Below are 72,089 nucleotides of genomic sequence, written 5' to 3' on the forward strand. Positions count from 1 at the left end.
TGGACCCTTATTTACTGTGTGATCCTAGGCAAGTCACTTAAGTTTTATGGCTCTGTTTCCTCACCTGGAAAATGAGAAGGTTCAATTCAAGGTCTCTCCCAGTTCTAAATCTAAGATCTCATCATCTAGCTACAAGTTCTGCCTCTCAGGAACAATTGTCTTTCATTCAGGGGAGGTCTTTGTACCAGGACACATAACATTAATTCTTAATTTTGAGGAATAGCATGGCGTACTGCATAGAGCACTGGACCTGGAATCAGGAAGACCTAAATTTTAATTCCACCCCAGACACTTACTAACTGTGTAGCCCCGGGCAAGTCGCTTAACCTCTCTCAGCCTCAGTTTCTTCATCTGTATAATGAGGATAATGATGGCACCCACACCCCAAGGTTGTGATGAAGATCAAATGAAATAATATACATAAGTCGCACTTATGAAGTACGTCAAGATTTATGAAGTCTGTTTTTTTCCATAACAGGTCCATGAGATGGGTAGCACAATTATAATTACCCTTATTTTACAAAAGAAGGGGAGAGGGGAAAATGCCACACAGACAATAAAGAACTCGGCCAACACTAGAACCTAGACTTTTTGCTGCCAGATCTAGCATTTTTCCCATTATGTCACTTTGAGAATGAATGGTTCAGTTGCACCATAGAAGGCTTTAAGTACTAGGCTAAGGAGTTTGTATTTCATTCTAACTTCAGTAGAGACCTACGTAAACTTTTTGAGCAAGGCAGTCACACAGTCAGGTCTATGCATTATGTTGGCAGCTCCGTGAAGGAGAGAAGGAATAGGAGAAGTACTGGAAGCAGGAGGAAGGGTAGGGAAGAAGCATTCCGCAGCTCATGTAGCCAACCTAGAACAGCACCATCTAGATGTGACTTTCAGAGTCTCTCTCTATCTCTCTGTCTCTCTGTCTCTGTCTCTCTCTCTGTCTCCTCCTCCTCTCTCTCCCTCTCTCTCTCTCTCCCTCCTTCTCCCTCTATCTGTCTCTCTCTCTCTCTCTCTCTCTCTCTCTCTCTCTCTCTCTCTCTCTCTCTTCTCTCTCTCTCTCTCTCTCTCTGTCTCTCTCTCTCTCTCTCTTTCTGAGGGAATCAATCCATTCACTTTTAGAACTCCATCCTGTGGCTGAACTGTCCTGTTTTGGGAATGAGTGCAAACTCTCCTAATTCACTTTTTGGTCATCTTCTCTCCTATCCAGCAATTCTCCTATGGCATCGAGCACCCATCACTACATGTCATTATCCTGGCCTGGAATTAGTAATGGTGTTGATACTGCCATTGTTTCTAGAAGGGGCATGAAGATTGGCCTATGTCTACTTATCATCTTTATCTCTCTTCAGACCCATTCCCTTACCTAGCTGTTGTCCATTCATTTTTCAGTTGTATCCTACTCTTCACGACCCCATTTGCCTTTTTTCTGGGGGGAGGGGGCAAAGATACTGGAGTGATTTGCCATTTCCTTCTCCAGCTCATTTTATAGATGAGAAAACTGAGACAAACAAGGTTAAATGACTTGCCCAGGGTCACACAGCTAGCAAGTGTCTGAGGCCAGATTTGAACTCAAGAGGTCTTCCTGATGCCAGGCCTGTCACTCTATCCACTGTACCACCTCGCTGGCCAACACTCCTCTATTTGTATTATTTGCCCCTATTAGAGTGTCAATTCCTAGAAAGCAAATATTATTCTAATGTATTTGTATCCCACCTAATATAGTAACTGGAACATAGCAGATGTTCAATAAATGCTTTTTCATTCATTCATTCATTCATTCATTCATTCATTCACTGCAGGCAATGAGCTACCTTGTCTATAAAATGGGGTGAATAATAACCAAAGTACCTCCCTCATAGAGATATTTTGAGACTTAAATACTGTAACCATAATAATACATATACCTTTACAAACTTCAAAGTGCCATACAAATGTCAGTTGTTATTACTGCATAATTTTCCAGTCTATTGCCAAGACCTGTCGATTTTACCTTTGCAACAACTCTCTAATATACACCCTTCTCTTCTCTGATGCAGTCACCTATTTAAGGCAGGCTCTCATTACCTCACTCCTGGACTATTGCAATAGCCTTCTCATGGTTCTGCCTCCCTCAAGTCTCTCTACACTTCAGTCCACTCTCTGTTGAGCCTCCTAATTGATTTTCTGAAAGTGCAAGCCCAACCACATCTCTCCCCCTCATTGAATAAACTCCAGTGTCTCCCTGTCCAGGATTTATCTAGGATCTAATGCAAAATCCTCTGTTTGGCATTCAAAGCTATTCATCACTTGGTCCCCTCAACTCCAGCCTTTCCAGTTTTCTCATACCTTATTCCCCACCATATACTCTTTAATTCAGTGACAGTGGCCTCCTGGCTGTTATCTGAAAGAGATGCTCTGCCTTTTGGCTCCAATCATTTTCTCTGGCTATTCCCCATGCCTGGAATGCTCTTCCTCCTCAGTTCTACCTCCAGGTTTCCCTGTCTACCTTCAAGTCTCTGGCAAAATTCTACCTTCTGTAGGAAGCTAGTGACTTCCCTCTTTTAATTATTTCCTATTTATTCTTTACATAGCTTGTTCACACCTATTTGTTTGTTTACTACCTCCCCCATTAGATTATGAGCTTCATGAGCATAAGGACCTGTTCCTCAGGCTCTTCTTCTAATTGTTCCATCTCCTTTCCCCCCTCTTCCTTTTTGATGTGAAATAAAAAGGAAGTGCTGATAGGTACTAGAATTGCCTGAACAATTTCCTTCTCCTACTGTCCAGTTCTTTGCTCTTTCAAGCCATAAAACTATGAATCATCAGCTTTCCGTTCTACCACCACCAAGGGATTCTTTTTCTTTTTTTTTAAACTAGGATGAAGAAGCAAGGAAGCAAATAGGCATAAATACCTCCAGCCATAAAAGTGAAATAAATCAATATCACTTCTCTGCAGCCAGAGATGCTTAATAGGCAAAGATCACTGCCAGATTGTAAAAAATGTGTTTAGCAGGCAGTAGGGGCAAGTTTAAGCTGCAGGAATGATTAGTAGACCTGTTCCTCTCATCTTAGAATTAAATAACCTTTTCTTGAGAGCAAGGTGATGAATAGAAACCCACCTGTGTGGGTAACCAAAAGGGATTTTCTCTATTCTCTTGCAAAGGTCCATTGTTGTAGTAGGGGCCACTGGCCAGCATTGATCCCATCTGGATATGACAAGTCTGGTGAGACCCTGCCTTTGACAAAGATCGTCCAGGACCACTATAGGAGTCATTCCATTCAAACTCATCTCTTTAAAACAGCGTTGAATCTTTGGTGGTCTTGCCTGCCTGTGTAATCCTAGGTTCTTCTGAGGAGGACATCTGGGGCATCATCCCTTGCAGGGTAGATGGAGGTCAACTACTATTTGCAGGTTTTAAGCAGGTTTCTCTATGGTTCCCATTCATAACCTGGCTTTATAACCTTTCTGACCTTATTTCACATTACTTCCCCTAAATATGGAGGTTCTCCAACACTCTCTTCTAGGCCCTTTTCTCTTCTTTCCAGTGGTGGTCTCATGTGCTTTTGTAATCATCTCTATGCCTATTACTTCCTCATCTACATATCTAGTCCCAGCCTCTGATCAGAGATTTAGTCCCATACCAATGACAGCCTTATTATTAGACATTCCATAATGGATGTTTCAGAGACATATCAGATTCAACACATCTAAAAGTGGACTCCTTATCTTTGCCCCCAAACCCTTCTCTCTTTCAAATTTTCCAAATTCTGTTAAAATTCTTCCATCAAGTGTCTTAGGTTTGTAATCTTGTTATTCTTATCTTTTCCCTTTCCTGTGCCCCAATTAGCCAATCAGTTGTCTCATCTTGCTGTTTCTGCCTCTACAACATCTGTCACACGTACCCCCTCCACTTCACTGCTCATATAGCTACCAGCTTAGTTCAGATCCTCACTACCTTTCTGCTTCCTAATTGTTCTCCCTGCTTCAAGGGTTTCCCCATCAGTCCATCCTACACTTTGCTGTCAAAGTAATTTCCCATAAGCACAGATCTGGCCATGTCACCCTCCTATTCAATCAACTACAGTGGTTCCCTAAGCCTCTAGGATCAATATAAACTCCTGTTTAGCTTTTCTAGCCCTTCTCAACCTGGCCCCAACCTATCATTCTCACCTCATTGGATAGTTCTTTTCTTCCTGAACTTTGCAATTAGACCAAACTGACCTCTCTGTTCCTTGCACACAGTGCTCGATTATTGATTTCCATGCCTTTGTACTGGCCATCCCCCATGTATTCCCTTCTTACCTCTGCCTTATGGAATTCCACTAGTTCTTCAAGATTTGACTTAAGCACTACTTTCTTCATAAAGCTTTCGTTAGTCTCATCAGCTGCTAGTGTTCCCTCTCCTAAACCGTCTTGAACTGAACAATTTTGTGTTTATTTTCTTTATTCTTGTTCTGTATGTATTTACTTATGTCCTTGCTATCTCCCCCAGGAGGGGAAAGCCAGGCTGGTGACTTTGCACAGCCCCTCCTCACTTAAATCAAATTCACTGGCAAGTCATGGCATCACCTTCTTGATGCTGTGGTCCTCTTTGAGAACAAAGGTTAAACAACAGCTTGAGAGTAGTACAACAGCAACAAAAATATATCTCCCCCATTAGAATGTAAGTTCCTGGTGAGTGGTATTTATATCCCCAGAACTTAGTATAGTGCTTGGCATAAAAGAGGTACTTAAGAAATACTTTTTAAAAAAAATATATTATCTCATTTAATCCTCACAATAACCCTAGGAGGTAGGTGCTGTAATTATCCCCATTTTACAGTTGAGGAAACTGAAGCAGACAGAGGCTAAGTCACTTGTCCAGAGTTGTACAACTAGTAAGTGTCCAAGGCAGGATTGAACTGAGGTCTTCCTGACTGCAGATTCAGAGCCTACCCACTGGGCTACTTAGCTGCCTCAAGAAATACTTGTTGATGAAATGATTGGTCACTCCCCATCACATACACTGATAATCATCTAAGATCAATTGAGCCCCAATAAGGATCAAAAACCTGAATTAATCTTTTCTCTCTGAGTGAACTAAGAATGCCCATTCCTGGGTCAACACCTGAAGCTGACCAAGAGCATTCTTCTGTTTATGACTACTAAGGTGCCTTATACCTTGAATAATGGGACTTTCCTTATCTTGATATTTTACGGACATATGCTGCGTTGTGTCACGTTAATGATAAAGGAAACACGGATATCCTGGGATCTATCATTTATGCTTTGACATTCTTCTCTTATTGTATTTACAACCAATTCAATTAAGAAAATTCCTTTCTCATGCTGTGGTTAAACATATATGGAGACCATAAATCTGAGTAACACAGACATCCTGAGTCAGGGTTTAAATGTCCTCCTAAAATTGCTTGATTCAGTCAGAGTTAAAGCTCCGGCTCCATGTACATGTCACTAACTTAAGGGAATAAACAATATGGATTTACTTATCACCTAGCTTGTTGTCTCTTTAACCAACTTTCAGATCGACAACACCATAGTGCAACCAAAGCTGCTTTCTTAATACCATTATTTCTTATTGCACTCACTATTCTACGCTATCTCCCATGTGTGGGATATACTCTGTTCACCAATGACTCTTAAAATCAAACCTCATCTCAATTCTTACTTTTTAATAAGACCTTTCCTAATCCTCTCAGCTGCTAGTGCCTTCTTCCCCAAATTAAAAAAAAAGTGACTTTGATAGATATTTTGTACTTGAGGATACTTTGTAAATATTTACATATGTACATGATGTTTTTCTGATAGAATATAAGCTTCTCGAGGTCAGAGATCATTTCACTTCTGTCTATGAATCCTCAGCACCTAGCATACATAGTAGGTCCTACTGTTTGTTGATTGACTTGCAGTTATTCTTTGACCTTTCTCCTGTGTATCTCTCTAGCATTATTCATACATGCCACTCAGAATATACTGCTTCTTTGACTCAAAGAAAAGGTGGCTGAGCAGTGAAGAAGGAGGTCTGGGGTCATATGACTGGTTTTTGAATCTCAGCTCTGTGTGACCTAAGGTGAGTCATTTGACTTGTATGAATTTCATTTTCCTCATCTGTAAGATGACATGTTTAAGGAGATGGTTTCTAAGTTCTCTCTCAGCTATAAATTCTATAATTAAGGCATTGTCCTATATCTTTTCCTCCCCCTTTCAACAAAACTCCTGGAAACAGCTTCTACACCTGTGGCTTTCATTTCTCCCTTCTCATTCAACCATCTCTCCCCTTCTCTTTGCCATGTGGCTCCCGAGTTCATCACTTAACTGAAGCTGCTCTTTCCAAAGTGATCAGTGTTTCCATATTTTCAAGATCTGATGGTCTTCACTCAGTCTGCATCCTTCTCAACCTGCTTGCTGTATTTTACATTGTTGATCAATCTTTCTTCCCAGATACTCTCTCCTTTCTTGTTTTTTATAGTTTTTCTTGGTGACACTGCTTTTTCTTGATTCTTCTCTAATCTGTTTAACTACTATTAACATCCTCCTAATGGTGGGTATTCACCGAGGATCTGTCCTACAACCTCTGTCTCTATGATTTCTCCTTCTACATTCTCTTTCTTGGTAATCTTGTCAGCTCCCATGGATTTAACTATAATCTCTATGCAAATGATTCACAGATCTATTTATCTAGCCAAAGCCTTTACCCTGCCCTTTAGGCCCACATCACTGATTGCCTTTTGGACACTTTTAGCTCAGCATGTTCATAAGTTATTTCTTTATCTTTTCCCCAAACTCCTTTCCTTTTTCAGAATTCCTTTTTTTCTGTCAAAGACCTCACCATCCTTCTAGTCTTTCACTCTTCTGTCACCTTAAATATCCATTTGGTTGCCAGATATTGGCATTTCTGCCTCAACTTTTCCAAAACAGAATTTTGTTATTCCTCCTTAACCCTTCCCTTCATGAAGCTTCTCTATTGTCCCCAAGTGCACCACTGTCCTTCTGTTTACCCAGATTTGTGATTTCAGTATCATCCTTAATTCCTTACTCAAAATCATCCCTCATATCCAGTCTACAACCAAGTCTTGCGATTTCTATCTTCACATCTTTCTCATACATGCATACATATATAGTATGTGTATGTATGTATATGTATATACACATACATGTATGCACACACATATATACACAATAGATATGCACATGCATATGTGAGCATGTGTGTCTATACATAACATACAGTATATACACATGTGCATTTATACACATATACATATACATACACATACATAATATCCCCTTCACGTCCACCTTACTTTTGTAGGTTCTTGTCACCTTTTGCCTGGACTTTTGCAGTGGTTTTCTGATTGGCATCCCTACTTTAAGTCTCTCCCCTCTCCAGTCCATCCTCTACTTGGTCACTAAAGTAATCTTCCTAAAGTGCACATCTCAATCCTCCATGACCTATAGTGGCTCCTTATTACCTCCAGAATCAAACACAAAATTATTGATTTATCTTTTAAAGTCCTTCCCAACCTGGTCCCTTCCTATTTTCCAATTTCCTTACTCCCTTACATATACTCTATGATCCAGTGACACTACTCATAATATTCTGTCTCCCATCTCAGTGCCTTTGCTCTGGCCATCCCCCATGCCTGGAATGCACTCTCTTTTCACTTCTACCTCATAGAATCCCTCCCTCCCTCCCTCCCTTCCTTCCTCCCTTCCTTCCTTCCTTTCTTCCTTCCTTCCGCTGAGATGGCTCAGCACCATCTTCAGAGTGAAGCTTTTCATGATTCTTCCAACTACCAGGGTCTTCCCTCCCAAACTTCATTGCATTTAACTATTTTTTATTTATTTGTACTTTTTCTCTTTATATTTATTCTGTTGTAAATAGAGCAATTATTAAGCACTTACTATGTGCCAGTCCTAGGGATAAAGAAAATAATGAAATAATGCATATTCTTAAGGAGCTTATATTTGAATAGGAGAGACAGCATATGTGTGTATACATACATATATATATATATACATATACATATGATGCATATTTGAATATCTATATGTATGTGTATGCATATAATATACAAAATGAATACATGTGGTTGTAGTCCAGGAAAGGTTTCATGTAGGAAAGGGTACTTGAGCTGAGTCTTGAAGGAAATCAGGGATTCTAAGAGGCAGAGGTAAGGAGGCAGAGCACTCTAATCATGAGTGATAGCCAATGCAACGGCCCAAGAGATGTAAGATGGAGGATCATTTGTTCTAAATGGTGAATGGTCCAGTATGGTTGGATCAAAAAGCATGGGAAGAGAATTAGTGCATAAGAACAGAAATGTAATCTAAAGAGCATTACATGCCAAAGAGAGGAGTTGATATTTGATTTTTTGAGTCAATTACTTTTCACTAGAGTGAGGGAGAGATACAATCAGAATTGAATTCAGGAAAATTACTTTGGTGGCTATGTGGAGAATAGATTGGAGTTGGGGGAGATTTAAACCTGGGTGATCAAATGAGGAGGCAATCGTAGTAGCCCAGGCAAGACTGCAGATTAGGTCAAGAATTTGAACACACCAATGTTTTAGGGACCATTGGGTCAATTGTGAGTGTTTGTTAGAGTTGTACTTGGTATTTAACATGAAAGTACAATCACTAATAACAAAACCCAGGCATTTCTGTTATCTAATAATAGACCATTTCTTTTTACACATAAATGTTGTTATAGCATTCCTTTGCTCAGAAATCATCAGTGGCTCCCTATTGACTCCTGAATAATGCCCATATTGCTTTAATTCAAGGTGCTCTAGAGTCTGGACCCTTTCTGCATTTCCAGACTTCTTATATATTAAATTCCTATTTTTCAGAATTATCTAATATTACTTTAAACATTCTACACATCAGTCAAAATTATCTACTCGGTAGAGCCGTATACTGTGCGTCCTCCCCACTCCATCCCTTTGTTCATGTTTCTACCTTGGCCTATAATGCTCTCTGTACTCACTCTGGTACATAGATAAAAACAGTACAATAATGCAATAATTATAAATGGAAATTATACCAAAAGGTGACATCAACAATATATTAAAACAAAAATACCATTCTTTGTCATCTATTCTGAGTTTACTTATCTATTTAAAAGCCACTTTCCCCACAAAGCTTTTCCTAATCCCCTCCCCAGACAACCTTGTTTTCATTTTTGTAAATATTATTTTACATTGGTTCTCTTCTGTTTGAATGTAAGATCTTTGAGGGTAAGCCCTGCTTCACTTGTGTCTTTATATCCTCAGTTCTTAGCAGAATACCTGACACATAGTAAGTTTTTAACAAATGCCTGTGCATTGATTGATTATCTCCACTTGGTTCCTTTCTCTTTTCCATCTACATTTTGGATTTTTTCTTTTACTGCTCATTAGTACTTCTAAAATGAGGGGAAAACAGAACTCAAATTACCCAATTTGGCAGTACTTTCTTTTTTTTTTTAGAAGATTGAGTGGAGAAGTAATTTGAAAGTAATGGTCTAAACAAAGATTAGGGATTACTTATGGATTAGCACAGATTACAGACTTTACACTTTACCCTCAAAGCTCTGAAAACATGTTTCAAAGTAAATATTCATAGCATGAAAATGTTTGACAGTGGTGTCTCCTTCAATTCTATGAATATTTATCAAGTGCTTTCTATATACAAGGAACATGTCAGGCTGCTGGTGGACTATTTTGATCAATAAAATGCAGTCCCTGGCCTCAGCGAACATTCAAGTCCATAAAAGGAGAGGAGATAGGCACATAAAATATGCTTGTTGTGAAGTAGAACAGGAGAAATATGTAGGAATTGGAAAATCAGAGGGATATGAGAATTCAGTGAGGTGATGAAGGAAAAGTTAAAGAGAAATTGGCCTTTGAGTTAGATCTTGAAGGAAGAGTAGGCTTTGAAAAGAAGGAGGTCTAAGGGGAGAGAATTCCAATCAATCATCAATCTTTAAACAAGCATTTGTTATTAAATGATGACTATGTGTCATTAAGTGCCCTAGGTGCTAAGGACACAGACTAAAAATAGCAAAGACAGTATCTGCTTTCAAGAAGCTTACATTTAACTAGAGGGTAAACAACATGTTCACAAATTAATGAATACAGAAAATATACAAAATAAATATGTAATGATGATTTGGGTGTACTGATAGCTGGGACAATTATGAATGACCTTTCCAAGGTGGTACTTGAACTGAGTTTTTTTTAAATTAATTAATTAATTTTTAGTTTTCAACATTCAATTCCATAAGATTTTGAGTTTAAAATTTTCTCCCCCTCCCTCTCCTTTCTCCTCCCTAAGACAGCATGCAATCTGATATAGGTTCTACTTATGCATTCATATTAAACACATTTTCACATTAGTCATGGTGTAAAGAAGAATTAGAACTAATGGGATGAACCACTAGAAAGAAGAAACAAAACAAAACAACAAAAGAAAAGGAGAGCAAATAGAATGCTTCCATCTGCATTTAGACTCCAAAGTTCTTTCTCTGGATATGGATAGCATTGTAGTATATGGTGCAAGTTGCTGCTTAAACCTAGCTTCTGCCAGACTATAGTCTTCTTCCCATCAGTTTATGTTCTTGGCTTTATTGAGCATTGGACCATTGAGTTCAGTTGTTTCTTATTCTTATTTATGTAATCTATCCTACTGCTCTACTTTTCCATTTTTTAATGACTACAAACTGGATTTAATGATTATTATTTATAATATAATTTGAGGCATAGAAGTGGTAAGTCCTCTTAATTTATCCCTTTTTATTATTTCCCTTGAGATTCTTTTGTTCCTTTATGTGAATTTTGTTATTACTTTGTGCAGTTCTGTAAAGTAATCTCTTAGTACTTTGGTGTAGCATGAAACCTGTAAATTAATTTAGGCAATAATGCCATTTTTATTATAATGATGGAGCTCAAACATGAGTGTATGAATTATGGGTATTACTGCAGTTACTTGCTTTCCTTTAATTCTGACAAGAAGGTTTTTTTTCCTTTTTGTATTGTATAATATAGTTCGAGTGTGTTTTGGCAAATTTACTTCCAGATATCTTGTGCATTTTGTTATTTTGAATGGGATTTCTCTTTTTATCATTCGAAGATTTTTTGTTTTTGCGTTGTTGAAGTGCTCATGGTGTTCTTGGATTTATTTTTTTATCCTGCTATTTAATGAAGCTATTAATTATCTCAATTAGTTTCTTCATTGATTCTCTGGAGTTTTCTAAGTAAACCATCATGTTATCTGCAAGTAGAGATATTTTTGTTTCCAATTTACATATATTTAAGCCTTCAATTTCTTTATTTTGCCATTGCTTTTGCAAACATTTGAAGAACTATATCAAGTAGTGATTGGGAGACGAGCTATTCTTGTGAAAGCTTTCAGCATTTCTCCAATACAACTAATACCAACATTTGGCTTTAGAAATATATTTTCTATTATATTAAATAAAAATTAAACTTTTGTGAATATGTTATAGTGGCTATTCTTTTTTTTTTTATACAGGTTGCTGCCGAAGTCCCTTCCAGCTCTCAGAAACCCTGTGATTCTGTGAATTTTTCTTCCATGCCTATGAATTTTAGGAATTTAGCATAAATGAAGAGTATAATTTTCCAAAGGTATTTTTTTGTTTGTTTTCTTCTTCTCTATCTATTGATGTAATTATGTTTTAGTTTTTATTGGTTTTTTTTTTTTGCTATATGACCATCTTATAAATCCAAATTTGTCATAATATGTATTTTGAGGGGTTGGAATTATATTGTTATAGTCTTTTTGCTAGAATTTTTTAAAAATTGCATCAATAGCCACTAATGATTTTGGTCTATAGCTCTTTTTCTTTGTTTTGTCTTTCCTCTTTCTCCTTCTCCTCTGCCCCTCCCCACAGGCATTAGTTACCATATTTGTTTCATAAAAGGAGTTTGTTAGAGTTCTTTCTTTCTCAATTATTTTAAACAATTTTATAGAATAAATATTAGTTGATCTCTAAAACTTTGCCAGAATTAACTTGTAAATATATTTGGATCTGGTTCACATTTTCCTTTGTATCTCATAGCTTGTTCAATTTTACTTTCTGAGATCAGATTGCTTAATATTTCTGTTTCTTATTTTTTAAGATTTTTATGATTTATATATAATATTTATATATAAAACAAAGATATCTATCCCCTTTATCCATTTTTGCTGGCATAAAATTTTATAATAATCTCTGAAAATTATTTTATTTCATACTTCTCAGTTAGAAATTCACCTCATTCATCTTTTATTTAGCAACTTGATTTTTGCTTATGTTTCCTGTAACACAAGCAAAAATCAAGTTGCTAAATAAAAGGTATTTTAATGTATCTATTTTTTCCAACTATTTAGACTTTCTTCATGCCCCAGACCATGATCCATTTTTGTAAAGGTACTATATGATGCTAAGAATATGTGTAATCATTAATGTTCCCTTTCAAAAGATTACGTGAGCTTTTCATCTTTGAATTTTCCAACATAATTAAGATGACTTTTGCACAGGTATTTAAAACTTTTTCGGTAAGGGGTTAAGTGATTTGCCCAGGGTCACACAGCTAATAACTGTCAAGTGTCTGGTCTGAGGTCAGATTTGAACTCAGATCCTCTTGCCTTCAGGGCCACAGCTCCATCCACTGCACCACCTAGCTGCTCCTTTCACAGTTATTTTTAACCTGAGGTCTATTCTTAATCCCTTAGGGATCTGTGATAGCTTTCAGGGGGTGTGGAACTTGGATGGGAAAAATTAGGTTTTTTTTTTTTTGTAATCCTATATATTTTATTTTATATGTTTAAAAACGTCATCCTGAGAGGGAGTTCATAGGCTCCACCAAACTCCCAATGGAGTCCACAAAACAAACAAAAAGGTTAAGAACTCCTGTCTTAGAGAGAATAATTTCATTAGAGTGATGGGCATGGAATTCAAATTACAGAGCACTGAGTAATAAGAGAGTTTTGATGCCTTTCTCTCAACATTACAGCCAAGTATAGTAACAGAGCTGATAACACCTAGTCAATTGCATGAGTTTATATAGTAGCAAAGCCAGTGGGTAAGGAGCATCTACAGGTAGGTAGCCTCACATTGTCAATACAGTTATGGGGAAGCAGCCAGGAGTGGGAGAGGAAAAGTCATACTTGTTGATATGGGCTCATAGGATCATAGATCCAGACCTCAGAGACGATCTAGTTCAATGAGTTAGACAATAGCTATTCATTTTATAAATGTTTACATGGTCTCGGACAGACTTTGGGAGATAGTAGAGGATAGAAGGACCTGGAGTGCTGTGGTTTGTGGAGTATGAAGAGTTGGATATGATTGAATGACTGAATTGCAACAACATGGAGACTTTCAGCAAACTCACTTGTTTGCAAAAAAAGGGATTCAGATCCTGATAAGCTTCTGGGGTATGGAGAAAGATGTGATTCCATTGTTTGGAAACTATGGGAGATTTCCCTTACTTAGGTGGGTTTCTGCATACCAGTCTGGCATATTAAGGTATGGGAAAGCAACCAGAGCAGTCCTGTCCTACATCTTCTTATCTGTATGAGTGCTGTGGTTATGCTTGGTACTTTATGAAGTTCGCAGAACCATAGAACTGGAAGGGCTTTAGAAGTAGATTATTCAGTGAATAGAACTCTGGCCTTGGAGTCAGGAGGACCTGAGTTCAAATCCAGCCTCAGACACATAACACTAGCTGTGAGATTCTGGGCAAGTCACTTAATTCCAATCACCTCACCAAAACAAAACAAAACAAACAAACAAACAAAAAAAAAGTAGATTATTCAATCTCATCATTTTACACGTGAGGAAAGTGTGGCTCTGAGAGGTTAAATAATTTGCCTAAGTTAACAGAGCCAGAATTCAAACCTAGTTCTTCTGTCATCATGTTCAGTAATCTTGCCACAGCACCGTGCTACCTCTAATCTTCCTATCTGCATTATGTAGTAAAATCAAAATAAATTTTATAATAGCAAAAAACCCCAACAAAAACTGGAAACAAGTATATTTGGGAGATGGAAAAAACTGTGACATAATAGAATGCTATAATGCAGTTCAGAGTGATAAATTTGAGGAACACAAAGACATGTGGAAAAGTGTATGAAATTATACAAAGTAAAGAAAGAAAAAAAATAGAAGAATGTAGATACTGATTATTGCTACTTAAAAATAAAATATATGTACAGACTGAGGGGCAAATATAGAAATGAAAAGAATGTAAGGGAATGTAGAGGGTGTAACTGATGACAGATATGTATATGTTGAAGTTCATTTTTTAAATGCAAAGTTTAAAAGGTACAGTAAATTAATTTATTGTTCTTTAAAATTAAATTTGTCTTTATTTTGAAAGTTCCTCTTCTAGCCTACTGAGTTTCATCTTAAGTAGGTGATAGTTTAATTTTATTTGTTTCTATGTTATTTTGACTTGAGAATAAATGAATTGGTTAAAAAAAATTTGGACTATTCTAATAGCATGATAACTATCCTAACATCCATAGTATTAGTGGTTATTATAGTGCTGATGACAGGTTCTGCCTTCCTGGAGAGGGGTGCGTATGGGGCTCTTGAGAAAATGAGGCGTTCTTCACCCTCCCAGTGAAGGTGAGTCAGTGATGATAAGGCTTTTCCAAAAAAGCTAATGAGCTGCATCTCTGAGATGGTAGTTGTCTGAGACTGCCCAGTCAACCTTGGGAGCTCCAGATGTAACACTCCAGGTGTTTGAGAGTTACAATTGTAATACTTTCAAGATAAGATGTGTGACATAAAAAAAGGAAGAGAGAAGTGGGACCATAGCTTGAGGGGGCAGCAGGGCTTAAGGAAAGATCTGTTTTTAAGAAAATTAAGTATCAAGGAGAATTCATTATGTTTGTAGACAAATAGGGAGAAACTGGTGCAGAGATATTGAAGATATAAAGAGGAAAACAGGTGATTCATTATTCTAGGACCTAGAGGAGCCAGGAGGGGATGGGATCAAGAACACAGCTGGAGGGGTAACATTTGGTAAATAGAGAGGCCAGTCCTTTGTGTAACTTAAAAATGAAGGAGGAGAAGATGGGCAAGGGTATAAATATGTTTTGAAGTATGGGAGATACTCATTATCACCCTCATGATTGCATTTATCTCTCTCTGTCTCTCTCTCTCTCCATATATATATATATACTTACATATATAAATCTCATATATAAAGCATATATATGCTTTAAGGTTCACAAAGCCCTTTGCGTGTGTGTGTGTGTGTGTGTGTGTGTGTGTGTGTGTGTTTATGTATGTGTATTGAGCCTCACAAGAAACCTGTGAAATCCGTGCCATTATTAAGTAAATTTTCCACATGAGGAAACTGGGCTTAGAAAGGTTGAGTTGAATGACCCCAGTCTTAATAAAATAGAAGACAAGGGCATCTACTGAGAATGTTGCAGGACTCAGTCTAGAGGCTTTGGGAGAAGTGAGGGGCTCTTTCTTGTTGTCAGAGAATGAACTTGGAATCCCTAGAATTGGGAAGGGTTAAAAGAGAAGATAGTCTATATTCCCTCATTTCCCAAGTCTGAACAGAGAGCTCCAAGGAGGAGTTGGGATTTGAGGATGTTTTTTAAATGGAATAAAATGCTATCTTCTATATTTTTGTTTTTTCCTCATTTTTCAGTTGTTTCTAACTCCTTGTGACCTCTATTTGGTATTTTGTTGGCAAAAATATTGGAATAGTTTGCCATTTCCCTCTCTAGCTCACTTTACAGATGAGGAACTGAGACAAACAGGGTTAAATGACTTGCCCAGGGTCACCTAGCTGGTAAGTATTTGTCGGATTTGAACTCAAGTTTTTCAGACTCCAGGCCTGCCACTCTATCCACTGTGCCACTTAGTAGCCCAGTTGTACTGCCAACAATGTAGAAGAGAATTTGATTTGTTTTTCTAACAGTGAGGATTTATTTACCCTGAACCACTGAACCATCCATATTCGCTCACCCGTTACCATTGTATCTTGGGGCACACACTGGCAAGATAGCTAGTTGGGGTTAGGGCTGCAGTGCATGGTACTGTAAAAGTGGAGCTAGCTGGCTTACATAGGATTTGAACCCATGGCAAAGTGGGGTAATTTTCTCCCTCATTTCATAATTTTTTGTGCAATCATAGCAAGCTTGTCAAAGTGCCTAGAAGCCACAGTTGTAGGCATCAAAGCAAGACAGACATCCATTGATTTAAGTGACTGGCAACAAATAGGAAATGAACTATAGTTGCACGTTCTGAGGCCTCTTACTTCATAGAGCATCCAGTATTTCTAAAAGGTCTATAGTGACTGTTGTTGTTGTTTTATATTATTTAAATGAGCAAGTGTCCTAGTTTCATGAGGAAGAGAATTTTTCATCAAATTTATTGCACATCTGTTTAAAGAATATGTGACAACAGTATGCATAAATCTCCAATCAAAATATTACAGAATGAGCCAATTTCATGATATTAAAAATGTATGGCAAGGCACAATGTGCTGAAAATGTGAAGTTGCCATGTGCCTTTTCTGCTCTACTTGTATTGGACTATTTAGCCTCAAATTAAATTTTGTGCAAAAATATACTGGAAGAAAAAGGAGTTAAACTTGGCTCTAAACAATTAAGCTGATGGTTGTAAAAGTCTGTCTGTGTAATGTGCCGACACTGCAAATATATTTTTATGGCTACGGGATTTTTTTGGGGGGGTAGTATCTTACACAGACTTTGAAACATTTAAATCATATATGCCATAACATATAATAATGCTTTATGAGTATTGGATAATATCCTAATATGAAAAAATTCAAAAATTCCTTGTACCTGAAAATCTTAAAATGCTTTTAAACATGCTTCCCTGATTTTTGATTTAATTGGGTAAACTGAGCTCATGGGGAAGGTCCTCTTAGCATTTCCAATTGATCAGGCTGGTATCTGCTGACAGGTAAAGGAAAGACCACTGGACTTTGAATAAGGAGAGACCTGAGGTTCAATGAATCTGTCTCTCTAAAATTTACTTGCTATGTGATTATGAACTACTCACTTAACCTCTCTGAGCCTCAGTTTCCTTTCCTGTAAAATGAAGATAAGACTAAGTGCATGAAAAAGCACTTTGCAAAATCTAAAGTATCATATAAATTACAGTTATCTTTTGCTCTCTTGGGAAGACCAATGTCATCTTTCCCCACTCAAGAAGGCATTCACTATGTCACCGCAGTATACTAATTGAACATCTAGTTAGGCGTGGTACTGTATGAGGGCCATGCAAAGTGAACATTCATGGGACTTGCATTCTCCCTAGCCACAGGAACTCATGACCTAGTTTTGTTCCTCTATTTACCTTCCTTCCTTCCTTCCTCCCTCCCTCCTTCCTTCCTTCCTCCCTCCCTCCTTCCCTCCTTCTTTCCTTCCTTCCTTCCTTCCTTCCTTCCTTCCTTCCTTCCTTCCTTCCTTCCTTCCTTCCTTCCTTCCTTCCTTCCTTCCTTCCTCTTCCTTCCTTCCTTCCTTCCTTCCTTCCTTCCTTCCTTCCTTCCTTCCTCCCTCCCTCCTTCCTTCCTTCCTCCCTCCCTCCTTCCCTCCTTCTTTCCTTCCTTCCTTCCTTCCTTCCTTCCCTCCTTCCTTCCTTCCTTCCCTCCTCCCTTCCTTCCTTCCCTCCTCCCTCCTTCCCTCCTTCCTTCCTTCCTTCCTCCTTCCTTCCCTCCTTCCTTCCTTCCTTCCTTCCTTCCTTCCTTCCTTCCTTCCTTCCTTCCTTCCTTCCTTCCTTCCTTCCTTCCTTCCTTCCTCCCTTCCGTCCTTCCTTCCTCCCTTCCTTCCTTCCTCCCTCCCTCCTTCTTTCCTTCCTTCCTCCCTTCCTTCCTTCCTTCCTTCCTTCCTTCCTTCCTTCCTTCCTTCCTTCCTTCCTTCCTTCCTTCCTTCCGTCCTTCCTTCCTTCCTTCCTTCCCTCCTTCTTTCCTCCTTCCTTCCTTCCTTCCTTCCTTCCTTCCTTCCTTCCTTCCTTCCTTCCTTCCTTCCTTCCTTCCGTCCGTCCTTCCTTCCTTCCTTCCTTCCTTCCTTCCTTCCTTCCTCCCTTCCTCCCTTCCTCCCGTCCTTCCTCCCTTCCTCCCTTCCTCCCTCCCTTCCTCCCTTCCTTCCTTCCTTCCTTCCTTCCTTCCTTTTCCTTCCCTCCTTCCTTCCTCCTCCTTCCTTCCTTCCTTCCTTCCTTCCTTCCTCCTTCCTTCCTTCCTTCCTTCCTTCCTTCCTTCCTTCCTTCCTTCCGTCCTTCCTTCCTTCCTTCCTTCCTTCCTCCCTCCCTCCTTCCCTCCTTCCCTCCTTCTTTCCTTCCTTCCTTCCTTCCTTCCTTCCTTCCTTCCTTCCTTCCTTCCTTCCTTCCTCTCCTTCCTTCTCCTTCCTTCCTTCCTTCCTTCCTTCCTTCCTTCCTTCCTTCCTTCCTTCCTTCCTTCCTTCCTTCCTTCCTTCCTTCCTTCCTTCCTTCCTTCCTTCCTTCCTTCCTCCCTCCCTCCTTCCCTCCTTCCTTCCTTCCTCTCCTTCCTTCCTCTTCTTCCTTCCTTCCTTCCTTCCTTCCTTCCTTCCTTCCTTCCTTCCTTCCTTCCTTCCTTCCTTCCTTCCTTCCTCCCTCCCTCCTTCCCTCCTTCCTTCCTTCCTCCCTCCCTCCTTCCTTCCTTCCTTCCTTCCTTCCTTCCTTCCTTCCTTCCTTCCTTCCTTCCTTCCTCCCTTCCTTCCTTCCTGTTCATTGTCTTTCATGTGACATTTCAGCATGAACATTTACACCTCAGGAATTGGCAAATGCTACAAATCAGTGCTTGATTTGTTGTTTTGTTGTGTCTAGACTTAAGAAAGTGACGGAGAAAATGTTAATAACGCAAATTAAACTCAAATCGAGGTCATGTGTGTTTTTGGAGAGCCATTTGTTAAACATTTACCAGTACCCCCCTGGATTGCACTTACCTTGCTTGGCTCCGGAAGGGAGCATTAAGATCAATGGGTAGAAATCACAAAGAGGCAGATTTAAGCTCAATGTAAAGAAATACTTCCTAAAAAGTGGGGCTATCCCAAAGAGGCTTGGGTTGTCTTAGGTATTCTACCTGTGTGTTTTCAGGGAGAAGCTGGATGAATCTTGTGGGGGATTTTGTAGAATAACTTTTTGGTCAGATATAGGCTGGACTAGATGGCCATTGGAATACTATGATTCTATAACCTTTCCTTCCAAATATTTATTGAATATTTCCCAATCAGTTGGACTACATAAAGATGAATATATAACACTGGGGGCAGTGACCCTGCAGCTGAATCTTCTCCACAGAGGACTCCCCTGCTCTGCACTCATATATGTGGTCTATACCAGGTTCATTCCTGGGAGATCCCGACCTAAAATGAGAAGGGGGCTAGGTAACCTATTCTTCCATTATTTGGGTCATTAAGTCCCACATCCTGGTGCTCTAGGGAAAAACTGCTAAATACTTAGGTTGTTAGGTTTCATCTACATCTCTCCAAAGGGAGAAGCAACAAAGAAGTCACTGTATAATTTAAGTTAGACACAGGTCAGGTGTTTATTTCCTATATACAGTAGAATTGCTAAACCTAAAAGCTGCATTGATAGAAATACTTAAGAAAGGATTCAGGAACCTAATTTTAAAATGACTACTGCAATCTGCTGGAGTAGATACCTAAACCTCACCAAAACATAAAGCAGTTTTCATGATTACTGATTAAGCATTTTATCCTTCACCTTGGTTCTGTACTGTCTTCCCTAGAGCCCATGTCTTCTGACTAGCCAGGCCAGGAGCTTGCTCTCCTTCTTTTGTTAGTGCCATCTTTTCTGATGAGGAAGCTCCCCTTATTGCCAGTTGTCTTCACTCAGTGGACTCAAGACCGCTGGAACTTGGGCCTAACCTTTAAGTAACCAGGAAGTAACCATAATGCTGGGTGGGGAAGGGTTAGCACATTATCCTTGCACCAGTGGAAGTCTGAGAGTTATATAAGGACACTTGAAGGGTCAAAGGAAGAGAGAGCCAACTTGAAGCTATTTCCCCTTTTCACTGACTCATCACCCTTCCTACCTCCTCTTCCCCTCACTATCCCTGTCACAGGCTGGGAGGGACCACTCAACATTTTCTACATCATACCAAGGTGACAAGTCATTTTAATTCTAAACCACCATGTCTCTGGAGAATTTGGAAGTTTCTAGAGGATCTGCAGGAAAGAGAATTTACATTTAGATAGTTGAATCAGAGAAAGCATACATAAAAGTAATGATATTTGAATTGGATCTGGAAATATGGCTATGATGTTGGTGGGCATAGAATGGGAAGAAGGCATTTCAGGTTGAAATAATAGCTTGACTAAAGCACAGAAATAGTGAAAACATGGGGGTGATTAGGACCAAGATGCTTACTGGGGAGTAGTAAAAATTAAAGTTAGAAACGTTGCTTGGGTGCTGGGTAATGGAGTTAATATTGTAAGAGTTAGATTCTCTGCCATCCCTTACTCACCATATGTGTCTTTAATGACATCTTAACTAATACTTGGTATGTTGATAATATGGGAATTATATTGCAGTCTCCACATCTCTATTACTCAGCTTTTCTCTGATCTAAAAATTTAGTTTTATTTTCTGTTATCATGGAGCTCTATGATTCACAGACATATAGCATCACCTGGAGAATGTTGATTTTATAGTAGAAAAAAATACTCGACTTGGTGCTAGTGGTCATGAATTTAAATCCAGGCTCTAAAATCTTTGGCCAAGTCGTGTCATCTGACTATACTGTAATCTCATCTGAAAAATGAAAGGATCAGACTAAATCATTTCTAAGACTTCTTCAGTCTCTAAATCCATGATAGTACAATATTTAAAAGATGGTTTGGGCTGCCAGAAATAGCAATTGACACAGTGGTCATGTTGTGATTTGGACATTATGTATTTTTCTTCGATTTTATTTTTCAGTGGGGCTAGCTAGGATGATGTCTTTGGAATAACATTCTCATTGATTATACTTGATTGTGTTTCACTATAGTGAAAGCAAAACAAACCATGAACAGGAGTATTCAGAGATGTTTAGAGTCAATAGGAAATCTAGTCAGACTCTCTGAAGCTCATCTTCCATGATACTGGTAGCCTGCTTAGGAAACAAATACCTGTCTTGTACCCTACGTGATGCTGGCACTCAGTGGAATGTTGAAGAAAGACATCTGAGTGCCACATTCACAAAGAGCCCTGTATGATTTTAACATTTTTTCAAAGTGATACAAAATTCTTTCCAAGACTTCTATAACAGCTGCTGGAAGTACTTACAGAACTCTCCCATAAGACCAGAGAGACTCCCTAATGCATTTCTTCAAATCTTTTAGAAAGTGCTTTAGAATTAACATAGAAAAAAATTAATCATTGTTCTTCAATAATCTGAGACGAGAGAAAAGCCCATGGAATAACAGTTAAATTTTAAGGAGGATCTGTTTATTTCCTATACCAAAACTAAAGCAAAGCGAACCAAAATGAGCACCAAAGAATGATTTTTAGCTATATATAATGAATTACACTTTTGGTACTAGATACTAGGAATCAGGGTTGGGTTTTTGATCATTCTGTGTTAACATCGAAAGAGTGCTTAATGTCAAAAAGACAGCAATATCAGATTTCGAGCAGCTTTGTCAACTATGCAATGAAACAGCCTATATGTCTTTGTCACTTTTTATATCCATTACTGTGTATACCATTAACAGTTCTGAAAGAAGAGAGGCTGGAACATCCCTTTACACTTTCTGTTTTAAACAACACAGAGTACTTAAGCAGCAAGTATTTGTCCTAGTGTAAAATGGGCTGGTGGTGGGAGGGGTTGATTGAGGAATCTGAGATTAATTTGACAAGTTTTCTAATCAGTTGGATAAGATTCCAGGGAGGAAGCCTTTGTCTGGAGGCATCTGAAGGACACCTTTCCATGGACAGCATAGGCATGCCCACTGGCCCCTTGCTGAGAAAACACAATATTCGTGGTTGCTTTTCAGTAATTATAGCTGCCTCCAAGATGACGGATTGTCTGGGACTCAGGAAGATGGACTTTTGCTGAAAGAACTGCCCCACTTTGTGACATATAAGAAATCAAGGTGAGGTACCAGTTGACACTTATTTTGAGCATCCTTTGCAACTTCTGTTGTTCAGAAAACAGACTAGCATTTAGCAAACCAAGTCTGGTCCTGGAGGGAAGCCTGTGCCTGTTCTTAAGCTCTTCCACAAAGAATTCAGAAGGGCTCCTTGGAAGCAGAGGCAGAAGCTTGCAGATGTCTTCAGAAGAATGGTTCTGAGATGGTCCTTTCATCTAATTTTCTTGAAGGTGACTCTAGTCGCTGGGAGCCAATCAGGAGCTCTGTATTCTTTCAGCAAGTTGCCCAGGGGCATGCCTGTATTCTCCATGGGCAGGTACTCCTCAAATGCATCTAACTAATGATTCATAATATAATCTCGCCATAGCAATTGGAGATCCTATCTGAAAAATAAGATGTATAGAGTAGATGGATTCTGAGGTCCCTTTAAATTCTAGCTCTGTGATCTAGTGATCAGAGCTCTTTAGGCTAGTATATGTAAACAATTTAAAATTTAATCTATATCTAGATCTATATATACATTATGTTATATGTGCAGAGGAATTAAGAAAACAAGATCCAAATGTTAAATAATGTCAGACCTTTATGGAACTTTCCTGTGATCCTCATTGTCACAGCCATGCCACAAAACTGAAGAATTTTATTCTAAGTATTTCAAGAAATCATGCAAATATTTTAATAATAAAAGCAAATACATCTCTTCCAGAAGGGCATAGGCTAGCTGTGCTCCAATTTGTACAGATAATTAGCATAAGATGATTGGTCTTCCATAGACCTGAGACGTAAGGGCATTGGGACAATCTGTTAGGATTTTTATCATCCTCTCTTCTCTCCAGCTTGTAGAGTAGTTGAGTGCCCAACATTGATCCATTCTACAATTTGATTAACAACACAGTCTTCATTATCTATATTTCCACATGATTTCTTGTAACTCACATGATCTTCCAGAATTGAGTTCACAATCTTTTCGGCAGGAAGACAGAACAGCTGTTCGGGTTTGGTGAACAAGTCCCAGTAATGAAGAAGCCATGGTTTCAGCTCTTAGTACATCTTCATTTAAAGCTCAGCTCTTTCAGTGAATGTTTCTTCTCTTCCGACAGTCAGGTTTTCTCAGGATTTTTTTCTTTGGAGGTGGCTGAGGTGCCTCACTGGTACTACCGCTTTCTTCAATTCTAGTATTTTTAAGATTTCACTTTGACATTTTTCTGTTGTTGACAAGATGTCTTCTTTCCTGGAGCTGCATCTTCCCTCTTATGCTTAACCTTTGCCTGCCTCGGTTTCCTCAATGGGGATAATAATAATAGCACCTGCCTCTTGGTTTTGTTGTGAAGATTATAATGAGATATTTGTAAAGTGATTAGCACAGAGCCTAGTACATAGTAAGCACTTAATAAATGTTTGTTCCCTTCTTCCTTGAGAGCAAGAACTGTCTTACTTTCCATTAGATTGTAAGCTTCTTGAGGACAAGGACAGTCTTTTTTGCCTTTCTTTGTATCCCTAGTCCTTAGTACAGTGCCTGGCATACAGAAGGTGCTTAATAAATGTTTATTGACTTATTGCTCCCGATAGGCTCTATTTCTGTAGTTTGGGGGTCCATATAATTGAGCCCTCAGCTTGCTTGAATCCATTCATGCCTGTTTTTATTTCAAGCACTGTTTTCCCCTTGTTTGTCCTTTATGGCAACTTTCGTACACTTCCATTCATGAAAGAGAGGGCCATGAAAATACAACAGCTGTCTACCCTTTTAGGCTTTGGAGCCATGTATAAAGAACTTTACATCTCCTGAAGTGTTTTCCCTCTCCCCTCCATTGCCCTTAGCCTCACCCTACTCAGGCTTAATACGGCTAGGCTCACACTGTGGAACTCTCAGCTCTGACCTAGCAGCACTGCTCCAAGGCCATGAAGCCCCGATTCCCCTCTCCATTCCTCTGCCCTGGGCAGGTGTAGACATGATGATGCTTGCCCACCATCCTACTGTAGATACAATGACTTTGTTCTTGTCCCCTATTGACCTTCCCATTCTCTCCCCCAATGGCCAGGCAGACATAGCTATGATTCTGGGGCCTGCAATCCCACCCTATCTAACACAATTTTAATACATTGTGAAAGCTTCCTTGTTTGAAAGAAGCCTTTGGTGATATATTGTGTTCAATGAGATCAATATTTTTTTTAAATTGGCAATGGAAGGATAGACACTACAGATCCAATGTTTTCTACCTTAGTCAGTTGCGTGAGTGTAACAACATATTCTGCTATAAAATGACACAAAACACACTTGTCATCACACATATACACAGGCACACCTATATACGCACACACATACCTACGTACTTTTTTTTGGACTTGAGAGCCAGCTTTCAGATGCTGCCTCATCCTGGAACTTCTCTCCATGACTGGGGCCTCCTCATCCTGGAATATCCAGCTCTTCCTGTGGTCTTCTCACCCTAGTACATCCCTCCATCAGGCTGGTTCCCTTTTCCTGTTGCTCCATTTTTTTGGAGGGCTCCTGGACAGCCAGATTCCATTTTCCTTCCTGCTCTGCTCCTGACTTTCAGGATTTCAAAACCATGTCTCAGCGGCTGCCTCATGTTAGAACCTCTCTCATCACCTGGGGCCTCCTCATCCTGAACATTCAACCCTCCCTGTGGTCTTCGAATGCTGGAATAGCCATCTTCCAGGCTTGTCCCTTTTTCCCATTTCTTCTGGGACCTCCATTTTGTGGAGGAGGCCAGACCTGCGAACCTTCCTTACTCTCCCATTTCTGCTCCTGGTTTTTTGGACTTCAAAATTATGCTTCTGCTCTGGGTATCTTCATCTCTCTGCTGCCAATTTTTCAGCTTTCTTCTATCAGAATGAAAAGCTCTTGAAGACAAAGGCACTGTCTCTTTTTTGTTTTATTTGTATCTTTAACCCTTAGCTCAGTGCCTAGTACATACCAAACTTGAATGAATGCTGGTTGCCTTGCTTTGCTTTATAGTTATACCCAGAAGTACAAAAATAATTTTTAAGCCTGGGGCAAATGGGAGAAAATGTGCATAGAAAAATCAACTTTTTGAGATAAATTCAGCAGAGAGATGGGTTGATAAGACATCCTAGGACAGTGCCCCATGACTGAGAGAAGAGATGCCCTGGGGCCAGGATTTGAGGGATGGGGCCAAGCTGAGGAAGTGCTCTCCTTGGACTTGAGGGGAAGAAGATCATTATCTGTTAGCTTGATAGTTTAATTTAATATTTCTGTTATTTATGCAGAAAAACAAGTTTTTCTAAATTTCCAAAGGAGTGTAAGTGCTTTTAGTGCTTGGTTCAAAGACCCATTTGCCCCATCCTAGTTACAACTCTGGCCACATCTCATCTTAAATCCTTAAACGTCACTGGTGAAAGTGGGAAAAGCAAACAAACCAACAAACCAAAGATGTGATGATGTCATGACACTTTGAACCTATCACTTTAACAAGACATGCCTGAGATGGAATGGCTTTTGGTTTTGGGGGATTCAGGATTCAGTGTAAGGGTGGTATGTCTTTGAGTCTGGCTATCATCTGAGTGAAAACTTTGAGGCTTTTGGATATTGTAACAGAAATGTGAGAAGGGGTTAAAAGAAAAGAAGAAAATTTCACTGAAACCAATATGTATCTTAATGACCAGTGTGTCTTGCAGAGCATCAGGCTGCCAGGGGAGGCTACTAGTGCTGATGAGATAGCAACTCAAGAAAGCAGAAGGACTCCCAATGTCAAATGAAATAGGGCAACCAACAGCATGCTCCAGGTTACATGTCCTTTTGACAGGATAATTGGAAACACCAAAAAGGAGGCAATATCTTGAGGCCATTTTCTCAAAAAAATATGTAAATGACTATCTAAAAATCTCCTTAAATCTGCTTGTAAAAAGCCTCCAAGCAGAGAAGCTCTGTTGGATTCCATGGCCCTGAGGAGCATCTTACTTCACAATTAAATGGGCCCAGAATTAAATAGGAAAGATGGAAGGGAGGAAGGAAGGAAAGAAGGGAGGGAGGGAAAAAGGAAGGAAGGAAAGGAAGAAGGAAGGGAAGAAGGAGGAGGGAAGAAAGGGAGGAAGGAAGGGAGGAGGGTAAGAAGGAAGGAAAGAAGAAAGATAGGAAGGAAGGGAGAAAGAAAGAAAGGAAGGGAAGAAGGAAGGAAGGAAGGGAAGAAGGAAGGAAGAAAGAAAGAAGGAAGGAAGGAAGGAAAGGAGAAAGGAGGGAAGAAAGGTAGGAAGGAAGGAAGGAAGGGGAAGAAGGAAGGAAGAAAGAAAGAAGGTAGGAAGGAAGGAATGAAGGAAAGGAGAAAGGAGGGAAGAAAAGTAGGAAGGAAGGGAGGAGGGTAAGAAGGAAGGAAAGGAGAAAGGAAGGAGGGTAGGAAGGAAGGGGAAAAGGAAAGAAGGAAGGAAAGAAGGTAGGAAAAAAGCATTTATTAAGCACCATATGCCAAGGTAACTGTACAAAACATGCTATAAATATTATATTTTATTCTCACAACCACCTTGGGAGGTAGGTGCTACTGTTACCCCCATTTTATAGCTGAGGAAAATGAAGCAATTAAAGGCTTATTTAGCTTAGGGTCACAGACTGGATTTGAACTCAGATTTTCCTGAGTCCAGGCCTAGCGCTCTATCCACTGAGCCACCTAGCTATTGAAAAATGAAAGCTGATGACGCCCTGCCCATCCAGTGGGATGGAGCCACCTTATAGATGGCCTTGAATTCCAGGTTCAGTAGTTTTTTTTAATTTTTATTAAATATGTCTCTGTAATCATTTCTAGGGGGAAAAAAAGTGGGCACCGGGCCCTTAGTTAAGGGGATTAAGTTATTCTTTGCATGAGAAAATTAGAATTCATATACAACAGTTTATTACCTATTGGGCGCTGGGAAAAGCACTGAAAGCCTCTGGGCCTCAGTTTCCTCCACTTAAAATGAAGGGGTTGGATTAAATGACCTCTACGCTCCCTTCCAGTTCTAAATCTTTCTGTTTCATCCTGTGAAACCAAGGCTCTCCTTGGTTACGTGAACTGCATAAAAGCACACAAATAATGAGTGGTATGGGAGGGCTTTGAACCCAGATTACCTGGCTCTAAACCCGTGGGCCACTTAAAACCCTCTGCCCTGGCAATTAAGATCCCCAAGGAAAGACATGTAAGGTTCAGATGAGGGGGCCTTGGTTTGCTCATTGAGGCAGATGTAGCATTAAGCGAGGCATTTCATCAATAAAGAAATTAGAACATTTTTGGGGATGGGAGATGTGCTGGTCAGGCTGAGGTATATTGTTTTTGATATCTAGGTCTCAGACACAGGGATTTAAGCTCCCTTGTCTGAAGAAACCAGCTTAAGGGAGATAGGTGTGGGGGAGGAGGGACGGAACCAATCTTAATCCTCTACAATTCCTACATTATTGTTTCAGCAAATATTTTGTAAAAGGATTTTCGGACTGAACTTCAAACAGTGAGCAGGTTAGTTCAACAGCTCAAAGAGCTTCTTAATTTTGTTTTATTATTTTATATTTTTGGGGGTGGAAAGAAAATGAGCATTGTCTTAGCTGACATTTAAACCTCCATCCTCTTCTACTGGCTTGTTACACTGCTTCACATATTTTGGTCAGACACGCTTCCCTGAAGAAGGAGAAAAGGGTATTTATAGCACAGTAGGCCTGTAATATGGCAAGCTGGTACCTGTCAGTTTTTGGTTATATAAAAATCTAATAATAGAAACCAATAGCTTGGGCCAACCTGAGCAAGCACCTTTGTGAGTGAGAGACAAAGGTCCAGTTAGGCTTGGACAAGGAGTGACCCACAGTTGCTATCTATGCAACCTAATCTCTTACCCATGAATAAATGCTGTAAACCTACAAGGAGCCCCTCAAAGCCTTTACTTAGTGAATGACTTTGGGTCCTATGACCTTGGAAAGAGGAGGCCAGATGTCATTCTTCAATACTGGATGAGACAACAGTAAATTGCTATAAAAACTAACTTTGTGAGCCCAGGTCAATTCTAAAGCTATCACTCCTTGGACAATAAGAAAATGAATGTCCCTAAATGATAACTATCCTTTCAGATGGAACTGGGGAAGGCAGCTTTGGTGTAGTGGATAGAGTGCTGGACTTGGAGTTAGGAAGACCTGAGTTGAAATCTTGGCTCAGACATTTAGTTAGCTGTGTGACCCTAGGCAAGTCACTGGACATCTCTGAGCATCAGTTTTTCATCTGTAAAATGGACTAATGACAATACCTATCTCACAGGTTATTGTGAAGGTCAGTTGAATTAACATATTGGAGGCAGTTTGGTGCAGTGGGGAAAAAAAAACAACTGAAGTCAGAGGTCCTGGGTTCAAATTCCACTTCCCAGGTTTACAAATAGTGTGACCATGGACAATCAATAGATTTTCCTGGGACTCAGTTTTCTTCTTTATATGCAATGGAGGCTCGCTTTGCACATTCCCAGATCACCTAAAATGGAGTCAGCCACTTGGAAAATGCTAGGCACATGCTTCTCAGAGAAGCTATCCTGGGTTCCCTTGCCTTATGAGTGGGAGTAGCCTCCTCTGATTGACTGTGTAACTGGAACAGGAGGACAGCCTCCCTCTTTTTCCTGTGTGTGTTTTTCCTGTTGTATCCAAAGGGTAAAGATCCCACAATGTGGACCCCTTAACTGAACTGAGAAAGGGGGGTGTTATACCTGCCTCACCCCTCTTTTTGTCCTGTGGCTCTGATAAATGGGCCTTGGATCTCTGATTGTTCAGTTTTAGTGCCAGTGGAGGTCATCCCCACCAGAGCTGGGATTTCTAGCCACGGTGACTCTGGAACCAGGATTTCAGGTGGGATCTTGTAGTCACCCAGCCCACAAGGAAGCCCAGAGATGCCGGGGTGCCTGGGACTTGAGCGACGCTGGGGCTTTGGACTGGAAATTTGGGACTGTGCACTGCACCAGGGAAACTTCATTTATCTATGAATTTAATCTCTTCTCCTCCCCAGAGACTGAGGAGGTATGGAGGGAGATTAAGCCTCACCTATTGTGGATATGTCTGTATGCTTGGTAATATACCTTTGAAGTAAATGTTCCTTTTTAAAAGCTAATCTGAATGTTAGTGGCTAAATGGGGGTAGAGGTCTACCTCTACAATCCAGGTACTATCATCCCCAGGGGTCAGAGCCTTTGGTAGGGAGCCTAGACCCTCCCCAAATCCCTTTAAACCTGCCAGAGAACCCTGGGAAAGAGGTAAATTGTAACACACCTGGCCTTCAGGCAGCGTCGGCCAGCATAGACAGTGATACATGTGAAATGAAGAGACTGGATTAAGGGCACAGTGGATAGAGCCCAGAGCTCCAAGTCAGGAAGACCTTAGTTCAAAGCTGTGTGACCCTAGGCAAGTCATTTAACCTCTGCTTGCCTGTTTCTTCATCTGTAAAATTTATATAATAACAGTGCCTCCCTCCCAGGGTTGTCATAAGGGTCAAATGAGATATTTTTATAAAGTGCTTGATACAGTGTCTGATATATAATTGTTGTTGAGTTGTTTTTCAGCCCTGTCTTCATGACCCCATTTGGAGTTTTCTTGGCAAAGATACTGGAGTGGTCTGCCATTTCCTTCTCCAGTTCATTTTATAGATGGGGAAACTGAGGCAAATAGGGTTAAATGACTTGCCTAGAGTCGCACAGCTAGTAAGTGCCAGAGGCTGAATTGGAACTTAGGTCTTCCTGACTTCACTTCCAGTACTTTATCCACTTCACCACCTACCTGATACATAGCACATACTTAATAAATGCTTTCAAAATCTAAACCTAAAAAAAAAAATTCTATCATGCCTTAAGGCTTACAAAGCTCTTTATAGGTATTATCACATCTAGATTGCCCCTAAGGTCCCTTCTAGTTCCAAATTTATGATCTTATGTAAAGCATTTGGCAAACCTATTATTTTCTTGGAAAATAACTATTATTAATTTTTATTATCTGTGAAAACAGATTAGTTATTTTTTCTTAGATATGAAAAGAAAGGCAGTATGATATAGTGGATAGAAGGCTAGCCTTTGAATCAGGAAAAGCTGTGTTTCAAGTCTTGCCTTTCACATGGACTACTGTGAGACTGTGGGTAAGTCACATATCCTCTTAGTGTCCCAAAGCAACTTTCTAAGGCTCCTAATTTCAGCCAAGAAGTTGACCTGCATCAGCAGAGGGAGTTTCTTCACACTAATGTGATCATGGATCTGGACCAAACATAAACAAAATAGAACCTCTTAAAACAGACAGACTCCAGAAAAGTTATCTAGCTCAATGGACTCGGGGTACATACCTATTATAAGGGTTCCTACTCACTGTTAGAGAGTTCAGGCACTGCTTGTTGGTTTAGCAAGTCCTAAAGAGAGTTACTAAGTAATATAGAATCCTGGGATTCTGCAAGGAAGCTCAGATATCATTTAGTCTAACTTTTTAGTTTAATTGCCTCATTTTACAAAGGAGAAAACAGCCCAGAAAAGAGAAATGACTTTCCCCACGGTCCCACAGGTAGCAAGAGTCTAAAGGCTTCAAATCTAGCTCTTCTGGCGCTGAATCCATGTCACCCAAGACCTGTAGTTACACCAGACCTTCTTTGAACTATGCCCTCTTCTGTCTACCTTTTTTTACTTTTTCTTTTTTTCTTACCTAGCCTTAATCACTGAATGGGTATAGCCTCAGACATACTGAGATCTGGGAAATGTCTTAGCTTAAGAAGGCCAAGGTCACCCACTGCATCTGGGGCCATTTCCTCTTGTCCTGATGTCTTGCCACCGGACCCAGATGTCTCTGGAGGAGAGAGTAAGGTTGGTGACTTTGCACAGCGCTGCCTTGCTTAAATCCAATTCACTTGAAAGTCAAGACATCACCCTCCTGATGTCATTGGTCTGTTCAAGAATGAAGGACCTTTGTCCACCACAATGGGTAGAGAGTATGTGCTTCTGTTTAGGGTAGTGCAGTCAACATAGTGACATATGCTTGGGCTCTAAGTAGGACTGGACAGTGAAAGATCTCAGGAGAAAATACACACACACACACACACACACACACTCACACTATTTATTGTGTTGGGGTTGTTGTGACAAGCAAAGGAGGTAATGCATTTAATGTGTTTGTAAATCGTTAAAACACTATATAAAGCTAGGTACTATTAATGTGACTACTATTTATAACATGAAAGAATAAATTTTTGCCTAAAATTGAAAAGAATAGTTAACTGACTTTACAGAATAAATATCAAAATATAGAAGAAAAATAAAGTTTAAAGCCCATAACTTAACACAGTTTACTGTCTTTTAAAACTTAACCTGCAGTCAATTTTCTTTGACCCAGTCTCTCTTACAAAGCCTCTTCATAGCTCTTTTCAAAAAAGCTGGTCTATTTATAATTTCAGGCTAATAATTCTAGATAATCACAACTCTGTTAAAAACCATGAGGTCAGCAATGCCATGGTTAACTTCCAGATTTCAGAAGAACTCATTATATATTTTTGAAGTAGTCCAAAATAGCCTTCATGAAACAAAATCTGCCTTATTATATGCATAGTCTCTATTTTGTGATTCTTCCTAAAACCAGCCTCCCCCTCAGGGCTGTGGATAAAGCACGGGGCCAGAGTCAGGGAGGCCTGAATTTAATCTAGCCTCACACACTTTCTGTGTGACCTTGGGCGAATTGCTTAACTTCTGTCTGCCTCAGTTTTCTCAGTTGTAAAATGGGGATAGTATTAACTCTTGCCCCCCAGGGCAGTTGTGAAGATCAAATGAGAAAATATTTGTAAAGTGCTTAGCACAGTTCCTGGCACGTAGTAGGCATTATATAAGTATTTATTTCTCTGTCAAAAGAAGACATCAGTTTAGAATAGTTGTTTGCCTCAGTTATCTGTAAAATGAGCAAGAGAAGGAAATGGTAAACCACTCCAGTATCTTTGCCAAGGAAACCACAAATGGGGTCATGGAGAGTTGGACACAATCGAAATGATACAACGACAACAATAACAACAACAATTCATTTTAGTTGCATTTCACTTACTATTTGTGATCATTGCTTCCTGTTCTAGGTGTTCACTAACCATCCCTTTAATAATGTGTTCTAAATTTTTTCCAATAATTATGGTCAAATCCAGGGACCCATAGTTTTTTAGATCCTGTTGCCTTAAAAATTGAGTTAACATCTGCCTGACTTTAATCCTGTAGTGCAGTTCTGGTTCATGGTGTCTCAGTAGTATTTTATACCAGGTCTTTCAGTATCCAAGGACTTAGTTCATCTGGGCCTGGTCATATGAACTTCTCAAAGACAGTTAGAAACTTACTTTCTATATCCCTCCTTATTTGGGGTTTCAGCTCACTATTAGATAATTTTGTTTTGTCCTTTCCATTCTGAAGATCATTTTCCTGGTCATAGAAAACAGGAACAAAATAAAAGTAAGCAGATCTGCCTCACTGTGGTCAGTTTTTACCATCCCATTTACTCATTTACTCTAATGGTTGATGCTATACCTTTATGATTTTTCTCTTTCTCACACTAAATAAGTATCTCTCTCTCACACACACACACACACACACAGAGTCTGTGGGTTGTTTGGTTGTTATCCTTTGTTCTTGAAGAAGACCGTATGCTGTATTCAAAGTACAATGTGTCTGACTGTGGCTGATCAGACCAATAGGAGCTTTGAAGGCTTTACTACATATTGGGCACAAGTAGTCCACATGAATATTTCGAGTGGAGATGTCTCTAAACTTGCATATTTCACAATTATTTTGCGCTATTGCAATTCTGCTTCACTCACAGAGCATGGCCTCTTCTTTGATGTGGGCACACCATGCTGTGTGGTCTTTTACTAGTGTCTCTGGTGTCACACAGTCAATTTCAAAATTCTTTAGAAAGTCCTTGAGAATTTCTTGTATTGCTTCTTCTGACCTCCGTGTGAGTGCTTGCCTTGTGTGAGCTCTCCATAAAATAGTCTTTTAGGCAAACATATGTTTGGCATTCAAATAAGGTGGCCAGCCCATGTGAATTGTGTTATCTGCAGTAGAGTTTGAATGCTTGGCAGATCAGCTCGAGAAAGGCCCTCAGCGTCTAGTACCTTATCTTGCCAGGTAATTTTCAGAATCTTCCTGAGAGAGTTCAAATGGGAGTGATTCAGTTACCTGGCATGGCACTGGTATACTGTCCAGGTTTCACAGGCATACAGCAATGAGGTCAGCACAATAGTTCTGTAGACCTTCAATTTAGTAGGCAGTCTAATACCTCTTCTTTCCCATACTTTCCTTCAGAACCTGTGTATGTTGACCTCATTGTTTGTGTGTACATCCCTGGAAAGTATACTGCCAAAGTAAATAACCTTATCCATAGCATTCAATATTTCTCTATTTGTTGTAACCGATGGCTCCATGTATGGATGGTGTGGTGCTGGCTGGTGGAGAGCCTGTATTTTCTTGGTGTTAATTGCTAGGCCAAAATTAACAAAAGCAGCAGAGAATCAATCCAGGCTTGTTGCGTCTCAGTCTCAGAGGTGAACGAAAAAAATCATGTACCATCCCTCCACTTTCTTTTCAGGTTAAATAATTTACCATCAGTGCAGTAGTTGAACTTGATGCCATTTTCATCTTCATGGAAGGCATCTGACAACATTGTTGAAAATATCATGCTAAAAAACATGGGAGCAAGCACATAGCCTTTCTTCACTCCATTGGTGGCTGGGAAAGTGGAAGAGCATCCATTATCCAGAACCTGGGCAAGCGTGCCATTGTGAAATTGGTGCACAATACTGACCTACTTCTCCAGGCAACCAAATTTTGCTATAATTTTCCACAAGCTCTGATGACTGACGGTATCAAAGGCCTTGGTCAGATCAACTAACGTTGTGTACAGACCTCTGTTCTGCTCCTGGCATTTCTCCTGGAGCTGTCGGGGAGCAAACACCGCATCAACCATTCCTCTGCCCTTTCTGAAGCCACACTGGCTCTCAGGTAGATCAGCCTATTAAGGAGGACTCTGGCAAGGGTCTTGTGAGCAACTGATAAGAAAGAGAACCCTGCATGATTGTCCCAGGACAACCTATTTCTTTTATCTTTATAAAGATAGATGATGGAGGCAATCTTGAACTCCTCGGGGATAACCTTGTCTTGCCATATAATCTGGGACATTTCAGTCAGCATTTGTAAGAACAGTGGACCCTTGCTTTGTAAATCTCAGCTGAAATAGAATCAGCACCAGGCACTTTGCCACATGAGAGGGGCCTAATGGCATTCAATAACTCTTCTTCAGTTGGAAGTCCAACTGGAGAGGGATTGACTTCAACCTGAGGTAAATGGTCAATGACTTCAGCATTAATTGATGATGGTCTGTTAAGAACACTATGGAAGTGTTCAGCCCATCTCTGCAGGATCATGTCCTTATCACTAATCAATGTGGCTCCATCAGTGCTGGGTAGTTGAGATGCACCATAGCACTTTGGCTCATAAATAGCCTTCAGGGTATCATAAAAGTGCTTTGGATTGTTACTATTAGTGTAAAACTGAATTTCATCTAAGCTCTTACTGAGCCAAGAATCCTGTATCTCTTTAAGCTTCTCTTGCCCTTTACTTTTGATGGAGTTGAATGCTACTTTCTTCAAGATGGATGAACTATCTTGCTAGTAAACCCTGTGTAGTTCTCAGTTTTCATTTAGTAACTTCTGAATTTCCTCATCATTTTTGTGAAACCAGTCTTGGTGTCTGCCAGTGTTCTGGCCCAGATGAGTAAATACAGTACTGTATACCGTTTTCTGCAAGGGTGCATCTGTGAAATTTTATTACATTTATGCAAATGTAAGACAGTGTTGGTGATGAGAAGGTCATGAGATGTACAAGTCTTCAGTAGATAAGTGACCATTGCTGTTTCAAGTATCTGACTCCAGTCCTCCCAAGGACTTCTTCCCCTGTCTGGTAGTTTGTACCTACTCTTGCATTAAAGTCATTCAGAATGATAAGTTTGTTCTTTTTTGGCACATTGACAATAAGGATTTCCAGGTCTTCATAAAATTTTTCTTTGACCTCATCAGGGTCCCTCATGGTGGGAGCATATGCACTGATGATAGTGGTGTGGCACTTTCCTGCAAATGGCAATCACATTGTCAGAAGCCTATTGTTTACTCCTTTTAATAAGCATATAAACCTGTTGACTAGGTTGGTTTTGATTGCAAAACCAATGCCAGCTTTATGGTATTCCCCACACTTCAGCCACTCCAGAAAAACATGTATCCAGCTCTGACTTTGGTAAGCTGGCTTTCATTTGCTAGCCTTGTTTCACACAGGGCTGTTGAGTTCTTTTGCAACAAGAGTTGTTTGTCTTTTTAGGTCTACTGGATTTTATGTTGTACATAAGAGTGTACCATTAGACATACTGATGGTGAGTGGAATCATCTTTATGTAAAATTTTGTACATTTGTGTGTGTGTGTGTGTGTGTGTGTGTGTGCGCGCGTCTGTTTCTACCATAGGGTGAGATCCCTGACTGCTGTGGTAAGCTTGAGTGAAGCAGAAAATTTTTAGAGTACCTTTTCTAGCCCTTCCTCACACTAGAATGTGAGTGGTGTGGCACTTTAAAAGGCTGCACAGAGACCCAGGGGGTTGCCAAATCCCACTGTTGCTTCCAGTGAGATGATCCTGTGGCCACCTGTGTGCAAGGTTGTGATTACAGATCCTAGTATATTTTCACCTGTGGCTTCATCACTTGCCTTTTGCCACAGGACTTTGAGGTAAGTAAAAATGGTAAAACGACATGGGTGATGTCTGTTGATTCACACTTAAGTTGGACTTAAGTGAGGCAGAGTTAGTTGCATGAAGTCATCAGCCTCACTGTCTCTTCCAGAGTCATCAAAGTCCAGTGGTAAAACAAAATTACATGTATAGGCACACATATTCATACATATGTGAATAAATGCATATGTATATGTGTAGAGATGTCAATATATAATAACATAGATAAGCGATAAAATAAAACATATCACAAAACATATAGAAAAACAACCCCAAGACTATATGTGTATTTACAGATTGTTTTTTGCTTTTTACTGGTCTAAGCATTTTTATACTCTTGATACTCATTTTTCTGTGCCACATTTTTATATTAATTACCTATTTTGGGGACCATCATCTACTCGTGTCTTTGTAATCTAGATAGGTCAAATGAACTATATAGTATATGACATTTGTCAACAACTATACCAAATCTCACCCTTTCAGCTTGCTACCTGGCTCATTGTCTTATTAATTCTCTACTTGAGTTCCAAGGCAATCAAGGGTAATGCTCTGATATATCCTAATTAATTAACAAAAATCATAATCTCTCATTAACTCACCCTAGTGCATTAAAGAAATCAAGGAATATCTTTTCCCTGGAAACTTTTGTTCATCTGTATCTTAATCCACCTCGCCCCCCAACCAGGGATTCTTAACCTGGGTTCCACCGATGGGTCCACAGATAGATTTTAGGGGGTCCATGAATTTGGATGGAGAAAAATTACATGTTTGTTTTACAGAAAATTAAAATTGCCTTCACTTATGAATGTAAGCAACAACAATTTTACTGAGAAGAGGTTCACAGATTTAAACAGACTCCCAAAAGGCCTATGTCATGCAAAAAAAATTAGACACCCCTGACCTAGTTTCATAGCTTTAAATAAACACCATTGTTACTTGCTATAAAATTTGTTAATAGTGTAAGCAATATAAAGATACATTTAAATATTTTAACACTGTCTTGTAGTGAGAAAGATCAGGGACCAATTATCATTTAACTGCAACTGCTTACTTCTCCTTAACTCTGGAAATGTAGTCCCACCATTCAACTCTATCATAGCCTCAGTTTTTCTTAACAAATGTCTCTTGAAAGTTAACTCACTGAGTTTCTCAGGAAAAAAAGGTTCTATCTTTTTCTCTTCCCTAAATAATAATTCTCCAGACATGACATTGTTAACAATTTTCAGAGTGAAGTAAATTGCCACTTTCTCAAAATTCTATACCCTCTTAAACATTGGTAAGAGTGTTCCCAATCTCTTTACTTGGAGCTGGTTTTCATTCTTTATAAAATCTAGATTAGTTAATGAATTCATTGTACTTCCACATTTACCCTGGATGGCCTTGATATTGATTAGTTCAGTATGTGGCTCTTGTGACCTACTCACAATCTGAAGTCCTACTGAAGTAGAAATAAGCTAGATGATGGACCAACCCCTGCATGAGACTGGAAACTACAAATACAACCTCTATTTGGTGACATTCCTTTCCCAAGTAAGAGAAACTTTTATTAAGTACAGTTTATTGTAATCCTTTTTGCATTCATATTAATAGTTAATAATTTTCTTTGAAGCCAGGAACCTCATACTTCACAGAGGAAAAATTTGACAAATTATCCTTTATTTTATAATTTTTTTTGCAATAAGTCTTGCCAGATTTTTTCCCCAAACCCAACTCTAAGATAATGGGTAGCTTTTTTTCTGAGGTCATTTTTAGAAGTACTATTAGAGAACACTGATCACAACGAGATAATGGCCAAGGTTATTGAATGTGAGTTATCGTTAGGCTAATTATGAGAAACTGCGCAGTATAGGCCTCCCTGACAGATAACATGGTAATCACTTGTTTCTGAGGCTACTGGCTGTGTTGAATGTGTGCCAGTCCAAAAGACTGATCATATGAGATTGGAAAGACTTTCCATCAGTTCAGTCGCATACACCAAAGTCCACTAGTGTTCCCAAACCTTCAAGGCCAGAAGTGGAAGTGAAACTTTTACTAACCCATGATGTAAAAGTTGGTACTTTTTTCTGTAGAGAAGCAAGAACAACTTCAAATTGCATCATTGTTGGAGATTCATCCTATGACAGTGAAATAAATGCTGAAGCTTGTATCTTTGCATCAATGACTGGTACAGGTTTAAGAACTTTATTGGTCATGGGGTCCCAGGAACATTTGGATTCCCAGTACTTATGTAATATCTTTTTGAGATCCAGCTGGTTTTATTGTATCCTTCAATAAATTTCCTTGGAATATGCACAAGTTATGTGATTAACTTTCCTTTTCCTTTTCAGTAGTGCAGCAGTAACATTTATCACATATCTATCCATATAGAGAACATTGCCTGCTCAATATTAGGGAAAGACAAAGAGGTCCCTCTCCAACCCTTGGAATTAGCCCATCAAACCTAAGACAAGATGAGTATGTTGAAACAACTGTCTACTTTCCTTTTCACAATTGTTTTTCATTGACTTTTTGAAATTTACTTGTTGAAATCTTTTGATATTGATATTTTGTTCATTTGTGGAAAGACATTTGATGTCATGATGGCCCATTTCTTGGATTTTGTCTGTTGGGAATTTGGAGGTGCCTAGTATTGTTATTCTTCCCACGCTTCAACTACTCTATGCTTTTAGCTTGATGGACACATATAGTATTTTTTCTCTCCTCCCCTCCACCCCACCCCCACTCCACTTTTCACTTGAAAGCTTTTTTGATTAGGTTTGTAATTTAGACAAAAATAGCCTTTCCAGCCTTTCTTACATGTATTCAGTCTCTGTCCAAGAGCCTTTTATTCCTGTATTTTAAGCTGCTATTCAAGAATCCAAATCTCTTATATCTCATCTTTTTAATATACTATTATACACTTCCCAAATTTGCTTTCCTCTTGTGAAGTTTTAACTTCAATTAAAAAAAGTGATGAAAACATTACTATTGCTGTTATAGCCTTCAGATTCTTACCCGAGATTTAATGCAATGTATTTGGGATTCTGGCAATATTAAATGTATCCATGATTCATAGACCTCTAGGAGTAAGCACACAGTACATCACTAAATCTGTTTATTCCCAAGACTACCAACATTTTTGATTTTATTTTTTTGTCATCTTTAGCCATCTGACGAGTGTGAAGTAGAATCTTGGAATTGCTTTAATTTATATTTCTCTCATTAATAGTGATTTGGAGCATTTTAAAAAATATGGTTATAGATATCCTGGGTTTTCTTCCATTGAGAACTGCCTATTTATAGCTTTAGGTCATTTATTTATTGGGAAATGGCTCTTATTCTTCTAAGTTTGAATCAGTTCCTTATATGTCTTGAAAATTAGACCATCAGATAAATGGCAAATATTTTTCCCAGTTCTTTCCCTTTCAATCTTAGCTTCATTGGATTTGTTTGTGAAAAACCTTTTGAAGTTTTTAATTAAAATTATTCACTTTGGCTTCTGTGATCTTCTCTATTGCTTGTTTGATAATGAGCTTTCCTCCTGTCCATAGAGCCGATAGATAGTTTTCCCCATGTTTCTCTAATTTATTTATGATATGATAAGTGACCTTGGGCAAGTCACTTAGCCCTGTTTGCCTCAGTTTCCTCATCTCTAAAATGAGCTGGAGAAAGAAATGGCAAACCATTCCAGTCTCTTTGCCAAGAAAACCCCCAGTGGGGCGATGAAGAGTCAGACACAACTGAAATAACTGAACAACAACAAAGCTGAGAAAGTGATCTACGTGGACCATTAGGCTAGAAAGTGAGCTCAATTGCTGTAGCCTGATGTGGCTGCTCAGACTGAGGGGTTTTAGGGCCATGGTTTGAACTACCTGTGATCTTTCCTCCAGTGTTATGATGCCATCAACACATTGGTTCTCTAAGAAAGTAAAAGTTTTAAATAATAAGCAAACAAACAAACAACCCTTGCAAATTCCAGCAGCTGTAGCTCAAATGGTTCTCTTTCTTTAATTTGGATCTTGATGATTCCAGTCTGCTTCTTATGATTTTATGAGTCAAATATAGGTTTTTAAGCTAAAGTTGTTGTCTTTCGAACTTGTGTGTTTTTTTTTTTAAAGGGCTAACTTTGTTTTGACATAGAACCAATGTACCAGGACTACACAGTAGCTAACTTGCAAATTAGTTTCCTTTATGATGCAAAATTAATTATTTCTCTACTAAATTCCAATTTGTATGCCTTATCTTGGCGTGGAGGTGGTAGTGGATTTTCAAAGGCTGTGCCAACAGGGCACAGACAGGTCCTACTAAGCTAGAAGGTCTATCTAACTGCCCCTTGTGACAGATCTTCTGCTGTCTAATGATGAATTTTTCTTCTTTTTGTTTTCTGCATCATCTCATGAAAGTGTCTATTAAGACACAGAAGTTCTTTGACCTGCTCTGGTGGGAGAGTACCTGCCCTTGAGGCCACCAATCTTTTGAAAATGCTGAAGTAATTAACTATCATTTCCAGATTATAAATATTTTAACATTCATTAAAATGGTGTCTATTGTATACAATTGTTTGCAAGCTAGTTTCAAGTTTGTTAAGTATGATAAAACCTTGTTATCTGAGATTTCAGTAATTCAGAATTTGTAATAATTTGAACAAGGGCTATTATGGAGTTCACTCTTAATATCGACAAAGAAAATTTTCTATGTAAGAAAATTCTTAGTATAAACAAGATTGTAAAGGGAGTACTTCCCTACTGGGGAGAACAAATTGTTTTCAACTATTTTAGAAGCACTCATTTGCATATAAACAGTGAAACTAAGTATAAAGCAGAGGCAGGTCCTTTGATATGCTAACTACAAATTGTTCTTATCCATTAATTAGAGCAGTTCCTCTGTTAGGCTATACTCAAGCCCATTTCTAGATCCAGTAACTCTATGTAAATTGTAATATAGAAAGCCATAGGATATTGTCAGTCAATAAGCATTTATTCAGCACTTACTTTTTGCCAGGCACTTCGTTAAATCCCAGACATACAAGGGAAAACAAAAATGTCTTCCCTGCTGTCAAGGACTTCATATTTGGATGTTGGGGATGACATACAAATAACGGCACCTATTATGTATTTTAGCTTATATATGTCAAATGTCAATATTTTTGCATGTTAATTTATGAAGTTAACAGAGAACACAGAACAATAATGGAACTGAAGAGGGGGGCTTAGAGAAGGAAGAACAAACATTGACCAAGAAAATGAGTCAGAGAGGTTTGGGTAGTAATCAGTTACATCAAAATGGTATTTTAATTCAATTCAATTACCTACTATTCCATGCCTATGTGCTTAGCACCGGGGGTACAGGGGGAAAAAAGAGATAATGATAGTTAGCTTTTAGGTAGAATTTTAAGGTTTTCAATGAGCTTTATAACCATTAAAGGATAAAATATTTTGTTCTTTTCTCTGGGAGGTAGATGCTATTGTTATTTTCTACTTACATATTAAGATACTGAGTTAAATGATTTATCCAGCTAGTAGGTATCTGAGACTAAATTTGAACTCAGGTCTTTTGGAGTTGTCACCCCCCCCAACAGAGTTTGTTCTAAGAAAGAGATAAATGAATTAGGGTGTGTGTCCATGTTTTTCTTTCTGTCAAGCTGGCTTGACATGCATTGCATGGGACTTACAGTCCTGGCTCGATTTGGGACTTAGGGGTATAGAGTTATATGCCCTTCAAAGAGTAGGTGTTCCCAAGGGGTGCCAATTAGCTCTAATAGGTGGGCTGTATTAAAATGAGGTCTTGAGTATATGACCTACGTCACTTAAACCAGGTACAATACCTTTTCAACAGGGGCTAATAACATTCCACCATCATTCTACCGCCTGACAGAGGAAATACCTATTCTATCAGACACCCCCCTCATCCCCACCACCACTTTCAGCCTTGGGTTATCTAGGCAGAAGAATCTGTCTCCACCCAAACCTGAGCAGATTAAATCAATTCAGGCCTTGGTTGGAGTTTGACCAGGGTAAGACTCAATGCAGTCCTTCTGAATGTCCTTCTGAAGAACTTTTCAGAAGGGGGCTGACTGGGGGGAAGCTCTGAGAATCATTTCTTTTTTGTTGTTATTATTTTTTTAATTAATTTGTTTTGATTTATCAACAATCACTTCCATATGCTTTTGAGTTGAAAATTTTTCTCCCCCTTCCTCCCCTCCACCCTCCCCAAGACCTCGCTTTACATTTACATACCCATTAAACATATTTTCACATCAGTGAAGTTGTAAGTAAAGATTAAAACCAATAGGAGGAACCATAAGAAAGATGAAACAAAACTCAACAGAAGGTAAAAATAAGTGTTAGCGATTCGACTTCCATAGTTCTTTATTTGGATGTGGACAGCATTTTCCATCCTGAGGCCTCTGGAGATGTCTTAGATCCTCGTAATGCTGAGAAGGGTTCAGTTTAACAATCTTACTCATTGTATAATGTGGCTGTTATTGTGTACAAAGTCCTCTTGGTTCTGCTCGCTTCACTCAGCATCAGACCATATAAGTCTTCCCAGGTTTTTCTGAAGTCAGCCTGTTCCTCATTTCTTATAGCACAATAGTATTCCATTACATTCATATGCCACAACTTGCTCAGCCATTCCCCCAATTGATGGGCATCTTCTCAATTTCCAATTCTTTGCCACCACAAAAAGAGCTGCTATGAATATTTTTGTACATGTGGGTCCTTTTCCCATTTGTTTGATCTCTTTGGGATGTAACCCTAGAAGTGCTATTGCTAGATCAAAGGGTATACTAATTTTTGTAGCCCTTTGGGCATAGTTCCAAATTGTTCTCCAAAATGGTTGGATCATTTCACAACTCTGCCACCAATGCATTAATGTTCCAATTTGTCCACATCTTCTCCAACATTTATCATTTTCCTGTTTTGTCATGTTGGCCAATCTGATAGGTGTGATGTGGTACCTCAGAGTTGTTTTGATTTGCATTTCTCTAATCAATAACGATTTAGAGCATTTTTTCATATGACTATAGATGGCTTTAATTTCTTCATCTGAGAACAGTCTGTTCATATCCTTTGACCATGAGAATCATTTTTCACAGAGTCTAGATCTAACCCTTTCTCTACTGAGTCACCTAGCTGCTTTGAAACAAAAGTACTTGCTTTAAAGGGGGCTTACATTTTAAAGGGAAGTGGAGTGGTAAATCAACAACAAACACAGATAAGAAAATAGAAAATATATACAAGCTAATTTGGGGAGGACTCTGTGAGGTAGGTGAAGTAGTATCATTCCAATTTCACAGATAAGAGAACAAGTTTGTCATTTGCCCAGGGACACATTGCCAAATAGTACATTAATGAGATAGAGCTAGGGGCTAGACCTGTGATTTTATTGGCTTAGGGAACTTCTGAATGAGAAAATTCCTCCTACCAATGCAAGTCGATATTTTCTCTGCAATTTGTCATTTTAGAAAGTTGCCAAGCTTGCTAAGAGGGTGAGTGAGTGCCCAGGCTCACACAGCCTATATGTGTCAAAGGTAGGACTTGAATTCATGTATCCTCATCTTTAAGGCAAGCTCTCCATCCACTATGTTACATTGTCCTTGGGGGTGGTAACAGACTTAACTGGGGGCAAACTGAGGAAGGTGTACTTGCATTTCATCACATGGTATGTTCATTCATCAATTCAATTCAACATGAATTTATGAAATATGGACAAATGTTGCTTTTGCCCTTAATGGAAACTCTTCAGTGAAGTACTAGATGCTCACAATGAAGAGTCACTGAAGAAGGTTCCAGGATAGCAGTTTTTGTCATCTACATGGAAAAGGAAAGGGCCAGGCCTATGGAAGTATGCAAATACATAAAGTTAAATTGCAGCACACTATCAGAGTGGGGTGGTAAAATGTAGAGCATGTGATGCAGTTTTGCCATGATATTCTCAAAACCAGAGTTCCCAGAGGAATCTCTATGACCATGGAACAAAGCCAAGAGGCTTCAGCATATGCCTGCATGTCTCATGAGGCCAACAGACCTTAATGCAAACCACTGAGAGTATGCTAAGAGGAAACAGGGGAATTTTTTTTTTTTTTTACAGTTTCCTCCCATCATCTTCAAACTCACTAAGAGACAGTTTGCTCAGTCTCTCATGAATTTCCCCCAGGAATATGCCAACCGGTCTACCACTTGAAGGTATAGATGATTGTAATCTATTTTGTATAAGAGAGTAGAGGTAATGCTATTTGATTGCTTCTTTTTATTCCCATTGTTTTTATGTCTTAATTAAATGCTTTTGCTATTGTATTAATGCTAATGAGCATTGTGCTGGGTGGGGACTTAGACTGTGATTTGTAAAAACTGATTACTAGTAAACTGCCCTCACTGGGCCTGGTAGGCCCCCAATCAGAGCTCTCAATGACTTCAGGGCCTAGTTGTTGCATGGATTAAGTTTCCCTGCCATGTACAAGGAACTTAATAAATAGCAACTCCTGTAGCTGTAAGTGGCTTCCTGCGCATGAAACTCTCAGGTGGCCCTGTGAATCACAACTCTAGTTTCTAAGTGCTCAGAGAGCTATTCTCCTCTAAGTGGGGTAAAGAGAGTGACTGTAATGGTTAATGCCTTTGAAGGCCAGGAATGATGTTTCAGGACCATTCTTGGGCTGCAACTAGAGTGTCTAAAGGTAAACATGTCTTCTGCCTGATGAAAGCTTCTGTCTTCTGCCCACATTGCCGATTTTCTCTAGATTCTCTTACCAAAATATCTCAGAGTAAGAATCATGGAGTGTCTGGACTGGAAAGAGACTTAGAAATAGTCTTAATCTATCCCTGCCATTTTACAAATGAATAAACTAAGGAGAATTAAAGTCCCAAAGTCATACTGTAGTGTGTTTGTGAAGGAGTAGTGAAGGAGATAAGACAGGGCTTGGGCAAGCCTCACATATCAAATATCCCCTCCTTCTCCTAGCATTCTTTGCTGTTTAAGGTAACCATGTGTATGGGTATGGGTATGGGTATGGGTATGTGTGGGAAGTGAACTAGTATGGTATGTTTGTCCATTCATTTGTTTCCTGTAGATTTGAAGCAACTCTGCACAGAGGTGTCAAACTCACCACCCCCAGGCCACAGACCATTGTCAAATTTCTGAGTGCTGCCAGAACTAGAATGTAATTTTGGTAAAATGTAATTGGGAAATGACTAACCGAACAAGTGAAAACACAATGCCGTGTAGATAATGCTAAGCTGTGATTTTTCTAAGTCAATATAAAGCCCATACGGACCAGTTTCTATGTAGAGTTTGACACTATTGTCTGATCAGCAATATGCTGCTCTTACTTCTCTGGGGATTGTGGCCCCTGGTACATATGGTCCTTCGACTCTGTTATCATTCTTTCTCCAAGCTTTTATTAGGTGTCCAGATACAGCACGAAAGAGGACTTTAATCTTAACGGGTCAGATTTGGTATTGTTGAGTTGTTTAAGTCTTGTCAGATTTCATTTGGGTTTTTCTTGGTAAAGATACTAGAGCAGTTTGCCAGTTCCTTCTCCAGCTCATTTTACATATGAGGAAACTGAGGCACACAGGTTTTAAGTGATTTACCCAGGGTCACATAGCTAGGCCAGATTTTAACTCAGACTCTATCTGCTGTTCCACCTAGCTGCCCTTTATGGGCCAAACTCAGTCATTTAAAGAGGACTCAAAAGCACAGCTGATTCTTCATTTCCCGCCAGTTGTTCATGCTTGTATTTGACTGGACTATCATCATGGCTTCCCTCCCTCCAGGAAAAGGGCATCATCAGAAAACTAATTCTCCTGGCAATAGCGTTAGCTTTGGTACTCACATCTGATCATTAGCCACCCCTCTGCCCCCCATTCCATTTTCAGTTTCCTTTTGTGTGTTGTCTTCCCCTACTAGATTGTAAGCTCCTTGAGGGCAGGGACTATCTTCTTTTTTCTTATTTGTATACCCAGTATTAGCACAGTGCCTGGTACATAATAGGTGCTTAATAAATGCTTGTTTACTATATTATATTGTAATGCAGGGGCAACTAGGTGGCATAGTGGATAGGGCACTGGGCTTAGAGTCAGGTTGACTCATCTTCCTAAGTTCCAATCTGGCCTCAGACACTTAATAGTTGCGTGACCCTGGGCAAGTCACTTAAACCTGTTTGCCTCAGTTACCTCATCTGTAAAATGAGCTGAAGAGGGAAATGGCAAACCGCTACAGTATCTTTGCCAAGAAAACCCCAAATGGGGTCACAAAGAGTTGAACAAGACTGAAAAATGACCGATTGTAATACGGTATTTATTATACTGTATTGTATTGCAATAACATGATAGGTTTAGGGCAGACATATGGCTGAAAGGTTAAGTATGCTTTTACCTCATCATATTCTGGATTTAAAATTAGGTTCAAACTCTGCTCTTCAAGGAAATGATATCTTTTTCTGGCTTACTGAACTGTCTAAATACACACACATACACACACACACACACCACACACACACACACACTGAAATGTTAATTTGTCTCTGACTTTTCATCAGTTCCTCTTATTCTTATGCTGATAGAGCCTGTCCAGAGTGAGAGGAATACTGGGGGCAGAATGCACATCTAACCTGGTAGTTAATGGCTTAGTGAAAATAGGCTTGATGCTGGACTTCTGCTAACAACTTCATACACATTCTAATTCAACAAATATTTATTGTGTCTACCTTGTGCAGAGGGAGTGTATATTCCCTAGCTATCCTGGGGTGGATAAAATTACAGCCATATTGTTTTCTTGCTTTTGTATCTCCACTGCTTAACACGATGCCTGTTACACAGAAAGGACTTAATAAATATTCTCTCTCTCTCTCTCTCTCTCTCTCTCTCTCTCTCTCTCTCTCTCACACACACACACACACACACACACACACACACACACACACACTGAAATGTTAATTTGTCTCTGACTTTTCATCAGTTCCTCTTATTCTTATGCTGATAGAGCCTGTCCAGAGTGAGAGGAATACTGGGGGCAGAATGCACATCTAACCTGGTAGTTAATGGCTTAGTGAAAATAGGCTTGATGCTGGACTTCTGCTAACAACTTCATACACATTCTAATTCAACAAATATTTATTGTGTCTACCTTGTGCAGAGGGAGTGTATATTCCCTAGCTATCCTGGGGTGGATAAAATTACAGCCATATTGTTTTCTTGCTTTTGTATCTCCACTGCTTAACACGATGCCTGTTACACAGAAAGGACTTAATAAATATTCTCTCTCTCTCTCTCTCTCTCTTCTCTCTCTCTCTCTCTCTCACACACACACACACACACACACACACACACACACACACACTGTCTCTCTCTGTCTGTTTCTTCATCTATGTCTGTTTTTGTCTGTCTATGTTTCTGTGTCTGTCTGTCTGTCTGTCTGTCTTTGTCTGTCTCCAAAGCCTATGCCAAGTGTAAGCTCTGGAAAGTTTCACTATACTAGTATGCTGGCAAAGCCTTTTTATGTGTCCCCTGTGACAAAGTCTGCTGCTTGAGACTAGATAGAGACTCATCAACAGGAGGTAGAGCACTAAGTGATGAATTAATTGCCAAAGGCAACCTAATACCTCAATATTTCTAGGTTCTGTGATTTCATCAGTGTGGGCACTCCTTCCACAGAAACAAATCATAACTGCCACAATATAGCCAAAAAATTCATCACTGTCTAGACAATGTTTTGACAAGACTCTCCAAATTTATCTTGGTTGGTCCTCAGAGAACAGATATCATGGGGACTGTGTTCAAAGAATTTCCAGCTTTGGAAGGGCTTACCAGAGCTTTTCTCCTTTTTGAATAACCATTGAGAACTCAGGTTAAATTCGATATTACAATGAGTCATTAGAAGAGGACCTTAGCTGAGAGGCAATCCAGTAAACAAAGAAAATTTTAAATAGTTTGCACTTCTGTGTGGTTCCCTTCTGCTTTCATAATAATGGTGATATGGAAGAAAATGGGACACAAGGTGCTAAAAATAATCTCGTTTTTAGACTACATATAAACATTAATTGTTAGTATTCAAAATATGAGATAATTATCCAATTGTCCTACTGCTGTTTGAACTGAACCACACTGAAATACAACCAATGAAATGGGAAGGTGAAAGAAAATTACAGAGAAGTAGAAGAATGGCTCCGAGTTTCTGTTTCTCCCTGGAGAAGCAAATAAAGGACTTGGTTTACTTGGTCATCTCATCATCCAAATGATAAACATAAGCACAAAGTCTACCAATGAGATAATGGCAGCTTAGGTGGCAACAGTTGTCTCAGAGGATGAGGAAAAAGATTCCACAAAGGAGTGAAAAGAATTCTCCAACCCAAGGGAACACATATACATTGTGATAATCTTTTATTTTAGCGTGAATGCGTGCTTGAGAGAATGGTGGAAGGTCTATTGGAAAATGTGGCTCAGGTTTGAGAAAGGATAGATTCTAAAGTTTTTTAGACTAGTCAGAAACCTCACACCTTTTTATTTTGAATACTTTCTTCAATACAAAAGTCACAAGGAGATGGACATGGACATGACTGGGTCTTAACATGTAGAAAACCACTAGTTGTGGCTGTCCTATCAAAATCAACCATTTGTCTGTCTTCAGACCAGTGACAATTTAAAGTAAAAGTCAAAATCAAGGAAAATTAGGAAAAAAGGATAAATATGAGTAGACTTTGTACACAATTGCAAGAACCTTAGTCTGACCTATTGAAAAAAATCTGTCAATATTCTAGTGTGGGAAATTGAAAAAAAATGCAAAGGCAGTGTATATCCCCAGTTATCCTTGGGTGGATAAAAGTACGAGCCTCTGACCTTGATTATCATTATTTTTCTTTAAAGCTTAACTAATTCAAGTTTCTCAATTAAGAGGCCAAAATATTCCCCAAAATGCCTTGAGCATGTAATCAAGTAAACGTGTAGTGGAAAAAGATGACAACAAAAAATGAAACAGTCCTCACTATTAGGATATTTGTATTTTATTGGAAGAATAAAATATGAACACAAATAAGTATATTATAAGGAAAATTGGGAAAAGTGAGAGCATTAATAATTTTGTATGTGTGCGTGTGTGTTGGGTTGAGCTGGACAACACAGAGGAGAAAACACCTAAGTTTAGCCTTTTAAAAAGACAAAATTTCTGAGACGTAAAAAGCATGTAGTAGATTGTCCTGTTTTCCACTTTTTGAGAATAATTTGTGTGCCATAGGTGTTAATTATTCTTTAAAATCTATATGTTCAGTCCTAGACTCTTTACTGAGCTCTAGTCATGCATAAAACTGCCTGCTATACCTTTTGAAATGGATATACCCTGGATATCTCAAGTTTAATATATCTAAAATAGAATTCATTACATTTCTTTTTTTCTTTTTTTAAAATTTTATTAATTTATTTTGATTTATCAATAATCACTTCCATATGCTTTGAGTTTAAATTTTTTCTCCCCCTTCTTCCCCACCACCCTCCCCAAGACAATGCGCAATCTGATATAGGATATATATACATTTACATTCCTATTAAACATATTTTCACATTAGTGATGTTGTAAGTAAAAATTAAACCAATAGAAGGAACCATCAGAAAGAGGAAACAAAACTCAACAGAAGAGAGAAAAAATAGCAATTCAGCTTCCATAGTTCTTTCTTTGGATGTGGATAGCATTTTCCATCACGAGGCCTCTGGAGATGTCTTTGATCCTTGTATTGCTGGGAAGGGTTAAGTTTATCAATATTAATCGTTGCCCAATGTGGCTGTTATTGTCAACAACGTTCTCTTGGTTCTGCTCATTTCACTCAGCATCAGACCATACAAGTCTTTCCAGGTTTTTCTGAAGTCAGCCTGTTCATTATTTCTTATAGCACAATAGTATTCCATTACATTCATATGACACAACTTGCTCAGCCACTCTCCAACTGATGGGCATCCTCTCAATTTCCAATTCTTTGCCACCACAAAAAGAGCTGCTATGAATATTTTTGTACATGTGGGTCCTTTTCCCATCTGTGTGATCTCTTTGGGATATAGCCCTAGAAGTGCTATTGCTGGATCAAAGGGTACGTACATTTTTATAGCCCTTTGGACAAATTTCCGAATTGTTCTCCAAAATGGTTGAATCATTTCACAACTCTGCCAACAATGCATTAGTGTTCCAATTTTCCCATCTTCTCCAACATTTATCATTTTCCTGTTTTGTCATGTTGGCCAATCTGATAGGTGTGATGTGGTACCTCAGAGTTGTTTTGATTTGAATTTCTATAATCAATAATGATTTAGAGCATTTTTTCATATGACTATAGATGGCTTTAATTTCTTCATCTGAGAACTGTCTGTTCATATCCTTTGACCATTTATCAATTGGGGAATGGCTTGTATTCTTATAAATTTGTCTTAATTCTCTATATATTTTAGAAATGAGGCCTTATCAGAGAGACTGGTTGTAAAAATTCTTTCCCAATTTTCTACCTTCCTTCTAATCTTAGTTGCATTGGCTTTGTTTGTGCAAAAACTTTTCAATTTAATGTAATCAAAATTATCCATTTTGCTTTTCATAATGTTCTCTATCTCCTGTTTGGTCATGAATTCTTCTGTTCTCCATAGATCTGATAGGTAAACTATTCCTTGTCTCCCAGTTTACTTATAGTATCAGCCTTTATATCTAAGTCATGAACCCATTTTGACTTTATTTTGGTATATGGTGTGAGATTTGGGTCTATGCCTAGTTTCTGCCATACTCTTTTTCAGTTTTCCCAGCAGTTTTTTTTCAAAGAGTGGTTCTTATCCCAGAAGCTGGGTTCTTTGGGTTTATCAAATAATAGATTACTATAGTCATTGACTACTGTGTCTTGCATATTTAACCTATTCCACTGATCCACCTCTATTTCTTAGCCAGTACCAAGCAGTTTTGATGATTGCTGCTTTATAATACAATTTAAGATCTGGAATTGCTAGGCCACCTTCCCCTGCATTTCTTTTCATTAGTTCCTTTGATATTCTGGACCTTTTGTTTTCCAAATGAATCTTGTTATTATTTTTTCTAACTCTATAAAATAATTTTTTGGTAGTTTGATTGGTATGGCACTGAATAAGTAAATTAGCTTAGGTAGATTGTCATTTTTATTATTTAGCTCGGCCTACCCATGAGCAACTGATGTTTTTCCAATTATCTAGATCTGACTTTATTTGTGTGAAAAGTATTTTGTAATTGTGTTCATAGAGTTCCTGGGTTTGTTTTGGGGGATAGACTCCTAAATATTTTATAATGTCTACAGTAAGTTTAAATGGAATTTCTCTTTCTATCTCTTGCTGTTGGGCTTTGTTGGTAATATATAGAAATGCTGATGATTTATGTGGGTTTATTTTATAGCCTGCAAATTTGCTAAAGTATTTATTATTTCAAGTAGTTTTTTACTTGATTCTCTAAGTATATCATCATGTCATCTGCAAAGAGTGATAGCTTTGTTTCTTCTTTGCCTATTCTAATGCCTTCAATTTCTTTTTCTCCTCTTATTGCTAAAGCTAAGTTTCCAGTATATTGAATAACAGTGGTGATAATGGACATCCTTGTTTCACCCCTGATCTTATTAGAAATGCTTCTAGCTTGTCCCCATTACATATGATATTTGCTGAAGGTTTTAGATAGATGCTATTTATTATTTTAAGGAAGACTCCATTTATACCTATGCTTTCTAGTGTTTTTAATAGGATGGGTGTTGTATTTTGTCAAAAGCTTTTTCTGAATCTATTGAGATGATCATGTGGTTTCTGTTGGTTTTGGTGTTGATATGCTCAATTATGCTGACAGTTTTCCTAATATTGAACCAGCCCTGCATTCCTGGTATAAATCCTACCTGGTCATAGTGTATTATTTTTGTGATAAGTTGTTGTAATCTATTTGCTACTATTTTGTTTAAAATTTTGAATTCATTATATTTCTACCCAAACTACCTCTCTTCTAGACTTGCTGATTTCTGCCAAGGGTACTGTAATCTTTCCAGTCCCCCAGACATACAACTTTGGTGTTATCCTTGAATCTGCTCTTTCCCTCATCACTCATTTCCAAACAGCTTCTAAACCCTGTTGTTTTTACTATCACGACACCTCTCACATTTGTCACCTCTTCATTCACAAAGGCACCTCCTTCATCCAAGCCCTCATCATACCCTGGACTATTAAAATAACATTTTTAAAAATTAAATTTTATTTCCAAATCCACATTATCTCCCTCTCTCCCCTCATTGAGAAAGAAAGGGGAAAAATACCCCAAAATTTTACAAATGTATATAGTTTAAAAAAATTTTAAACATTTTTCTTTAAAGTTTTGAGTTTCAAATTCTATCCTTCCCTTCCTCCCCTCCCTCTGCCCCAAGATATTAAGCAATCAGACATAGGTTATACATGTGCAATCATGTAAAACATTTCCATATTAATCATTTTGTACAAGAATATTTGAATAAAAGAAATAAAGAAATTGAAAAATAGCATGCTTCAGTTTGTATTCAATCAATATCAATTCTTTCTCTGGAGGTGGACAGTATGCTTCATCATTAGTCCTTCAGGATTGTCTTAGATCATTGCACTGCTAAGAATAGGCAAGTCATTCACAATTCTTCATTGAACAATATTGCTGTCACTGTGTACAACATTCTCCTGGTTCTGTCCATCTCACTATGCATCAGTTCATGTAAGTCTTTCCAGGTTTTTCTGAAATCATTCTGCTTGTCATTTCTTATGGAATGTAATGTAATTACATTACAATCACATACCACAGTTTATTTAGCCACTCCCTACTTTATGGACATTCTTTGATTTCTAACTCTTAGCCACCACAAAAAGAGCTGCCACAAATATTTTTGTAGAAATAGATCCTTTTCCATATTTTTTGATGTCTTTGGGATATAGACCTAGCAGTTGTATTGCTAGATCAAAAGGTATGCACAGGTTTATAGCACTTTGGGCATAGTTCCAAATTTCTCTGTAGAATGGTTGGATAAGTTCACAATTCCACCAATAGTCAACAGTACATTAGTGTCCCAATTTTCCCATATTCCCTCCAACATCCAACATTTTCCTTTTTGGTCATATTAGCCACTCTGATAGGTGTGAGATACCTCAAAGTTGTTTTAATTTGCATTCTCTGACCAATAGTGATTTAGAACATTTTTTATATGACTAAAGATAGCTTTGATTTCTTTGTCTGAAAACTGCCTATTCATATCCCTTGACCATTTATCAATTGGAGAATGACTTGTATTTTTATAAGTTTCACTCAGTTCTCCATGTATTTGAGAAATGAGCCTTTATCAGAGATGTTTATTGCAAAAAAAAAAGTTTTTTGCTTTCCTTATAATTTTGTTTGCATTGGTTTTGTTTGTACAAAAACTTATTAATTTCATATAATCAGAATTATGCATTTTACATTTTTAGTCCTCTCTTTATCTTCTTTGGTCCTAAATTCTTCCCTTATCCATAAATCTGACAGATAAACTATTCCATGCTCTCTAATTTGCTTATAGTATCACCCTTTAGGTGTAAATCATATACCCCTTTTGACCTTATCTTGGTATACATATGAGATGTTGGGCTATGCCTAGTTTCTGCCACACTAGTTTCCAGTTTTTCCAGCAGTTTTTGTTAAATAAAGAGTTTTTCTTCCAAAAGCCTGGATCTTTGAGTTTATCATATACTAGGATTACTATGTCACTTAGTATAATGTAATTTATACCTAAGCTATTCTACTGATTCACCACTCCATTTCTTAGCTAGTACCAGATTGCTTTGATAATTATTGCTTTATAATACAGTTTGAGATCTAGAATGTCTAGACCCCCTTCTTTCACATGTTTTCCCCCATTTATTCCCTTGATATACTTGAGCTTTTATTCTTCTAGATGAATTTCATTATTATTTTTTCTAGCTCTATAAGACTTTTTTTTGATAGTTTGGTATGACATTGAATAAATAGATTAATTTAGGTAGAATTGTCATTTTTATTATGTTGGCTTAGCCTACCCACAAGCAATTAATATTTTTCTGATTGTTTAGATACGACTTTATTTGTGTGAAAAGTGTTTTATAGTTGTGTTCATATAGTTCCTAGGTTTGTCTTAGCAGGTAGACTCCCAGTATTTTAAATTGTCTGCAATTATTTTAAAAGAAATTTATTTTTCTATCTCTTGCTGTTGGACTTTGTTGGTAATATATATATATATATATATATATATATATATATATATATATATATATACATATATATATATATACATATATATATGTATGTATATATATACATATATATATGTGTATATATGTATATATATGTATATATATACATATATATGTATATATATACATATATATATGTATATATATACATACATATATATATATAATATATATACATATATATACATATATATATGTATGTATATATATACATATATATATGTGTATATATGTATATATATGTATATATATACATATATATGTATATATATGTATATATATGTATATATATACATATATATATGTGTATATATGTATATATATATGTATGTGTGTGTATGTGTATAGAAATACTGATTAATGTGGGTTTATTCTGTATACTTCAACTTTGCTTAGGTGGTTAATAATTTCAAGTAGTTTTTAGTTGATTCTCTAGTATTTTCTAAGTATAACATCATAGCAGCTGCAAAGAGTGATAGTTTTGTTTCTATGTTGCCCATTCTAATTTCTTTATTTTTCTTCTCTTACTGCTGTAGCTAACATTTCTAGTACAATATTAAATAATCCAGGTAATAATGGGCATCCTTGCTTCACCCCTGATTGTATTGGGTAGGCTTCTAGCTTATCCCCATTATAGATAATGCTTTCTGATGGTTTTAGTTTTGTTGTTCATCCTTCATTTTTGAAGTGGGCCAATAGCTTTACTGGGTGTCTTGACTTGTAAGAGAATTGTATTTAAATGAGCCAGAGTTGTGCAAAGTCATCACTCTCTCTTCCACAGTTGTCAAAGTACAATGGCAAGAAAAGAGTCAGGATGACTGGTGATGTCCCAGGATGCAGTGGATGATCTTGATGTTTTCCATGTCTGACTAATCTCTAAGTGCTCTGTGGTGCCTGCTTTAGCCACCTTTGTGGCCCACTGGAACAAATTATTTTCATTTGCACATTTTGCTACAAGTCTTCCGATGCTTGAGGTAGACATCCCCATAACTCACTGATGCATTTGAGGCCTGTCAGTTACCCTTAACCTGGTTTAGCCTGTGTCCTGAAACATTTTTTACCAGGGTGTGGCTGCTGCACATGCTCCAGCTTCTTGGAGCCACAAATAAGAGTGGAGTGTCTGGTGGACACCAAAGGTGGATGAGCAGCCTTGGAAAGGGCTAGGCAAGTCCTCACACCAGAAGTACTAGTCCTCCCTGAACATGCCCCACATCTCAGTATTCTGTTACATTCATATGCAATAACTTCTTCAGCCATTCCTCAAATAATAGGTTCTACCTCAGCTTCAAATTTATTGCTACTACAAAAAAAGAACTGCTACAAATGTTTTTGTACATATGGGTCATTTTCCTCATTCTTTGTTCTCTTTGGGATATAAACCTAGTAATAGTATTACTAGATCGAAGGATAGACAGAGTTTAATGACTTTGAGGCATGATTCTGAATTGCTTTCCAGAATTACTGGACCAGTTTATAGCTTTCCCAGTGCATTAATGTGCATATTTTCCTGTAGCCCCTTCAGTATTCATCATTTTCCTTTTCAGGAAATTTTGCCAATCTGATAGATGTGAGGTGGAACTGCAGAGTAGTTTTAATGTACATTTCTTTGTTAGTAATTTAAAGCTTTTTTTTTAAATATGGTTATTTATAAATTGGATTCCTTCCTCTAAAAATTACCTATTCATATCCTTTGACCATTTATCAATTGAGAATGACTATTATTCTTATAAATTAAAAAAAATGTTCTTCATACATCTTAGAAATGACGCCTTTGTCAGAGATACTGCAACAATTCTCCACACCCCCTCCACTTGCTTGCTTCTCTTCTAATTTTAGCTGCATTAGTTTTGTTTGTGCAAAAACTTTTAAAATTTTACGTAATTGGAATTGTTCATTTTGCCTTATGTGATCATATCCCTTATTTAATCACGAACTATTCTATTCATAAATCTGACAGGTAATTTCTTTCATGCTCCTCTAATTTGCTTGTGATGTCACCATTTACATGTCCAGTAGGAGCTTTTCTTGGTACAAAGTGTGAGATGTTGGTCAATATCTAGTTTCCGTCAGATTGCTTTCCTGTTTTTCCAACAGTTTTTTGTTTAATAGTGTATTCTTGTCTCAATAGCTGGGATCTTTGAATTTATCAAACTCTACGTTACTATGTTCATTTGCTTCTGTATTTTGTGTACCTAACCTGTTCCACTGTTCAGCCTCTCTATTTCTTATTAAGTACCAAATTGTTTTGTTGATCACTACTTTGTAGTTGAGATCTGGCACTGCTAGGAACCCTTCCTTTGCATTTTTTTCATATTAATTCCTTTGATATTTTTGATCTTTTGTTCTTGCAGATGAACTTTGTTATTTTTTTCTAGCTCTATAAAGCATTTCTTTGTATACTTTTCTAGTTGTGTAAAGTATTTCTTTGTAGTTTGATTGGTGTGGAATAGAATAAGTTAATTAATGCAGATAATATTGTCATATTTATTATTTTATCTTGGACTACCCATGAGCAATTAATAATTCTCCAATTATTTAGATCTATTTTTATATATATTAAGAAAGTTTTATAATTGTATTCACATAGCTTCTGTATGTGTCCTGGTACATAGACTCTCAAATACTTTAAACTTTCTTGGCTATTTTAAAAGGAATTTCTCTTTCCATCTCACTGCTAGATTTTTGTTTGTAACATACAAAAATGTTGACTATTTTATATTCTGCAACTTTCTTGAAGTTACTTGTTTCAATTCCTTTTTTAAGTTGACTCTCCAGGGTTCTTTGAGTAAATTGTCATATTATCTGTAAAACATGATATTTTTGTTTCTTCTTTTCCTGTGCTTATTCACTCAGTTTCTTTTTCTGTTCTTGTTGCTATAGCTACCATTTCTAGTACAATGTTGAATAAGAACGTTGATAATAGGCATCCTTGCTTTACACCTGCTCTTATATGAAAAGCTTCTAGTTTATTAGCATTATAGACATTGTACAACCAAGTAACACTGGCTCTTGGTTTTGATAGATATTACATACATTAAGAAAGATACATTTATTCTTATGGTTTTTACTTTAAAAAAAAAACCAGAAGTGTGTGTATCTCATCAAAAGATTGTCATCTATTTTCTATTTTTCTCTTTTCATCTATCTAATCATATGACTTTCATTGCTCTTGCTATTAAAATGACTAATTATGTTCACAGTTTTCCTAATATTGAACCAGCCCTGTGTTCCTGGTATAAATCTATCTTGTTCATAGTGTATAATCTTTATGATATGTTGCTGTAATCTCTTTGGTAATATTTTATTTTAAATTTATACAATAATATTATTCATTAAAGATATTTGTCTATAGATTTCTTTCTCTGTTCTGACTGTTTAAGAATGAATCATTGCCATATTTCTATCATAGAAGGAATTTGATAAGATGTTTTGCTTTTCTATTTTTAAAAACAGCTTATACAGTATTTGCATTAACTATTCTTTAAATGTTTAATAGAATTCACTTCAAATCCATCTGGATTGTGTTTTGGTTGTTGTTGTTATTTTCATTTGGTAGTTCACTCCTTGTACAATTTATTTTTCTAAGACTGGATTATTAAGTCCTCTGTTTCCTATTCTGTAAATCTGGGCATTTTATATTTTTGTAAATATTAATCCATTTCATTGTTATTGTCAGTTTTATTTGTATGTGATTAGATGAAACAGTTCTTAAAATTCACCCCTTCTATTTTTATAGCAGTAATTTTGTTTTTCTTCTTTAAAATAAGATAACTTTATCCATTTTATTGTTTTAATAAAAACTTGCTCTTAGTTTCATTTATTAATCTGATTGTTTTAGTCTTAATCTTGATAAATTTTCTAATTCTCAGGATTTTGATTTTGGTCTTTAATTGATACTTTTTAACATTTGATTTCTTAGGGTTGTTTTTTAGTTGTAGGACCTGTTTGTTGATCTGTTCTTTTTTTCTTTTATGGATGAAAATGTGTAGAGGTAGACAAATTTCCCTTAAAGACTGGTTTGGCAGCATCCCCAATATTTTGGTATGTTATTTCATTGTCATTATCTTTAATGAAATTATTATTTTTTTCCAGTGATTTGTTCTTTGATCTACCCATTCTTTATGATTAGGTTATTTAGTCTTCAATTAATTTTTAATTTGTTTCAAAAGATTTTTATTTAATAATTTTGCGTGTGTCATGGTCTATAAAAGATATGTACAATAACATTGATTTCTACTTTCTTTGAAGTTTTTATGCTCTGATAAGTGGTCAGTTTTTGTGAAGGTCACAGCTGAGAAATAAGTATGCTCCTTCTATTCCTATTCAATAATTTCCACAGGTCTATCATATCTATTTTTTGTAAAATTCCTTTCAGGTTCTTCATTTATTTTTTTTTTCTTAGTCACATTTATCTAGATCTGAGAGGAGTAAATAGAAATCTCTCACTATAATAATTTAATAATTTCTCCCTATAACTAATTTAACTTTTCATATATGAATTTAGATAGCTATTTGGCACATAGATGTTTAGCATTTATTAATTTATTAAATATCACACCTTTCAGCAAAATGTAGTTTCTCTGTTTGTCTCTTTCAATTATATCTATTTTTGCTTTTGTTTTGACTACTATTATAATTGCTACCATTGCCTTTTTTATTCTAGCTGAAGGATAAAAGATTCTACTTCAGTCCCTTACTTTAACTCTGTATATTTATGTTTCAAGTATGTTTCATGTTAACAACACATTGTTACATTTTGCTTTCTCATCCAGTCCGTTATTCTCTTTCATTTTGTGAGTGTGTTCATCCCGTCCACATTCACATAGACTAGGGAAGGGTTGGTCTTAAGCAAAATAAATTCTTAAAGAATCGATAGGAAAGAAAAAATAAGGAAAAGTATAAGAGAATAGGATGGAGAGAAATTAACAATCATATGTGTTTATATAGTACCAAGGTTTATGTTGACAGGTAGACTCTCAAGTATTTATATTTAATTTAAATGGAATTTCTCTATCTTTTTATTTCTGGATTTTGTTGGTAACATAGAGAAATGATGATGATTTATGTGGGTTTACTTTTGGTTGATTCTCTAGGATTCTCTGTGTATGCCATTATGTCATTTGCAAAGAGTGTTAGTTTTGTTTCTCATTTCCTATTCTGATTCTTTTAATTCTTTTTCTTCTCTAATTCCTATAGCTAGTATTTCTACTATAATATTGAATAATAGTGGTGATAACAGACATTCTTACTTCACTCCTGATCTTACTGGGCAGGCTTCTAGTTTATTACCATTACAGATAATGCTTGCTAGTGTTTTATATAGATACTACTTATCATTTTGAGAAAACTCCACTTATTCTTTCAGTCTCTAGTTGTTTTTTTTAATAGGAATGAGTGTTGTATTTTATCAAAAGCTTTTATTGAGATAATTATATAATTTCTGTTGGTTTTGTTATTGATACAGTCAATTATGCTAACAATTTTCATAATATTAAACCCTCCCTGCATTCTTATTATAAATACCACCTGGTCATAGCATATGATCTTTCTGATAAATTGCTGTAATCTCTGTTAATATTTTATTTAAAAATTTTTGCATTAATATTCATTAGGGAATTTGATCTATAATTTTTTTTCTGTTTTTGTTTTTCTTGGTTTAGGTATCAAAACTTTATTTGTGTCATAAAAGGAATTTGGTAGGACTCCTTGCCTATTGTTCTAAGTAGTTTATGCACTATTAGACTTAATTGTTCTTCAAATGTTTGGTAGAATTCATTTTTGAACCCATCTGGCCCTAGTGATTTTTTTTTTTCCTAGGGAGCTCATATGGGTTGTTCAATTTCTTTTTCTAAGATAGAATTATTTAAGTATTATATTTCCTATATGTTACTCTTTGAAATTTATATTTTTATAAATAGTTATCCACTTTACTGAGATTGTCAGATTTATTAACAAATAATTGGGCAAAATAGCTCCTAATAATTGTTTTAATCTCCTTGTCATTGATGGTAAATTCATTCTTTTCTTTTTTTGATGCTGATGTTTGGTTTTCCTCTTTTATTTTTTAAATCAAATTAACTACTGGATATTGATTTATTTTTTGGTTTATTCATAAAACCAGATCCTAGTTTTATTTATTCATTCAATGGTTTTCTTACTTTCAATTTTAATAATCTCTCCTTTAATTTTCAGGATTTCCAATTTGGTGTTTAATAAGGAATTTTTAATTTGTTCTTTTTCTAGTTTCTTTTTTAACTTGCACACCCAATTCATTGATCTACTCTTTCTCTGTTTTATTGATGTAAGCATTTAGAGATAGAAACTTTCCCCTAAGTACTACTTTGGCTGCATGCCATAAATTTTGGTATGCTGTCTCATTGTTGTCATTTTTTTTTAGTGAAATTATTGATTATTTCTATGACTTGTTCTTTTAGCCACTCATTCTTTAGGATTAGATTATTTAATTTCCAATTAATTTTTAATCTATGTTTCCATGTTCTTTTATTGAATGTAATTTTTATTGTATTATGAACTGAAATGGATGCATTTTTAACATTTCTGCTTTTCTGCATTTGCTTATGAGGTTTTTATGGCATAACACATGGTAAATTTTTGTGTAAAAAAGGTGTATTCCTTTCTTTTCCCATTCAGTCTCCTCCAGAGGTCTATCATATATAACATTTCTAAAATTCTATTCATCTCCTTAGCTTCTTTCTCATTTTTTGGTTAGATTTAATCTCATTATGGGAGGGGAAAGTTGAGGTTCCCCTTTAAGTGTAGTTTTTTTGGAGGTAACTGAGTAAGTGACTTGCCCAAGGTCACACAGCTAGTAAGTGTCTGAGGCTGAATTTGAATCAGATCCTCCTGACTCCAGGGCCAGTGCTCTATCCACTGTGCCACCTACCTGTCCCTACCCTAGTATAATTTTACTATTTTTTCCTGCAATTCATTTGACTTTTACTTTAAGAATTTTGGTGCTTTACCATTTAGTCATATATGTTTAGAATTAAAACTACTTAAGTGTCTATGGTACCTTTTAGCAAAATGCAGTTTTCCTGCTTATCTTTTGAAAATAGATTTATCTTTTTTAGATATATTTATGCTTGTACTTTGAGATCATGAGTGCTACCCTTGCTTTTTTTTTATATCCTCTGAAGCATAAGAGATTTTGCTTCAGCCCCTTATTTTTACTCTGTTTGTGTCTTTTTGTTTAAGTATGTTTCTTGCAAATAACATGATGTCAGATTCTGGTTTTTAATTCACTCTGCTATCTTCTTCTGTTTTATGGGTGAGTTTATCCCATTCACATTTACAGTTATGATTACTAACTGTATATTTCCCTCTATCCTCCACCCCCCATTATCCTTCTCTCTCTCTCTCTCTCTCTCTCTCTCTCTCTCTCTCTCTCTCTCTCTCTCTACTCTATTACTTTTCAAAAGTTTTGTTTGTTTGTTTATGATACCTTTCTCTCCCAATCCTCTCTCCCTTCTATTAGCTCCACTCCTTTTATCCCTCTTCCCTCCTATTTCCATGTAGGTTAAGATAGATTTCTATACCCATTTGACTGTGTGTTATTTCCTTTTCGAGCCAGTTCTTATGAGAGTAAGGTTTGGGTGTTACCTGTCACCCTTCCCACCCCCAATCTTCCCCTTTCTGTTAAAGCTCTTCTTTTTACATTTCTTTTATCTCAGATAATTTGCCCTTTTCTACCTTTTCCCAGAGCATTCATTTTTCTCACCCCTTATTTTTATTTTTTTTAATCATCCCATCATAGTCATCTCACACTTGTGTCCTCTGTCTATGTTTACTGCTTCTAACTATCCTAATAATGATAAAGTTCTTAGGTGTTATAAGTATCACCTTCCTATGCAGGCATGTAAACAGTTTAACCTTATTGAATCACTTTTGATTTCTCTTTACTGTTTCCATTTTTATGCTTCTCTTGAGTCTTGTAAAAGACTTTCAAGACTTGAGTCTTGAAAGCCAAATTTTCTATTCAGCTCTGGTCTTTTCATCAAGAATTCTTGAATGTCCTCCATTTCATTGAATGCCTATATTTTTTTCTCCTGAAGGATTATATTCAGTTTTGCTGGGTAGGTTATTCTTGATTGTAATCTTGCCTTTTTTGCCTTCTTGAATATCACATTCCAACTTCTCTGATCCTTTAATGTAGAAGCTGCTAAATTTTGTGTTGTCCTGACTGTGGCTACACGATATTTGAATTATTTCTTTCTGGCTCCTTGCAATATTTTCTCCTTGACCTGGGAGTTCTTGAACTTGGTCATAGTATTCTTGGGAGTTTTCATTTTGGGTTCCCTTCAGAAATCTTTCTATTTCTGTTTTACCCTCTAGTTCTAAGATATAGAGCAGATTTTTTTTTTATACTTTCTTGAAAGGTGATGTCTAGGCTTTTTTTTTAATCATGGCTTTCAGGTAGTCCAATAATTCTTAAATTAGCTCCTTTTGGTCTCTTTTTCAGGTCAGTTGTTTTTCCAGTGAGATATTTCCCATTTCCTTCTATTTTTCCCCATTCTTTTGACTTTGTTTTGCTGTTTCTTGATGTCTCATGGAGTCATTAGCTTCCACTTGTCCAATTCAAATTTTTAAGAAATTATTTTCTTCAGTGATTGGTACCTCCTTTTCATTTGGCTCATTCTATTTTTTAAGGTGTTCTTTTCTTCATTTTTTTTGGTGCTACTTTACCAAGCTGGTGACTTTCTTTTTATAATTTTCTTGCATCACTCTCTTTCCCCCTCTAACTCTCTTATTTAATTTTGAAAATTCTTTTTGAGCTTTTCCAAGAATTCTTTTTTATGGGCTTATGATCAAGTCACATTTTTCTTTGCAATTTTCATGTATGTATTTGCACTTCATTTTTTTTCTGTTTTTTTTTTAAATTTCCCTTGTCACCATAGTAACTTTCTTTTGTCTGGTTCTTCTTTTGTTATTTGCTCATTTCCCCAGCCTATTTCTTGATTTATAACTTTATGTTATAGTTGGGCTGTGCTCCAGGGTAGAGGGGATGCTGTCCTAAGCTTCAGGCCTTTTTTGCTGCTGTTTTCAGAGTCAGCTCTGGGTGCCCATAGGTTGTATTTCTTTCAAGATGGTATGATGCAGGGAAAAGTGTGGTTACTGCTCTTCTGGTCTGTGCTCTGCTCTGGGAGGGATCAGAAGTACTTTTGTCCACTCTCAACCAGGGTCCCTGCACCCTTGTCACCACAAGCACTAGTGAGTTATGTTCCTCTTCGCTCTGGGACTGTGACCTGGAACTGCATATGAGCACTGTGACAGAGTCCTGCAACTGGTACCAGCAAAAGGTCACCTTGTAATCTTCTTCTTACTAGTTGTCCAATCTTCTTACTGTCTGTGAGGTGAGAGTTCCCAAAGCTGCTGCTACTGCTGCTGCTGAGGAACTGCCTCTCCTATTAGTGGCCCAGTGCATGTGGTCTGCACTGGCCTCCAAATTTGACCATCACCTTGCTGAAACAGACCTTTCCTGCCAATCTCTCAAAATATCCTGGGTTGCAAAATGATTTCACTCTGATCTTTAAATGATTCTGTTGCTCCTGAATTCAATTTAAGGTGTTATTTTAAAGTTGTTTGGAGGGGTATTTGGGAGAGCTCTCAGATAAGTCCCTACCTTTACTTTGTCATCTTGGCTCCTATCCTTATTTGGTTTTAAAAATAATCTTCATTTTATTTATTTATCTGTTCATTCATTCATTCATTCATTTATCTATTTATCTATTTATTTTTGTTTTAAACTCTTATTTCACATGTTCTAAGAAAATATGTTGGGGCTTGTGCTCAAACTGTGTTTTTCTTTGAGGGTTTTCTTGTAGATGTTTTGAAGTCATTCTCTTCCTCTGAGGTGGTATCTTGAGTATCCTTGTCACCACAAAAGTGCTTTATGGTAGGATCCTTGTTTGTTTATTTGTTCTTGCAGCCTACTCATTGACTTTGAAGTTTATATCAGGGCTGGATTCTGTGTACTTTTGGGGGAATGTCTGGCCTGAGCTTTTGCACTCTTGGGCCTTTCTTCTGCTTTCTTGGAATACTAAGTGTTGTGTTATTCCAGGACCTCAGGAACATTTCATGTTGAAGATCTGTCAGCTCTCAGTTTCCCCAAAGCAGTATGATCTTGGAAAAGCTTAGTCTGAGCTCAGAAAATTTCTGTCTTAGACTTGGGCTTGAGAAATACTTCTATGGGCTTATTTCTTATTGGAAGTTCTCGTAAACTACCACTGAACTTAGTCCCTATCAGTCAGTTAAAAGCCCTGGAGTTTCAGAGTAATAGAACTGTGGGCTCCCCTTTTGTTTGGGATTCCTTTCCTGGCCATTCCATTGCAAGCTTCAGACTGGATTGGCAGCAGGAGATGAGACATAGCTCCACTCCTGGGGTCAGAGACACATAGCTACTGTTTGCTTCTGAATCTTTTTTCTTGCTCAGTACACAGTCTAGGAACCATGAACACTTTCCACATCTGAACAGCACGCAGGTTCTTCTCCTCAATTTCCCTTGGATCTTTGATCCAACTGAATAGTGAGCTTCAGAATTGTCTACTGGAACCTGTTCCTGTAAGTTGCATGAAGTTGTGGTATTCCCACATGGGTCTGGAGTCTCTTCTTGTCCTTTAACATAGCCTGATTCTCTTTTAGTCCCTGGAAGTTGGAATGCTCTATAGTGGCATGCTTCTGGTTATACCCTATGCTCAGTTTCCATAGACCTCTTTGTCTATATGTCAGTGCCAACCTGATATGGAAAAGTGACTCACTGTGATGTTTTTTTTTCTTGGATTTTCTGATAAGTATTTAGTCTGGTACATTTTCTAGAGCTTTGTGGAAGGGCTGTGTTAGAGGAGCTAAGCTACAATTCTTCTCACTACTCAGCTCTGTTGACTCTTCCTCCTTCCCCTCTCTATTCCACCTTCCACATAGCAGAAAACTGGTATGACTAAAGTACAAATTTGATCATGCTGTTGCCCTGCTCAAGAGCTTGAGTGGCTTCCTATTGCCTCGAGGATAAAAGACAGATTCCTCTGTTTAACATTTAAAGCCCTTTGTAATCTGGTACCAGAGACCTTAATATTCTGGTTCCCCTCTCACAGTGTCCCTTCTGGACAAATACTCCTATATACTATTTTCTTTATCTATCTCTTACCTCCATGTCTTTGCAAAGGTTATCCCTAATGCCTCGGATACTCTTTTTACTTACTTCCACCCTTTGGAAACCTTTGATCTTTTCAAGAGTAAGGTCAAATGCCACCTCTTATATAAGATCTTTTCTGATGTTCTATTTTTGGGATCCTCCACCCCCTCCCAATTACATTGTATTTATTCTGTATATATTTTGAATTTACTTATATGTGCTCATGTTGTTTTCTCTTAGTAGAATGTAAACTCCCTGAGGACAGGAACTGTTTTTATTTTTCTCTTTGTATCACTACCTCCTAGCACAATACCTGGCAAATACTTATCCAATTGAATTTAATATAGTGAGAGTGAGGGATAATAGATGAACAATTTATATGTTACACTGGTAGCTTTAAAACAACAAAAGACTTATGTGGTAGACACTGTATGGCAGTATGAGAGAACATAGACGAGAAGGCACAAGATGAGGAAGCATGGGTAGGGAAAGATTAGTACCACTGGAGAGAATACCCACATTCATGAGTTCATAGGTCTCGTACTGAAGCTATTTTCCTTTTCTTTCACACAAAATAGTGTCTGGTTCATTGTCACTACCTGCTTTCATTTTGGAGTTGGTGCTAATCTACCATTTTGTTTAGTGGAGATATTTTCCCCAAGTTTCTGGGTGAGGGACAAACTAAAAGAAGTATTACACTACTATGAAGTATCCCAGGTCCTTTGTGTCATGGGCAACTTGTGAGGCATTTGCTTCTCAAGCGAATGATTCTCTCATGAGACTTGATAACTACAGAGATCAGTAGATATTTTTGAACACCATCATGACAGTTGGGAAGGCAGCCAAGATCCCTAAACCAAAACATTCATCATTCCTTAATAATAGACAGCTATAGTGCAGCATCCATGTGGTCTAACTTCCTAGCCAATTTCATTGTTGACCTAAGTCAGGCAGACCCTTGCCCTTCTGCCCTTGAACAAAAGGACTTATCTGAATAGGTATGTGGAAGGTGGTGGCTCATGGTTATGATGATATTGACTAACTCCCATTCTAAGAAATATCCAATCTACTTTCATTATAAGTCATAGGATTTGGAGGTAGAAAGAACATTAGAGATCATCTAATCTAATCCCTTCATTTTTTCACTTAAGGAAACTGAGTTTCGGAGAGGTGAGCCTAATGTTGCCTGATTTTGCACAGATAACAGATAAGATCACTAAGATTGGAACCTACTTCCTATGATACTATAACAGACCCTGTTACTATACTTGAATCTCTAGGTCTCAACAAGGAAATGAGCCTGACTGAAGCCTTCCTGGCTCTGCTCTGCTTCCATTCTGTGATTCAGTATCTTCCTGTAATACTGATTCCCGGCTTCAGTAGATAGTTACACTTCTCTCTGCCATGGGACTTACTCTCTCCTTTTTTTTTTTTAACAGCTTTTAAAATTTTTCTTTCTTTTCATTCCCTTACTGCACTTAAGGCAGCACCAGCACTTAATAAGCATTTGTGATGAGGGTGAAGTTGATGAGGATGACAATGAACAATAATGATTGTGATAATCCCAGAAAGAATGAATAAATCCTCAAATCCAAAGCTCTTGGATTTTGTTTGAATTTCATCTTGTCTGATTTACAGAAATTAATGAGCAACTAGATCTGGACCTGGTGTGCCTTGATAAAGAGAATTATTTTTAGTGCCTTGGCATTTAAAAGGATCTGTTATAATTTCATGCTTAAATAACACTAAATAATGGTCTGTGTTTATCTAGCATAATTGGAAGAGGCGAAGACAAAAGAAAATAAAGAAAATAGTTCCTACCACACAAACTGGCAAGGATGGATTGTTGGAGAAAGACAAGTGAGAAAAACAAATAAACAGCAGCCAAAAAAAAAAAAACCCAGCAACAAACAAACCCCAAATTAACCACAGGCACCTCATTATTCCCTCATTTCATAGAAAGGTGAACCTAAACAACTTTCCGATTGGCCAAGACCTTCACCTAAGGCAGCAAAAGCCTAGGATGTATGTGCATTTGTGTGTGTGTGTGGGGGGGGTTACAGAAATGGAGCGCTTCCATGGTCACAGCTACAGTCCACTGGTAGACATTAATAAGTGCTTCCTATTTCCTGTTTCCCTGGATTGTCTAAAGGACAAGTAGGAGAATGGCCCTGAATCAGTGACTCCTTCCTCCCCTCTCTCCCTGAACATTCTCAGGGTAGATTGCTTTGGGTATTGTCAGGAGAGCCTGCCTCAAGAATCCCAAATCAGTGCCCCTTTGCATGAATTGCCATGGAGCTTGGAAGTCTGTAAATGAGTCCCGGACTGAGTCAGAGGATCAAAGGAGAAGTCAGTATGAAGGAGGAGAAAGTGGGTCAGGTAGCCGGTATAGTGGAAAGAGCTCTGGATTTGAGGTCAGAGACCCTAGTTTAGTTCATGGCTCTGCCACTTAGTACCTGTGTGATCTTTTTAAAAAACATTATTTTATTTTTAATTTATGGAATTAAACAAGCATTTCCATAACAGTACAATAAAAAAGATGATTGCATATGAAACTGCAAATCTACTATGCACAACTTGCTATTCCTTTCAAATATCCAATAATATTATAATGTAAATTTCCTTTTTCCTTCCCTACCCCACCCCTACCCTAGAGATGGCTACCATTAGACACAAATAGGTATAAACACATATGTATATATATATAATATATATACATATGTGCATATATGTAAAATTATTCTTTACATACATACATTTATCAGTTCTTTCACTGGATGCAAATAGTGGCTTTCTTCATATGTACTTTATAGTTAATTTGGGTATTTATAATAGTCAAAATAACTTATTCACAAAAGTTGTTTTTAAAACAATATTGTTGTTATTGTATGCAATGTTCTTTTGGTTCTGCTCATCTCACTTTTCATTATTTCGTACAAGTCTTTCCAAGTTTTACTAAGATCACTGGGCTCATCATTTCTTATAGCACAGTAGTATTCCATCAAGTACCTGTGTGCTCTTAGGCAAGTCACCTGATCTGGGGTTTAGGGGCTGTCTTCTGTAAAAGTAGGAATCTGGAGGCAATTGGGTATGGTGGGGATAGTAATGGATTTAGAGGTAGTGGACTGGGGTTTCAAGCCTAGCTATGCACCTGTTTCTTATGTAATCTTGGACAACAAAAAAAAATCACAATCCCTCCAGGCCTTAGGTTCCTCATGTGCAAAATGAGGTTAGACTAAATGATTCCTAAGGTCCATTTCAACTCTTAATCGATGTATGATCCTATGAGCTCTAAGGTACCTCACAGCTTTATGATACCAGCTACCTAGGAAACCAAAAACATCTGCCTGCCCTTATGCATCAACCTTCCAGACCTAGAGCTGGAAAATAACTCAGAGGTTACCTAATCCAAACCCCTGCACTGAGGCCAAGGGAGGTCAGTACGGGTCACAGGGGTAGAGTCTGAATTTAACTCCTCGGAATCTAAATGCAGGGATCTTTTCAGTACACCAAGCAAGCCTCCATTAGGAAGCTCCACCCCTTGTCCATTGCTTTCTACTGTCCCATCCCCAAATCCCTTCACTGCCCCCGTCTGGCCCCTCTCTCTCCTCTTGTAAAATCTGGCTCTGTTTGCCCATTTGCATTTCTGCTGACTGTGAGGATCAGTTTAATTTCATGGGTGTCATTTCCTTCAAGAAATCTCTCTCTGAGCAGCCTCCCGTCGAATCCCCAATAAAACATATTTTCCTACGGTAATGATTTTATGGGCCCATAAGTCATGAATTTATTATGATCTCAGCCCTTGCTGCTGATTGCTGTAAAATGCAAAGTAATTAACAGCGAGCGGTAGCAGCTATTCCCACCTGGTAGCGTGCTCCTGCGTTCGCTGATGGGTTTGATTAAAGTAATGACTAAAGTGTAAAGCCGGGTTGTAAAATATTAGCATGATTAATGCTGTAGCCTAAATAAGAAACAAAACTAACGGGCACAGTCTGAGAAATTAAAAAAAAATATCCTCCCTCCCCTGTAAGCTATTGTTCCGGCTCATTTACGGTATGTCTCCCTTCTCATTAAATAATGTATAGATTCCAAGGCCAGGGGCAGGCAAGCAGTGCATAGCACATGGTTTCCATAACATCTTAAGTGCTGATGTTAATTTGTTCTTCTCTTCCTCTTGGATGTAAGGAGCAGGATTTCTGAACTTGTCTTTGGCTCTGGTACATTTTGATTGGTAGCAAAGACCTACGGAGAGGGCAGGAAGGAAAGACATCTATTGCTAGATATCATGGTCTCCCTGAGGTAGCTTTCCCAGCAGCCTCCTGGGCATAGGAGAGAGGTGTTTTGGCTTCACCTACTCACCTTTACAATCTGAAACCGAAAGTCCTTAGGCTTTGCGAATAATATTAGAGAACTAGAAGAATACAATGACAAAAGAATTAGGAGGAGCTTCATCTCCAGAGAATTACTACAAAGAAATACTGCTCTGGAGAACTGGAGCTTACTTAGCTCATCCTTCAGTAGTAAAGGGAAAAAAAAATCGTGTGTGTGTGTGTGTGTGTGTGTGTGTGTGTGTGTGTGTGTGTGTCCTAGCAAATAGTCTTTGAAGGAAATTTGTTATTATCATTGTTGTTTTCTTTAAGTGGACACCATAGTGAAAGTTAATGCTCATGATCTGTGACTTCACCTTTCTCCACTACAGGAAAAAAAATGTAGGTATATTCTGCAAAATGTTGACCTGACCAACATAATTTTGCAATATTACATTACAGTCAAAACCTATTTCTAGATGGTGTATTGGAAAGCACACTGACTTTGGAGTTTCTTTAGATTGGAGCTTGAATCTTGACTGCCACTTAGTAGCATGTGACCTTGAACGACTTTCTCAACTTCTCCAAACCTTGTTTTTCTCATCTGCAAAACGGGAGTGGTGATACTTGCACTACCTATATTGCACAGGGTTTTCATGAGGAAAGTGCTTTGGTGATCCATTATTAAGGCCATTAAAAACCTTCTGGGCACATTGGTATATTATAGAGTCCTTGCTGCTGGAGCATCGGTGGCTGGTGGACTGCTTGAGTTTAGCTATTCTTAGCTGAAATAGGGCTCAGAGATGACCAATTGTTTGCAGTAAGGCAGGCATCAATACAGGGAACAGAGGGCCACCAGGTTGCCCAAGGAGAGGCAAACCAGTCCTGGTCAGAAAAATGGAGCAGGTTAAAGCTTCCATGAGGATCAGTATTACGCTCATGAGTGACTGCTACACTTTCAACCTGGGGGAGATAGGGAGACCAGTCTCAAAACAATGTTGTTCAGTCTTTTTTCCGTCATGTCTAACTTTTTGTGACTCCATTTGGGGTTTTCTTGGCAAAAACACTGGAGCGGTTTGCCTTTTCCTTCTTCAGCTCATTTTACAGATGAGGAAACTGAGGCAAACAGGGTTAAGTGACTTGCCCAAGGTCACATAGCTAGTAAGTATCTAAGGCCAGATTGCTCAGGAAGATGAGTCTTCCTAACTCCAGGACTGGTACTCTATCCACTTGCCACTAGGCTGCCACTCTCAAAACAATAAACAAAACCCCCAGAAGTATAATTCAGCATCTTTTGGTCAGTCGTATAACCTCGTTTCTACATTGCTAAATGTTCTCTTTTCTTTTTAGGAAATTAACAATGGAAAACAAAAACCCCCCAAATTTTTAGCAATTAACAATATTGGGCAGGGCATACCTGTATGATAGCATGGATTCTAACTGCTTGTAGAATAACTATTTCTTGTTATGTCCACAGCATATGGCTTTCAGTAATCTTGAAACAAAAATGAAGAATATTGTTTTCTGAAGTCATACCTTTAACCAGATGCTTTTGAGGGATAGCATCCAGAAGCTGCCAGATCTCAGAATTGTGAATTTGTTTGAGGAAAACAGTGTGTGAAACTCCTTTAAAATGCCTGTTTTCAGAGTCCCAATAGTATGTGATAGCATATGGATGGTTAAGTACAGACTGAATCATTCTTTATCCACCAAAGAATGTATGGAACAATGAGTTTTTAGTCCAGTGCAGGGCTATGTTCAACTATTGAGGGAAGAGAGAATTCACTAATAGGAAAGGAAGTACATGGAAGAACAGAAGGAGAAAGTATTTGAGGGAAAATAAGGAAAGGAATCAGTATTGGAGGAGAGAGGAATGTCTGTCCATCAGTCTGAAAATGAGATGAACATTTTTTTTTAGCCTTCGTTGGAGTGGAGAAAGGATGAAGAGGGGAGGGCAAGGAGGCAGGTGGTCATCATTAAGGCCTAGGAGAGGAGGTGGAAGCTGTAAATATTTGACGTTGGGAGTAGACCAAAGGGCCTTTTTAGATGAAACCACGAGTGATGGGGGTGGGGAGGCTTCAGGTAAGAGTAAATGAAGCATTTTATTTGGGCAAGTTGTAAGATCTTTCAGTACAAATTTGAATAAGGGGAAATAATAAAAGAAACCTATTAGCCATTAGTGCTAGGGGCAGAGAAACACAGATAGTGCCACAAATCTGGAATATGTCCTAGAGACACTGCCCATGATTGGGTTAGAGAAGAAAATGGATTTAAGCTGCATTTGTTCTATGATTAGCTCTGATAGACCCTTCCCAAGAAGGTCATCTTTATGAAACTTACAGAGCTCGAGTATAAAGGTGGGAGTAAATTACAGGTACACAGCAGAGTTAAAGTCCAGCTTTGTCTACACTTAAGCAGAGCTTACAACATCTCAGCTATGGTGTTTCTTCCTGCTTCCCTTATGATATTGTCTCCGTGGCCTTGGCTACTGACTAGAACTAGAACAGGAATTTAGATATGAAGGAACATCAGGGGCAATCAGTCATTTGCAATAGACACCCAAAAGGAATTTCTACTATAGCATAAATAATACAGTACTGTGTTCTGCTGAT

At 37.8% G+C, this 72,089-nt stretch overlaps 1 pseudogene; it reads right to left on the reverse strand.

Annotated features, from left to right (window-relative positions):
- Positions 1-22,652: 22,652 nt before the first annotated feature.
- Positions 22,653-25,421, reverse strand: LOC110206754 (mortality factor 4-like protein 1 pseudogene; annotated as a pseudogene).
- Between the last annotated feature and the right edge of the window lie 46,668 nt (positions 25,422-72,089).

This window comes from Phascolarctos cinereus, unplaced genomic scaffold, assembly GCF_003287225.1.
Source record: "Phascolarctos cinereus isolate Bilbo 61053 unplaced genomic scaffold, phaCin_HiC Scaffold_5;HRSCAF=322, whole genome shotgun sequence".
NCBI lineage: Eukaryota > Metazoa > Chordata > Mammalia > Diprotodontia > Phascolarctidae > Phascolarctos > Phascolarctos cinereus.